The 72,089-nt window shown below is 36.5% G+C and overlaps 3 protein-coding genes and 1 pseudogene across 3 annotated transcripts; 3 read left to right on the top strand and 1 right to left on the bottom strand.

The window, feature by feature from the left end:
* Positions 1 to 6,955: 6,955 nt before the first annotated feature.
* Positions 6,956 to 8,426, bottom strand: LOC143622696 (xyloglucan galactosyltransferase XLT2 pseudogene; annotated as a pseudogene).
* Positions 8,427 to 32,903: 24,477 nt separating this feature from the next.
* LOC143622662 (zinc finger BED domain-containing protein RICESLEEPER 3-like) lies at positions 32,904 to 33,674 on the top strand. Its single transcript, XM_077093743.1, has 2 exons — positions 32,904 to 33,198; positions 33,268 to 33,674. Exons 1-2 carry the CDS (start codon positions 32,904 to 32,906, stop codon positions 33,672 to 33,674), a joined length of 702 nt encoding a protein of 233 aa, XP_076949858.1.
* Positions 33,675 to 33,934: 260 nt separating this feature from the next.
* Positions 33,935 to 34,306, top strand: LOC143622661 (zinc finger BED domain-containing protein RICESLEEPER 2-like). Its single transcript, XM_077093742.1, has one exon. The coding sequence runs from the start codon at positions 33,935 to 33,937 to the stop codon at positions 34,304 to 34,306; it is 372 nt and encodes a 123-aa protein (XP_076949857.1).
* A 4,192-nt stretch (positions 34,307 to 38,498) lies between these two features.
* On the top strand, positions 38,499 to 41,288 carry LOC143622695 (protein MRG1-like). The gene is made up of 8 exons (XM_077093765.1): positions 38,499 to 38,706; positions 39,273 to 39,320; positions 39,456 to 39,496; positions 39,635 to 39,736; positions 39,815 to 39,894; positions 39,976 to 40,145; positions 41,003 to 41,087; positions 41,182 to 41,288. Exons 1-8 carry the CDS (start codon positions 38,598 to 38,600, stop codon positions 41,231 to 41,233), a joined length of 687 nt encoding a protein of 228 aa, XP_076949880.1. The 5' UTR covers positions 38,499 to 38,597; the 3' UTR covers positions 41,234 to 41,288.
* Positions 41,289 to 72,089: the final 30,801 nt, after the last annotated feature.

Below are 72,089 nucleotides of genomic sequence, written 5' to 3'. Positions count from 1 at the left end.
CACCGAAGAGGTGAAACACAACTTCCGACCTCCTCGACCCTTGCCCAAGAGCAAGAAAAACGAAAGCTCCACCCAGTTATGTGATTTTCACGAAGAAAAAGGTCACCACACCAACAATTGCTTTCAACTCAAGAGAAGAATTGAGGAAGCCATTAAGTCCGGAGAATTGGCTCATTTGGTGAAAGGGGTCAAGGACAAGATGGCCAAGAAAAGGCAAAGAGGTGAACATGGTGAATATAGACGATGGTGTCTCCCACAAACGACAACGCTTGGAGGCTTGGGAGTTTCAATGTGTCTGCTTCCCACCACCTCAAAGTGACTTGCTCTCAAACCCTTTAGTGGTAGAAGCAAACGTGGGAACACTCAAAACAAGCAAAGCCTACATCGACACAGGGGCGGCCACGAAAATCATGTACGAAAGATTCTTCAATCAACTAAGCAAGGAAGAAAGTTCAAGGCTTCAACCCTCCAGGTCTTCTATAAAAGGTATCGCCAATGTACCCTTGAAGCCTTTAGGCCAACTAACCCTTGATGTCTGTTTTAGTGAAGGCAAGATGAAGAAAACCAAACCACTCACTTTTGTGGCTATCAACATACCTTCCAACTATGATGTGATCATAGGAAGGCCAGGACAGTGCACGCTCAACATGGCTGCCTCAGTTGGTCAAGGTGCTGTGAAGTTCCCAACTGACAGGGGAATTGCAACCCTTCAACCTACCCAAGAGGTTTACACGGTTGAAGAGGAAAGTTCAAAAAGTGAAAACGAAGAACAAGGCTTAATCATAAACCCAAAGTATCCTGAACAAAAGGTACGGGTAAACACAAGCCTTTCTAAAGAAACTCTCTCACACCTTGAGAAACTGTTGATATGTTACAACGATGTCTTTCTAAAGAAGACATGACCGGCATCCCTCGAAGCATTGCAGAACATGAGATAAAAATACCACCTGATGTCAAGCCTGTTGTCCAAGAGAAACGGAGCTTGGCTCCTGAACGAAGCTTGGCAGCATGCCAAGAGGTTGAAAAGCTTGTCCTAGCTAGGATCCTACCTGAGGTCAAATATCAATCCTGGGTGGCTAATCCAGTCATGGTTCGAAAGCCTGACAAGTCTTGGAGGATGTGCATCGACTTCAAAGACTTAAACAAAGCATGCCCGAAGGATTGCTATCCCTTACCCGAGATGAACCTCAAGGTTGACTCCTTAACCGACCATACCTTCAAGTGTTTTCTCGATGCTTACAAGGGTTATCATCAAATCCTCATGAAAGTGGAAGATGAAGAAAAAACCGCATTCCACACGGACAATGGTATTTTCTGTTATCAAAAGATGCCCTTTGGCCTACGAAATGCTGGTGCAACTTACCAACGTTTGATCGACAAAGCATTCGCTAGCCAAATTAGCAGAAACCTGGAAGCTTATGTCGATGATCTGGTAATCAAAAGCAAAACCAAGCATAAAATGCTTGAAGACATAGAAGAAACCTTCCAAAACTTGAGGAAGATCAATATGAAGCTCAACCCTGGAAAATGCTCATTTGGGTTCGAAGAAGACAAGTTTTTGGGACACATTGTAGGGAAACAAAGCATAAAAGCCAATCCCAACAAAGTCAGGGTTGTTCTTGAAACTAAATCTCCACAAAGCAAAAAAGAGGTGGAAAGCCTGAACGGGAGGCTTGCAGCCTTGAAGCGTTTTACCTCCAAGCTTGCTGAGAAATCCCTACCCTTTTTCAAAACGTTAAAGGGTTGCACAAACAAGAAAGATTTCAGATGGACGGAAGAAGCAGAAGAAGCCTTCAACTAAATGAATCAACACTTGGCTTCACTTACAGCTATTGCAGCCCCTGAAACAGGAGAACTGATCTTTGTCTATCTCTCAGTGGCTGAAGAAGCACTAAGCGCGGTGCTAACCATCAAACGAAACAAAGTTCAGGTACCCATTTATTTCTTTAGTAAAACATTAAAAATGGCAGAGATCAAATATCCTCCTTTGGAAAAACTTGCTCTAGCCTTAATTCAAACAGCCAGAAGGCTTCGAAGGTACTTTCAAGCACACCCTATACAAGTGGTCACTGACCAACCCATCAAGAGTGTGCTTGAAAAACCAGAAAATTCAGGCCGATTGGCCAAACGGGCTGTAGAGCTAGGTGAACATAACATCACCTATGTACCAAGAAAAGCTATCAAGGCCCAAGTCTTGGCGGATTTCATTGTGGAAATCCTGAAGCAAGTCACTCCTGAAATACACACAACTGCCACTGAACTTTCAGACCCCGAAGCCTGGAAGCTTTTTACCGATGGAGCTTCCAGCATCGAAGGGTCAGGAGCTGGGATCGTTTTAATCAACCCTGAAGGGTTAGAATTTACATATGATCTTCAACTTGAATTTCAGACCACCAACAACGAAGTTGAATACGAAGCATTGATCGCTGGTCTGAAGATTGCCTAAGAGATGAAGATTCAAAAGCTACAAGTCTTCACAGACTCATTGCTTGTTTCAAGTCAAGTCAATGATAGCTTTGTAGCAAAAGAGCCTAACATGAAGAAGTATCGTGAAAAGACAAAAGGGTTGATGAACACATTTCAAGAGTGCACTATCAAGAAAGTCCCAAGATCACAAAACAAGAGAGACGATTCCCTAAGCAAACTAGCATCCCTCACATTTGCACATCTCACCCAGAAAGTCTTGATGGAAGTATTGAAAACTCCTTCAATGCAAGAATTGGAGGTTCAAGATGTAATCACTGAAGAGGGTCCCAATTGGATGACTCCCATAGAAAAGTTCCTCAAAAATGGTGAGTTACCTTTGGACTAGACAGAGGCTGAAAGGGTTCGAATCAAGTCCCAACAGTATGTGTTACAAGGAGAAACCCTTTATAAGAAGGCTTACCTTGCACCGCTACTAAGATGTGTGGGCCCTGAACAAAGCCAATATCTGATCAAAGAAGTTCATGAGGGAATATGTGGAGCTCATTTTGGGCCAAGAACGGTGGTTGCAAAATTGATGAACCTCGGATACTTCTGGCCCACCATGCACCGAGATGCAACGGAACAACTCAAAAAAGGTGAAGCCTGTCAAATTCATGCACCGGTTCCCAAAAGCCCAAAACATGATCTAGTCCCCATCTCCTCGGCTTGGCCATTCCACAAATGGGGAATGGATATTGTTGGTCCATTCCCACCGCCCAAGGGTGGGGTAAAAATTTTTTTAGTAGCCGTAGACTACTTCACCAAGTGGCCAGAAGTCAAACCACTTGCAAAAATAACGGGCAAACAAGTCATCGACTTCGTATGGGAAAGCATCATTTGTCGCTATGGGCTGCCAGGAGTGTTGGTCACGGATAATGGGAAGCAATTTTCCGAGAAGCCTTTTAGCACATGGTGCAAAGAATTCAGAATCACCCAAGTGTTCAGCTCGGTTTCTTACCCACAATCCAACGGCCAAGTTGAAAGAACAAACAGAACCATTGTAGAAGGAATCAAAACAAGGCTGGGAAGGCATAACAACAATTGGCTTGAAGAACTCCCAAATGTCCTATGGGCAATAAGAACAACCGAAAAGACAAGCCACAAACGAACGCCTTACAGCCTAGTGTTCGGATCGGAAGCTGCAATCCCAGCAGAAATTGGAGTTATAACTCAAAGAACACTCAACATGGATCTCGAATCAAACAACAATGAGACCATGTTGAATTTGCAACTCCTTGAAGAAGTTCGTGATCAAGCCGCAATACAAGAGGCTAAGAACAAGCAGAAAATGGAAGCTTATTACAATGCAAGAGTGAAGCACGAACGTTTCAAGCCTGGAGACCTTGTACTCCGAAACAATGAGGCCAGCAAGAAAGAAAATCAAGGAAAGCTTGGCCCAAAGTGGGAAGGACCATACACAATCCTTGAAGCTCACAAGGGTGGATCCTACAAGCTGGTCGACATAGAAGGCAAAAAGCTTCCAAGACACTGGAACGGCAAAACCCGTAAAAGGTTCCATGCCTAGTCAAAGTCTTAAAATTAATTTCAATAGATGTATAATTCTCCTTTTTGTGAACATCAACCTCTTGAATGAATGATAAAGTTTTTGCCATAACTTGTCTTTACTATCCTATAATCAGGTTGAGAACCTAGCAAGAAACTCCATGGCAAGGGCCATGTAAGGAGATGAGCTCCCAGGCCACATCGCTCAACAGGTTCAAGGGTTAAATGGACCTATATAAGGGGTGAGTTCCTATATCAATCCAACTCCATGAGACTTAGAAAATTTTTTCAACCAAAAACTTGTCTCATAGACGGGTCTGAACAACCTACATCAATTCGTTCCTTAAGCTTTGAAAACGTTTACGAAACAAACATACATTAAGTAATGATACAAAGGATAGCCAACATGTGCTTTTTACCTAATGAAGCCTTGAAGCTAAAGTGACTGCAGCACTAAAACTTCTTAAGGAAAGTTAGCTAAAATCACATCAAACTAACAAGACAAGCAACCAAAACATAAACACATAGAACATCATAGTTCATAAACAAGACCATTTCAAGGCCATAACTAATAGCATTCATAACAAGCCAATTAAGGCTAAACAAGGAAATCACAAGGATTCCCAAGAAAATGTTCAAATGGCCGAAAAGGCCAAACACAACCACAAGGCAGAAACTTTAAGAGTTTCATGCCAGACCTACATTGTTCAAAGATTACACAACATTGTTTAAAGATGCTAAGAAAGCAACGAATAAAATGTTTCAAACACCAGCAGCAGGCTTGGAAGTACTAGCCTTAACACTTTTACCCTTCTTGGACTTCTTGACTTGCGGGCCAACATCAGCAATAGCCGAACCTTCGAGGCTTGCCGCATGAGACTCGTCGCTGCCCCCAGATAAAGTTTCTTCACTATCACCAGAACGGGAGCGTTTCTTCGACAAGGACTCGAGAACCTCTTTAGCAATTTTCTCATCAAGCCCGGCTGGTTTCAAACCCTGCAACACAGAAAGGGGCTTACCAAAGCATGACGACACTTCACCCACATAAGGGTAAGTGAGACTTTCCATTGAACGAACTGAATCCATGAAAAGCTTGTAAGCTTCAGGGTTGAACAAGGGTGACTTCTCTATAGGCTGGCCAGACTCGTGATGACTAAAGCCTGCAACAAAGCCCAAGTGCTTACCATGGGCCAACAACTTCGTATACACACCGCCCAACACCGAGTTGAACTCATTAGAGTGAAGCAAGTAAGTCACAACCTGTTGAAACCCGCTCTCAATCAACCACTTGTTGTCACTAGAGGTCTGGGTAACTGAAGCCTTCAAGCCTTCCTTCTCCATCTCGAAGGCTCTCCTCTGCACCTCAAAGGCTTCTCGATCACCATATGTATTTATATGTATATAGTATGCACATATATAGAAATTAATTAGAATGATATGTATGCATCTTCGATTCTTTCTATTTCTGTGTTTAAGACACCCGGCCCAAGCACAATTTCGGTTATGTAGAAAAGAACCGAACCTTGGGAGCCTTTATTACCCAAACCGACCATATAGTAAATGGTCCAGTTTATGTTCTTGAAATATACCATTCTCAGTTATGGGTATGTGCATCCTGGTTTTGGTAGGCCCAACCCATTTGATCACTCATATAAAAAGTGATGAGAGCTCGAAAGAAGAGATTGAGAGTCGAGAGAACTGAAAAACTGGAAGGAAATTGGCGACAATTAAATACGGTAAGCTTTCCATGATTCCATCCCATCTATGGATGACGCTCAAGTCAAGTTTGAGCCACCATAAATAAATATAGCTTGCTCATAGCTAGTTAGAGACGAAATGTCACTGACACTCAGTCTGAAATGGATCCGAATCAGAGGAGTCTCCATCTTCACCCAATGCCCGTAGAAAATCTACCTAAAACCAAGTGACGGGATAATGCTTCCAATTATAAACCTAAATGGTTAAGAAGCGATGTCAAAATGTCAATACGATGTTTTAGGGGTTAAATTGATAAAAAAAAATAGTAAAAGTTTGTTAGATCTTAATATACCATGTCTATAACATAAATCTTAAGCTAACATTAAAAAGTACATATTTTTTAAAGCCAGCCATAGTGCGGAGGCGAACTTTCTCGTGCACCTAGAAAAGTTAAACATCACATGATTATTGACATTTGCTAATTAGGAGTATGATTGCAAAGATAAAAAAAGGTTTTATCATTAAAAGTGTGGTCAAATGTGAAAAGTAAACATAATTTTGGTTTTTAGTAAACATTCTAACAATTATTTCGATTAGAATTTGACACCTAATCTTTGGACTTCAAATACACGATATGCCAACGACCCGAATCACTATAAACCCGTCAAGTACATACCTTTGGAAGTATTACATCGCCCGCCTTTGATCTTTGTGAGTATTACGTAGACTGAATATCTAAATATTAAAGGTTTAATTAGGCGGTGTTTATAAGTGAACACCAAAAAACCTATGTATATATTTGTACATTTGACTATCAAAATTTGAAGAATTTCTTTTTAATAACCAAAGTCAAAAGCTATAAGAAAAAACAAACTTAGATAGAAACGATTTGGACTCACTGGCTACACTTGCGTTCTCATCAAGAAGAGTCTCTAACGATTTATGAAAATTAGTTGTGCGACAAAAGCACTATTGTTTCTTGTGCACCAATCGAAAGAATTTGTGGCTCCTTAGATGAGTTTGTAGTTGGACGAAAACGAGCCTTTAAAGGCACCGAGTATGTGTCTAAAAACGACCCGTGATATTTAGTGTCACGTACTTACACCTTTTAACACACATAGTGCATAGTAACTTATCCAAGCTAGATGTCTCCAACTATTCAAGCTAAATGTGACACTTTGGGTAACAATTACCTACCAAAAAAAGACATTTACACTAACCTTACAACATGTTAACAAATTCAAAAAACCATTTATATAACCAAATCTTTCGAGTTGTTTTCCCACACAATACACAATATTGGTTCCATCCTTTAACAAAAATTACAAAACCATTCATATAACCAAATGCACATATCATCTTTTACACTAAACAACATAAAATCATTCTCCTTTGGATTTTCGCCGTTGTTGCTCTCTTTCGGTTCTAAACCTCTTCAAAACCCCGTCGATCGCAATTTCAAAAGCGTCGTTCCATCCACCATATCCATCACTATACACAATCTTCGGTATAATTTCAATCACATTTTCCCTCATCTTCCTCACATCCTCCCTACTATAACCCTCCAAAACCGCCTTTATTGACTTCTTCCCCTCCGAAACCTCACCATGATCAATAAAAACCGAATAACTCTCCGGTTCTTCAGGCAAGTACCACTCATACTGATCATACATTGTCCGGTTCCAGAACAAAACCGGGACCGCACCCGCAATCATACAATCAAAAACCGACCGCCTAGTAAAACTATCCCCTCTCGGCTGCAAACAAAACTCCGAACCCAACAACGACTCCATAATCTCCGAACTCCCATTCGCACAACGAGTCACCGCACAGTCCACAACTCGACACCTAGACTCGTCCCGACACGTTCGCAACAACAACCCTCTAATATCATCACCCAAGTCATCACGAGCCGCCCCGACAAAAGTAAAAAGACTCGTCCGGTTATAACCCCGGACAAACTCTTGCCAGGTTCGGATATCCGTAACCGATTTCGGGTGGAACCCAGTGGGGTAAGGGACACCAATGTCATAATAATCATACGGTGCTCTTTCGATTGCGAGCCTCGTGACGTTTCGCATTTCGGGCATGTTTAAGAAAGTGGAGCCCCAAAGGCGTTCCGGGTCGGTTAACCTTCGGAAATCCCATGTGATCCGACCCAGGACAAGAACATGATCCGAGCCGTTGGATCTTCGCCAGTACGGCTGTTGCTGGACCCAGTGTATTAACTTCAAAGCATGAAAGTCACGTGCTTCGTTACTAGTGTTGGAAAACAAATACTTTCCGACTGCGAGTCCAGCGTAAAACGGTATGTAGAACGCCGTAGCTGATCCCGGCTCCATGGTTCTACATCGATGGTTTAATATCCTGGTATGAAAAATAACCTCGGACGAGAACTGGTTTGTCCGGTGCCAGGCCGGAAGTAAAGTCTCCGGTACGATTCCGGCGAGCTCGGTGGCGGTGAGGCCGTAGCCTCCGTTGGTGGCGACGCCGCACTGCCAATGCCATGGGTCTAAATCTTGACAGGTGGGTATTAAGTCGGAGTTGAACATGGGTGGGAGGTCGTATACGTAAATGTTACCGTCGTTGCATATGTTTTCCGGCGGTGGTGGTGGTGGAGAGTGGGAGCAGAAGATGATGGTTTGGATTAGGAAAACGGAGGAGATGAAGAGGGTGATTAGTGGGTGTGAAGTGATTTGAGAGTGGATGATTTGAAGGGTTTTGGATTTCTTGAAGGTGAACATGGTGAAATTGAAGGTTTAGAAGAAGAGGTTTAGCAAGGGTTGTTTATGATGACTGGCATTGGAGGGTCGTTGAATTATTATTATTATTATTATTATTATTATTATTATTAACCGAACCGACAGTGTATTTTTTAACTGAAAACGGTAATGTTATACGTAATTGGTTATAATTATTATTTTTTTCTTAAATTGTTTTTGAATCATTTTTTCTTTCACGTGTTTTACAAGGTGTTTTTGAATTTCCCTGCCTCACTGGAATGATTATATTCCAAACATTAGAAGTATGTATCGCACAAATTACCTTGGCCCACAATTGATTTGGTTAGGTTCTAAGCCGCCACGCCATGTAATTAACAATGCATAGTTTGAGTTACCCAAGTCACGTAAACCAAGCCCACTCAAATATTTTGAGGCTGTAACAAGATTCACGTCATCCAGTTAATCTTCTGAGTCCATCTGATGCCTTTCAAAGTCTTATAATCACGTTTTTTTGTGCTTTATACATGGATAAAAAGTATATCGGTAAAATCCCAACACCAAATTCATTAAGGGCGTGTTCGTTTCACGGAATTCGTGAGAATTCAAAAGAATTTGAAATAAAATCTCATAACATGACGTGTTTGTTTCGTTGGAATTGGAATCTTAATTCTATTTTGGTGTGTTCGGTTCAAAGAATTGGAATTGGAATTCAATTCCTTTAAATACAGGGATTTCAAGTCCTTCCGAAATGCTGAGGAATTCAAGAAAATTCATTAGAATCTTATCTCGAGGTTTTTTTTAACGAGAACAACGAATAAAACATTTTAGTTTTTTTTTCCTTTTTTTGTTTTTAATTTATATTTTGAGTTATGATTTTTTTTTATTATTTTTGAATATTTTTTTGAGAGGTTTTTGATCTTAATAGAAAACCAATAAAAAATTCAAAAAAATCATAACGCAAAACATAAATAAAAAACAAAAAATCTAAAAAAACTCAAATGTTTTCTTCGTTATCATTGTCAAAAAAATAAAAAATAATAAAAAAACAAAAAAAATCCCTGATTCTTATTCATTTGTCAAATGAACACATTAACAATGTATTTGGATTTCAATTCCCCTCAATTCCAATTGCTATTGAAATGTTCAGATTCCAAATCCAATTCCTTTAAATTCCAATCCTATGCAAATTCTAGTTCCAATTCCATATATTCCGTGAAACGAACGCGCCCTAAGGGTATCCCATCCCGCAAAGAGATAACCATAAGTATTAAACACCCAACCACTTTATCATATAATTCTCACCTCATTTACAATCAAAGCATAAAAACATGCTAGAGATAATTTATATCCAACAATCCTTATGAGTTATGACTCAAATGTATATCGTGTGACGAATGGTATAGTATTTGATTATGGTGTAGTTATCCCCCCCCCCCCCCCCCTTTTCCCAACTTTTGTTTAAAACTAGCATGTGATGTTGTCGATCTTGTTATTCGGGTGAATCATAACAATGCATTTATCCTTACATGTATTCTTACCTTTTTAAGTTGGTTTACCCTTAGACCTTCTGATCGATATACATTCCCCGCCCCAACGGAGGTGTGGTGTTCTCCGCCATGTGGCGACCCACCCTTTCATCTTCATTGTCTTTCTGATCGCATGACATTTCAACCACATATGGGGTCACCACTTTGCCACATAAGACCACCCTCCCCACAACCCTCCCAGTAGTATCGGACCCCACAAGTCAGCGGTGTTGGGTATACCCGATGGCCGATGGTCTTGTATTAACAAAATTCATATTCATATATATTAATATAAAGTAAATCCCATTAATTAACATTTGTTTAGCATCATTTTGATTCCCATTAATTATTATTACCAACATCATTAGCCCAAGTTGTCAACGAGATTCAAGCTAGACATCAATTTCTCATAAGCTAAATAATAAAGAAACAAAAGAATTCTAATACGTCGTTGCATGTTTTTACTAGAACTACATACTAACAAACAATATTAAGCTTAAAGGTGGGGAAAAAACTGGTTTCTAATTATTTGAAAATTAACTATCTTTTGAGAGAAACCGGTTTCAAACCAAACTAAACCGTCAGAACTCTTCCGTTAAAACCGAACCGAACAAGATAAAACCAGTTTCAAACCAAACAAATCATTTTTCCCTTATAAACCGGTTACACCGATTTTGACTTTCTTTGGTCAAAACCGCAGCAGTTTGGCCCCAAAAACTAATTTGTCATCTCTAATCAAGTTTTTATCAACTTGTATATACTTCCTTGAAAGTTGTAAAAATATATTATGAAAATAAACCTAATAATTATGTATAAAAAAGCCATGTCACAAAACGTAATATTATTATATATATTAAAAAGGAGACTTGTTTCTCCTTAGTCCCTACAAAGCCACTATTCAATTTCTTGTAGCTTATTGGTGCATTGTTTTATACTTTTATTATACAAGGCTATAACAATTAAAACAAAGACTAATACCTTTTATTGTTATATTACTTAAACCGCTTATTATATGTTATTCATATATGTTTTTCCACACACCATCAAATGGTTTTTACTTCATTTATTTTACTTTTCTTTTCAACTATTATAATATTTAAAAACTATATTTTGAACCTTCAATTTGGGCAAGTGTCGGTATTACATGTTTTATTTATCGGTTAAACGATTTTTCTAATGTTTGCTTTGGTGTATTTTAAGTTCATCTTTACAATGACCGGAACTTTTTTCATGATTTACAAATATCCCGTCATCACATGTGTTTTTATTTGTGTTTCGATGTTTGATATCGCACATTTAAAATATGTTTGTTTTGGCCTACTAATTTGCGTTTGTGAGTTAGTGTCAGTACCGTTGTTGCCAACTGAATTCACATCGATTCGTAGCTGTAACGTACCATCTTTTTATAGGTGATTTGTTCTGATTCCGTAAGCCAATACAGACTGAATTCACATCGACTTGCAACACGTTTGTGGTTTAACGTTTTTACATATTTTTTTATTGTTCGGTTAAACAATCACGTTGCGAAGCACGAGCCCTAAATACTAGTTTTTATGAATAAAAACATTTGTGTAACTAATGAACCAATCAAAATCAATTAACGGTCCAGCAGCATATGCACAAATTAAATATATAAACGACCTATGGCCCCAAATAAAGACGAGGGAAGAATTAACCCCACCCATCACATCTTTATTAAAGAGTAAAGACCCATGTCAATCAACCTTTGCATAAAGGATTCATTCCAAATCAAAATAACACAACACATGAAATCCATCCATACATTCAACAAAAACAGCACAAGTGAGTTTATGGTATCAGTCATATTAGGTTAATCTCTATACCACCGGTGGTTTACGTTCGGAAATCCGAAACATAAACATTATTCATACTTGTAGAGTATGCAATCTTGTAACCTTCACTGCTCCAGCGGATTTGAAATATGCTCCCTTTACAAAAATACGTTTTCACAGTCTTCCTTTCTTTTACGGACCAAATGTTTACCCGCTTGTACCCGTAACCACTAGCCAAATACTCACTGTCTGAATAAACGACAGACAAATAACCTCGTCCCTGTAAATTGTTATTCATGCGTACCATGTTAATAATATTTATATCTCAATTGTGCACTTTTGATTGAGATTAATCTTTACTTTAATTTGTGTTTTGGGAGGAGAAGGATATACCTATGGCCATTCAAGCTGTGGAAAAGTCCTCCAGATTCGGCGTCCCATAGCTTCACTGTTGAATCGTATGAACCACTGGAAAAAAAAAACATTGATTATGATGCAATATTAAACCATCTGTTTTAGCGGTTTACATAAAAAGAAGTAAACTATGTGAAGAACATGAGCAACCTACCTTTGGCAAAGTAACTGCTTATTGGGATTGTTTGTTGTGGGTCTAGTGGGACTCCATTTGACTGTGTAATGTGTACATCGCCTACAAGTAATTAATTAGTGTCCAGAGTTAGAAAGGGTCATGATATTCATACACCATTTCTAAAAACTCATATCGTATAGGAGTTATACGATCGTATGAAATAAAAGTACAACAACAATACACTCTGAGCGTGCAGGTGTACGGAGTTTGTCTGTGAGTCATACGATAGTATGATTCCATACGATCGTATGGAAACTAAAAACAAAAATTGATTTAGTTGAGCCGTGTATGTTAAAAACAAAACGTGATGATACATGGACATGAATGTTACATTACAAAAGTTTAAGCCTTTCAAAGCTATAATTTATTAAAAAGTTATACCCAATGTTTCGAATAGTAAACGGTTAGTTAACACATACATCTACAAAGTTATACCATTTCTCAAAACTCACACGTCCTAAAAAAAGATCGTATAGTTGTTGGCTGTTTAAAAAACTCACAAACCCAAAGTTCATACGAAAGTTACAGATTGTTCAAAAAAAAAACCTCATACGATCGTATAATGTCCATACTATCGTATGGAATGTTCCAAGCTGCAGCCTTATACGATCGTATAAGAGCCATACGATCGTATGGATTTCAAAGGTGCATGGATAAGTCAAAGGGTGTTTGAATAACCGGAGCCGTTAGAAATAAAAGATCTCCGTTCACAACAAAAAAGTATAATCACATAAATAGCTTCAAAAGAAACGCTTCTTATTGCGTTGCCGGATAAACTGGCTGCCTTCAATTCTAACTTTCTAAGTGACTGACACTTATTAGATAATATTCTAGTCAATCTCCACAATTACCCGGGATTTGCGTAAAGCCTTGTGCAACTAAACGAGCTTTGTAACGCTCAATAGACCCATCCGCATGATACTTGATCCGGTAAACCCATTTAGATCCAACAACATTGGTAGACGGTGGACGAGGAACCAAAGTCCAAGTACGGTTATGATGATGCTGACCGGCTCGGTGTATCGAAACACGTCGTTCCACATATGGTTACTCTATTCTCTTGGGTGGAAATCTAGTGTCATGGAGTGCATAAAAGCAACCAACCGTCTCCCGATCAAGTTGTGAATCAGAGTATAGAGAAATGGCAAACACGGCTGCCGAAATCGTTTGGATAACTCACTTGTTACAAGAATTAAATGCTTTACCGCCTGATCGACCAATTCTTCTTTGTGACAACAAGAGTGCTCTTTTTATGACTCAAAATCCAATCTCCCATAAGCTTGCTAAGCATATTGATTTGGACTATCACTTTATTCGAGAACTTGTTACCTCCGGCAAATTATATACTCGGTTTGTTCCAACCAATCTTCAAGTGGCGGATATATTCACAAAAAGCCTTCCGCGTGCATCGTTTGAAGCCTTTCGTACTATGCTTCGTCTTAGACCGCCACCTTTTCGATTTAAGGAGGGGGTATTAGATAATATTCTAGTCAATCTCCACAATTAATCGTATTTATTTTGTTATTTAATGGTCCTGGTCATTCTCCTATAATTATGGAGAAGTAGTTGTATTGTATCTTTATAAATATTAATCAAATCCTCAATGAAAGGTGAGGTTGACTTTTACCAAATTTTACAACTCTCATCGGTTGGACCTCTTTTGTTTTAAAAGTACAGAAAGACACCTTAAGTTAAGGGCATATCTGTACATACTATTAAATCAATAGGCTTTAACTCAACTTTCTCTTTTCTTATTGGTTGTTGCTTAGACTTTCCATGTATATCTATCACTTGTCTAATTTTCATGTTAATAAAATAAATTAAAAATAAATTAAATTACTAGATAATCAATGATTATTAATAATTCATGTGAATAAAAAATGTTAAAATAAATTAAAATACTAGACAATCAATGATTATTAATAGTTATTAAATATTTTTAAAATCTGGTCAAACGTCATAATTAACCTATTAATGTAATTATTTTTAAAATCTGGTCAAACATCATAATTAACCTATTAATGTAATTATGATATTCATTATTCTAATTATTATAAGAATTCAAAAACTTACTAAATCATCTCATTTACATTATATAAATCTCAAGATTGAACACTCTAGCCATTTTAATCTCTCTCTCTCTCTCTGTTTTGTCTCTCTTTCGGCTTATTCCTCCACTGTCTTTTATATTCCGGTAATGGTCGATTTTGTTATATGTTTTTCCGGTAAGGTTCTATTGTTTTCCGGTAAGGTTTTCTGGTAATGTTTTACATTTATTTTAAATGTTATATGATTTTTTTATAATCTCGTTAGGTTGTAAATCAAAATCCAAGATTTAATTGATATGTTGAAGTTATTACGGTTTTCCGGTAACATTTTTCGGTAAGGTTTTATATTTGTTTTAATTTTTATATTACTTTGTTATAATAATATTCCGGTAAGGTTTGATATCAATTGCAATTAATTTTGATACCCTTATCATACTATTCCGGTAAGGTTTTATATCAGTTACAATTAACTTTGTTTTTCATTTTTGTTTGTATTTATATTAATAATTATATGATTTTTTTCTTATAATCTCTTTAGGTTATATATCAAAATCGATGATTCAATGGAGATCTTCAGTATTTCGTTTTTCCAGTAACGTGATTAAATTTTCCGGTTGTAAATTATAATATCAATTTTACATTTTTTCACATGATTTAAATCTTCCATAATTTGTAATTTATTTATTATGTGATATTAATATAATATTTAATTTTGTCATTTTAGGTTATTGTCTCCAACTTGATATAGCTAATTTCATGGATTGAAGATTGTTTGATAAGATGCATTTTATTTTTGTTTAATATTGATGTATATTTCTGTCAGTATTCATGTATTTTTTTTTTCATGATTTATGTAATTCAATTGATTATTATATAATCCAGAAATGAAATTTAGTTGATTATTATATAAGACATTAAATTATCAATAGTAAGATAATCAATCTTATATTGTTGTTGGTCAAAATCCAATTAAATCACCAATGTTAACGCAATTTAAAACATTATCATACTTTCGAATATTATCTTACTTTCATTTTTAGATTTATACACATTTAATATGACATTTTAGAAACCGATTCCCCATTCAAATATCACACACACACACATATATATAGCTGAATATCAAAATTCAATTCTCATCATTTATATGAAATTTACAAAAATATGTTATAGAGTTTTAATTTCACCATTTGTTAAAAAACCGAATTGCATTAAAATAATTTTTTTAATAAAACATGTTATATGTTAGAGCCCATGTTCCATACGTATGGAAATTGTAATAAAAATAAAAAAATATTATATGTAATACGTAAATTCAGTTATTTCATATGATAATTTTTATTTATGACTTTTATTCTATATTCATTTAAATCAAAATATAACTTAAAGTATTAAAATTGAAATACATGTATATAAAAAAATTAAAAGATTTGTCCATGATTTTCAGCATTTGACAATTTTCCAAGATATAGCCATAGTATTGATTTATAAAGTCGAATTTTTGTTATTGAATTAAATGATTATAAAATAAAATTAATGAAGAATTTTATATAGAATTGTAAAAGGTCAAAGATTAGTTTTTCTAAATTTATATGAATAAGTTAATATAATTTTAGAATGGTAATTAAATGAAAAGCAATAGATAGAGGATTTTATGCATTTAATGAATTGTTATACATTTTAATAAATGTTATTTAGGTGGAAAATGTATTTAAAGGAATTGCGTATGTGGAATCCAATGTGGACACTCTATATGGATGCTATGTGAAAAAATCATTTTGTTTTAATAGTATAGTTAGATTATGTATAAATTATGATGTTCTTCAAGAACATCTTCGAAAAAAACAAGAACAGTTTCAAGAATTTTACGAAACTGTTTTCGATTATATTATCAGATTTAATACTGGAATCGAAATCTGAAAGTTTTGTAAAACAGATTTCGAAAATAATCAGGTTTTTATAATGAACAGGTTTTAATCAGACCTAACAATTCGTTAGAAGTAATACGAACATCAGATCCAATCAGTTTTATGATGATGATCAAAACCGTAAACATAAGGGTTTTAATCAAAAACTCGTTTCCTATTTTAATTCCAGTTTTTATGGACATCGAAGAAACTGATTAATCAACATCATGCTCTGATACCACATGTCTGATAAGTTTCTATAATCGATGATATAATGGAAACAAGGAAATAGGTAATACCTGATAATCCAGTGATGTTTGAGATTGACATCTTCTTAATCTGATCGAGTTCCCCTTTAGGGTGTATGGTTAGGATGGAGATTAGGTGTTCTTGATGAACACGATTTGAGAGAGAGAGGTAGGGGATGATTCTTATGGTGTTATTATTCATCATTAGTTATTAACCTCTCTAATAAGCTCTCTATATATACACCCAAGGGGAAACCCTATTAATGTTAGTAAGGGTAATTCCGTCCATCAAGGATTTACCAGTTATAAACATAAGGTTATTTATGTAACACCCCGACCAAAGGCGGATTATACATCGGGGCGCCACATATTGTTTCATTACTCGTGACACTATTGGGTGTCAATATTTAATAAATACATTTATTCGCGCACGCGCAAAGTAAACACAAGATAACATAAAGCATCATAAATCAATATATTATAAATCAAAATATTCGAACAGCAATAACTTGTCTTGATACATTTTAATCTAGGTCCAAAATAAAGAACTTCCTACGTGTCCTCGAACTCCAAAACAGCTACTGCAAACCTGAACATGTGTTAAAATAAACGTCAAACACTTGCGTGTTGGTGAGAAATCAAGTTTAATACAATACATAGATAACAATAAATCTGCGCGCAACATGTGTATGTCTGGTTTTCAACAAGGGTGTAATCTGATCGGGACCAACTCTAAGATTCATAAGACTGCCAGTGCTCACAATTGAGCTCACAAACAAGACAAACTGTGCATGTGTAAACAAAAGAGAAAATCATAAACGATAGTTCTCCCGTGTTCATCTAATGGTACCATGAGAACTGCGGAATAGACCGACAAGACGGTTAATGATCCACACATACAAATAAACAGCCAAGTCTACGTCCTCAACACATGGGATACTGCGCGACTAAAGTTCATAAACAGCTTAAGACTCTAAGTTTGTATGAACACATGAACATCCCAAAACATTAAAAGCAAAAAGGGATTAGGTACGAGATTACTCACTTGATAAACGATGCGGTGTAAGATAAAGCAAGAACCAACTTTAAACAAGCACAAGTTAACCTATAATTAAAGATTATTGTTTTAATGATTTGTTTTAAGTCTTGATTATAAGTTAGCATAATTAATAAGTAAATTATTATATATATATATATATATTACCGGAAAAGCAGGGCAGAACAGGGAGGAAGACGGAGGCGGAGAGGAGGACGGCAGAGAGAGCAAGGAGCAAGAGAGAATAAGAGAGATTAAGTGTTTTGTGTGTGATGTGTTAGGAAAAATAATATTATTATTTATAGAGAAACCCTAGGGAACACAATCCCTAGAAAAAGGGAAAAAGATCTCAAAAAGCAAAAGATTCCAAAAGCAAAAGATATCAAAAGATATGGCAGCAGGGAAAAAGAGAAAAAGCTGAGAGGTAACAGTAAAAAGGCATGGGCAGTTCAGAAAAAGGTACTGGTCAAGCATGGCAAAAGCAGATCTCAAAAGATTATGTCAGTCACTTTATCTGCCAACCAATGGGGTTGGTGCGCATGCTGCGCCGAAAGTAACTTTTCAGACATAAAGCAGATTAGGTCAACAGCACAAAAGATAAGATAACACAAAAGCAACGGCTAGATTAAACAGAAGAAAACTCAAAGGGTTCAGCGCGAGAAAGCTCGAGCGCACGCGCGAGAGCGAAGGCAGACACAGAAGGTCAAGAGAGCGCGAGCGCGAAGGCAGACAGAACCAACCTTAACGCGTCGCGGAAAGAACTACATTTCTAAGCGCGCCGCGGGAAGAATCACATTTCTTAGCGCGCCGCGGGAGGAACTAAAATTCCTAGCGCGCCGCGGGAAGAACTATAATTCTTCGCGCGTCGAGGGATGAACTACGATTCTTAGCGCGCTGCGAGAAGAACTACAAATCCTTAGCGCGTCGCGGGAAGAACTACCGTTCTTAGCGCGCTGCGAGAAGAATTACAATTCTTAGCGCGCTGCGAGAAGAGTTCGTCTCGCGTATCGCTGAAACAGGTGGTCTTCACGCAGGCTTCCTTGTAAGGGGTCTGGCGCGTGGAGCTGCGCAGACAACCTTAGGCGGGAAGGAACAAAGGACAAGCAAAGAGTTAGAAGAAAAGAGGGAAACAAGGCGGAAAGAGAGAAGAAGAGGGACGGGACGGCGGAAAGAAAGAGAGAGAAAGAGGCGGGAAGGAAAATATTTTATTATTAAAAGTAAAATATAAGTATAAATAAATATTAAATCATAACAGAAAGAGATCGGATAAGAGAAACGGGTACCTGGGTCGGGTCGGATCGGGGCAGATGTCACAGTCTCCCCTACTTTAAGAAATTTCGTCCCGAAATTTATCTCGAAGTAGGTTGAGCAGAGAACAGGTGCGGGTACTTGATCTTCATTTGATCTTCCCTTTCCCATGTAAACTCGGCTCCGCGCTTGGACTCCCAGCGAACCTTCACGATAGGGATGCGACTGCGCTTGGTTTGCTTAACCTCGCGATCCATAATCTCAACAGGCTTCTCAACGAAATGCATGGATTCATCAACTTGAACTTCATCAAGTGGAATGTGAAGGTTCTCGTCGGCTAAACACTTCTTGAGATTGGATACATGGAACGTTGGATGCACATTACTGAGCGCGGGCGGCAGGTCAAGTCTGTAGGCAACTTTTCCCACACGCGCGAGAATCTTAAATGGTCCAACATATCGAGGAGCAAGCTTACCTTTCTTCCCAAAGCGGACAACACCTTTCCAAGGCGACACTTTGAGGAGAACAAGATCATCAACTTGAAATTCGAGAGGCTTTCGCCTGCGATCTGCGTAACTCTTCTGTCGGCTTCTAGCAGTCAGCAGATGATCACGGATCTTGGCGATTTTATCGGTTGTCTCTTGAACAAGTTCGGGTCCTGTGATTTGAGTTTCACCCACTTCGCTCCAACAAATCGGGGAGCGGCACTTACGACCGTAAAGTGCTTCAAATGGGGCCATACCGATACTGGAATGATAGCTGTTATTATAAGAGAACTCGATCAAAGGCAGGTGTGAATCCCAATTACCTCCAAAATCAAGAACACAAGATCGGAGCATATCCTCAAGAGTTTGAATAGTTCGCTCAGACTGTCCGTCAGTCTGAGGATGATATGCCGTACTCATGTCCAAGCGAGTTCCTAGCGCAGATTGGAGAGATTTCCAAAAGCGAGATATAAAACGGCCATCGCGATCGGATATGATGCTCAAAGGAGTGCCATGGCGGCAGACAATTTCCTTGACATAAAGCTGCGCGAGTTGCTCAACACGGTAGTTTTCACGAATGGGCAGAAAGTGAGCAGACTTAGTCAAACGATCCACTATTACCCAAATGCTATCATGTTTGCTTGCTGTCAAAGGTAACTTGGTAATAAAGTCCATCGCTACACATTCCCATTTCCATGTAGGAATTTCTGGTTGTTCGAGCAAACCAGATGGGCGTTGGTGTTCAGCTTTCACTTTAGAACAAGTCAGACATTTAGCTACGAACACAGCAATATCCTTTTTCATACCGGGCCACCAATAAGTAATGCGCAAATCCTTGTACATCTTATCAGCGCCAGGATGAACGGAATATCGAGATTTGTGCGCTTCACTCAGGATATCAGCGCGAAGATTCTTATCAAAGGGAATCCAGATGCGATTAAGATAACAGAGAATTCCACTTAGATTGGGCACAAAATGTGTTTCCGCGCCACACGCTAACTCGGCGCGAAGGTTACCATTACTGATGAATGCGCGCTGCGCGTCACGAATGCGCGATTCAAGGTTGCTTTGGATCGGCGCGAAGTGAAGCTGCGTGCGCGGCAAGATACAGTTAAGCTGGCAGGGTTTTCGGCTGAGCGCATCGGCTACCACATTAGCCTTACCAGGATGATACCGGATCTCACAATCGTAATCGCTGATGAGTTCGTTCCATCGGCGTTGCCTCATGTTAAGTTCCTTCTGATCAAAGATATGCTGAAGGCTTTTATGGTCAGTGTAGAGGATACACTTAGTACCATAAAGGTAGTGTCTCCAGATCTTCAAGGCAAATACGACTGCACCAAGTTCGAGATCGTGAGTTGTATAATTCTTTTCATGAACCTTGAGTTGCCTTGATGCGTAAGCGATAACCTTGCCTCGTTGCATAAGAACACAACCGAGACCTTGGTTGGAGGCATCGCAGTACACGACAAAATCATCATTACCCTCAGGTAGCGCAAGGACAGGAGCTTCACACAACAAACGCTTGAGCGTTAGAAAGGCTTCTTCTTGCTTCGAGCCCCAAATATACGGTTTACCTTTGTGCGTTAGAGATGTTAAAGGCAAAGCGATCTTCGAGAAGTTCGAAATAAATCGCCGGTAGTAACCAGCTAAGCCCAAGAAGGAACGGATTTCGGTAGGAGTGGATGGCGTGATCCAGTTCTTGATTGCTTCAATCTTGGATGGGTCGACATGGATACCCATCTTGTTCACAACATGGCCAAGAAACTGTACTTCATCAGACCAGAATTCACACTTGGAAAGCTTAGCATAGAGTTGCTCAGCTCTAAGCTTTTGCAATACCAATCGGAGATGTTGCTCATGCTCGGCCTTGGTCTTAGAATACACCAGAACATCATCGATAAACACGATCACGAATTTATCCAAGAAAGGCCTACACACCCGATTCATTAGATCCATGAAAACGGCGGGTGCGTTGGTTAAACCGAAGGACATGACCAAGAATTCAAAATGGCCATAACGAGTTCGAAAAGCAGTCTTCGGAACATCTTCATCGCGGATACGCAACTGGTGATAGCCAGAGCGGAGATCGATCTTGGAAAAACAAGAGGCACCTTGGAGTTGATCGAAGAGGTCGTCAATGCGCGGTAAGGGATACCGGTTCTTAATGGTGAGTTTGTTCAACTCGCGGTAATCAATACACATGCAAAACGATCCATCTTTCTTTTTAACGAACAACACCGGAGCACCCCAGGGCGAAGAGCTAGGGCGAATGAATCCTTTAGCAGTCAACTCTTGAAGTTGGCTTGCCAATTCTTGCATCTCAGCGGGCGCAAGACGGTAAGAAGATTTAGCTACGGGGGAAGCACCAGGGACAAGATCAATACGGAACTCGACTTCACGAGCGGGAGGGATACCAGGAAGATCATCAGGAAAAACTTCAGGGAAATCACGCACAACAGGGATATCGCGAAGCTTCTTTTCTTCAGCAGGTTTAACCACATGGGCTAAGAATGCAATACACCTTTTCCGCGTGAGCCTTCGGGCTTCGGCGCAAGACATAAGTTTAAGACCACTGGAGGGTTTTTCGCCGTAGATGTGAAGATCACCATTTTCTCGAGGAATGCGAATCAACTTCTTGGCGCAAATAACTTCGGCGCGATTATGCGAAAGCCAATCCATACCAATGATAACATCAAAACTTCCAAGAGGCATGGGGATGAGGTCGATTAGAAAATCGTTTTCGTTAAGGTTAAGCGTGCAATCTTTAATCACCGAGTTAATTAAAACAGTTTCACCATTAGCCAATTCAACTGAAAAATCTTCTTTTAAATCGCTGCGCGGTCGCGCAAGCTTCTGCTCGAAGGCGCGAGAGATAAAACTTCGATCGGCGCCAGTATCAAAAAGTACAGAAGCATAAAATCCGTTAAGCAAAAATGTACCATTAACTACGTCATTATTCGCTTGCGCTTGGTGCGCGGTTATATTAAAAGCTCGTCCACGCGTCACTTGGTTTGAAATCTGGTTCACCGGATTCGCCTGTGTGATTTGCACTTGTAGTCTCGGGCACGCATTCCGGAAATGACTGGGATCACCGCAGTTAAAGCACGATCTGGGTCGTGGGTTTTGGTAGGTTGGTTGTGGGTTCTGCGGGTAGACTGGTGGTGTTGGCGCAATTGGGTTGGCGAGAGGGACTCTACAGTTTTCTGCAAGGTGACCAGCGCGGCCACATCGGGTACAAAGTCGACATGGGACTTGAGGTGGGTGGTGGAGTCTACAGGTTGGGCAAAAGGGGTGGTTTCCTGTGTAAGGTTTCTTAGTTGGCGGGGCAGGGAGTGCTGGATTGGTTAAGGCATAGTTGTGGACTACAGGAGGTGTTGGGTAGGCTGTCAGTGGGTTAGGCGCGTAAACTGGGGGTTGGTAGATGGGTTGCTGGACAATGGGCGGGTTGGTAAGCGCATAGGCTTTGCGCCTGCGCTTGAGGTTGTTACGGTTTGAGGGTTCAGGTTTGGTTTCTGTTGGTTCAGGGGCAGTCTTGGTGAGTTTGGTCTTTTCTGTTCCCCGCAGGAACAGGGTTCCTGCTCTGACATGGTTGTCGCTGAGCACAGCGGCCAACTCGATGGCGTCAGAGAGGGTTACTGGGTTTCTGGCCCATACAGAATCTTGAATTTCCATGGGGAGACCCCCAAGGAATTTCTCTATGGCTCGGCGGGAAGGGGTAACAAGGTGAGGGACAAGCAGGCTTAGTTCATGGAAGCGCGTCGCGTACTCGCGCGCTTCACCGCTGTACTGCTTCAAGTTCCAAAATTCCTCCTCCAGGCGCTTAACTTCGTTGGGAGGGCAGAATTCTCGCGTAAGAATTTCCTTGAATTCCTCCCATGTCATGCTAGAACCAGCCTCTGCGCCACGCGCATGAGCTACTCCATTCCACCATGTAAGCGCTCTGGATTCCAGGACACTGGAAGCATATAGGGTTCGTCTGTCTGAGGGGCATTGGGTGTGGAGGAAAGTGTTTTCTATTTTCTCAAGCCACTGGAGCATCACGGTGGCTCCTTCAAGACCTGTGAACTTTGGAGGGTTACCCGCGTTAAAGGACTTAATGTTGTAACCAGAGGTGTTGGTATTGTTTTGGCTCAAAGCTTGGGCTATTGCGGCGGCCATTTCCTGGGAACGTTGCCGCGAACGTCTGCGCGCGGCTTCTTTCTTCTTGAGATGGCGAGCTGATAGCGGAGGCATTCTATAAAAGTTTTAATTTTAGTTAATATCTTGGTTTTAGCGCAAAGTATAACCTCGAAAAGCTTGGTTTCGCGGAGTCAGTTACTGTCAAAAGTTAAAGTAAAATAAATGACCCAAAATGTAGACTTAATAAAGGTAACAAATTCGAATCAAGAATCGACAATTCATGTATCACCATGACTTTCCGAATTCCCAATTTAAAATATACGAGCAAACGAGTATTGGAGATTGACGATTCATGTATCACCATGACTTTTCAATCTTCAATATAAAATATACAAGAAAATGAGTATTGGAAGTTGACAATTCAAGTATCACCATGACTTTTCAAGTCTCCAACCTCAGAACATAATCGTAAATGGAAATTGAAAATCAACTATTCATGTATCACCATGACTTTTCGGATTTTCAAATCCCAACAAACGAATATGCAAGAAAAATCAATAAAAATCGAAATTCAGCAAAAGTCGAAATATCGCGAAATAAATCATAAAATCATATACTGCGCAAGCGCGAGCATACTTATAAATAACGAGTAATTAACAATAAGCGCGCAAACATGAGATTTCTCTCATGCGCGAGAAGGGACTCTTAGGTATTCTAGGCCGTTACGTCTAACCACCTATCCTAAGGTCAACCTGGCTCTGATACCAATCTGTAACACCCCGACCAAAGGCGGATTATACATCGGGGCGCCACATATTGTTTCATTACTCGTGACACTATTGGGTGTCAATATTTAATAAATACATTTATTCGCGCACGCGCAAAGTAAACACAAGATAACATAAAGCATCATAAATCAATATATTATAAATCAAAATATTCGAACAGCAATAACTTGTCTTGATACATTTTAATCTAGGTCCAAAATAAAGAACTTCCTACGTGTCCTCGAACTCCAAAACAGCTACTGCAAACCTGAACATGTGTTAAAATAAACGTCAAACACTTGCGTGTTGGTGAGAAATCAAGTTTAATACAATACATAGATAACAATAAATCTGCGCGCAACATGTGTATGTCTGGTTTTCAACAAGGGTGTAATCTGATCGGGACCAACTCTAAGATTCATAAGACTGCCAGTGCTCACAATTGAGCTCACAAACAAGACAAACTGTGCATGTGTAAACAAAAGAGAAAATCATAAACGATAGTTCTCCCGTGTTCATCTAATGGTACCATGAGAACTGCGGAATAGACCGACAAGACGGTTAATGATCCACACATACAAATAAACAGCCAAGTCTACGTCCTCAACACATGGGATACTGCGCGACTAAAGTTCATAAACAGCTTAAGACTCTAAGTTTGTATGAACACATGAACATCCCAAAACATTAAAAGCAAAAAGGGATTAGGTACGAGATTACTCACTTGATAAACGATGCGGTGTAAGATAAAGCAAGAACCAACTTTAAACAAGCACAAGTTAACCTATAATTAAAGATTATTGTTTTAATGATTTGTTTTAAGTCTTGATTATAAGTTAGCATAATTAATAAGTAAATTATTATATATATATATATATATTACCGGAAAAGCAGGGCAGAACAGGGAGGAAGACGGAGGCGGAGAGGAGGACGGCAGAGAGAGCAAGGAGCAAGAGAGAATAAGAGAGATTAAGTGTTTTGTGTGTAATGTGTTAGGAAAAATAATATTATTATTTATAGAGAAACCCTAGGGAACACAATCCCTAGAAAAAGGGAAAAAGATCTCAAAAAGCAAAAGATTCCAAAAGCAAAAGATATCAAAAGATATGGCAGCAGGGAAAAAGAGAAAAAGCTGAGAGGTAACAGTAAAAAGGCATGGGCAGTTCAGAAAAAGGTACTGGTCAAGCATGGCAAAAGCAGATCTCAAAAGATTATGTCAGTCACTTTATCTGCCAACCAATGGGGTTGGTGCGCATGCTGCGCCGAAAGTAACTTTTCAGACATAAAGCAGATTAGGTCAACAGCACAAAAGATAAGATAACACAAAAGCAACGGCTAGATTAAACAGAAGAAAACTCAAAGGGTTCAACGCGAGAAAGCTCGAGCGCACGCGCGAGAGCGAAGGCAGACACAGAAGGTCAAGAGAGCGCGAGCGCGAAGGCAGACAGAACCAACCTTAACGCGTCGCGGAAAGAACTACATTTCTAAGCGCGCCGCGGGAAGAATCACATTTCTTAGCGCGCCGCGGGAGGAACTAAAATTCCTAGCGCGCCGCGGGAAGAACTATAATTCTTCGCGCGTCGAGGGATGAACTACGATTCTTAGCGCGCTGCGAGAAGAACTACAAATCCTTAGCGCGTCGCGGGAAGAACTACCGTTCTTAGCGCGCTGCGAGAAGAATTACAATTCTTAGCGCGCTGCGAGAAGAGTTCGTCTCGCGTATCGCTGAAACAGGTGGTCTTCACGCAGGCTTCCTTGTAAGGGGTCTGGCGCGTGGAGCTGCGCAGACAACCTTAGGCGGGAAGGAACAAAGGACAAGCAAAGAGTTAGAAGAAAAGAGGGAAACAAGGCGGAAAGAGAGAAGAAGAGGGACGGGACGGCGGAAAGAAAGAGAGAGAAAGAGGCGGGAAGGAAAATATTTTATTATTAAAAGTAAAATATAAGTATAAATAAATATTAAATCATAACAGAAAGAGATCGGATAAGAGAAACGGGTACCTGGGTCGGGTCGGATAAGAGAAACGGGTACCGAAAATTAGAGGTGAATTAAAGACTCAAACTAACTATATGATAACAGGAACCAAGGTTTACCACTTGAACAACAAATGTATGTTAATGGGTACTCAACATTTAAGTTAAATATACTCTACTAAAATTTCAAAAATTAATGGATTATGTGAGAATCAAAACATCAATCGTGTCGTCGCATATGCTATAACGGCACATGCAATATGAAAGAACAACTAGTTATAAACCTATTACACATAACAACATATTTACATATATGTAGCTTTTCATATTTTCACTATAATAAAATTAAGATGTTTATCCACAAGAATGACACCATATACGCTTACAAATGACCCGCACCTCTGTCACTAGGACCAGAACAAGTTATGTTGTAATCTTTGACTTTTCTCACAACACGATGTCCTGGACTTTCTGTTACCACCTTTGTTGTTGTGGAATACTTGTTAAATCTTGGTGTACAACCTGGTGGTGGAAGAGGTTGTGGTGGGAGTGGTGTTGGTTGGTGTGGTGGTGGTGGGTGTGGGTCAGGATGTGGGTATGGTTGTGGGGGTGAAATGTATCTCGAGGTAGTCAAGGCCACCATGATCATGAACGAAAATGTCCATGAGCAAAAACTCGTCCTATTTGTCATCGATGGTAGGTTCAGATTTAGTGTGTGTGTGTGTGTGTGTGAAATTGTGTTGTTTGATACATCAAATTGAACTATCAATAAATCACAACTCTGGCATAGTACTATGATTGTCAATCTGTCATATCCACCCACATCTTTAATTGGGTAAAATTGAGATTTTGGGATACCCTTCCGTGTATTTCTAGAATTCCACGTGACCGTTCTATTTATGCACTTTGTTTTTCCGTCTCAAAATGGTTAAACAAATATTCACCATCCATTTTAATTTGTTTGATTGTCTAAAACTAGTGTGCATTTGTTTTAGTATCCAGTATCTATACTGAAATCCATCACTTCAAAAAAAAAAATTAGTCATATCACCACTAGTAATCACTACTTAACTATGGATCCATGCTAATTATCCATCTTTAATAAACGGTCTTACTCGGTAACACGTATTGTTGTATTGTACTATCCACGTATTGTACTATAACGAAAAATAAAACTTAAAAACATATGCTAGTAATACTTTAATGCAACGCTATCATGGAGAGCCACAATATTTGTAGTAACGCTTCGAACAAAGTTTATATCCACAATAAGTGAGTATAATCAATAATTCAAGTAAACAAATTAATATGATCATATTTGGTGTATCCCCTCATAAATTCATTAATGCACTCACCTTGAATTTCCTTGCAGAAGCTTAGAAAGTATTGCCCTCAATTCTAAATAAATAATATGCACAACTGATAACAGTCACCACACATCCATACCTCAAAAGCCGAAAGGGCTACATGTTTACACTTTTTAATTTCTCTAGTTACACTCTTCGGTGGCCCTATGACTCATTTGAAACGTAGAATGAATGTCAAGCAAACGACATGAGTCTACAATTTGGATGTGAACCCTTAGGCAATAGAATCATGAATAAAAGAAATACATCATGTATTTGATTAATGAATGGTACCATCATCTTGAGAACACATATTTTAGCTTTAGTTTAAAGAAAATCATTGGATATTTTAAGCACATTGGCACCCTTCTCTTATTTGGTGTCATATTCACCTACACACATCTATATGAGATTAAGTATTTGAATTTTTGCTATTATATTTCCATAGATTTCAAAGATACAATGACCCTTTTTCCCTTTAATCCCATTTTAATAATAATTTGTACACTTAAACACCTTCTTGCATTTTGTATATTTGACTGTTATGACTCTCTGCCTACTTATCTCATTCTTAAACCAGTTGATCACTCTAAACTGGTGCTAAAACACAAGTCATTTATTTTACTTTATATCAAAATTGCAAGAGGCTTGCGTTCTAAAAACACCATTTTGGTTATCCAGACACCAGTATAGGCCTATACGACTCATATACAACCTGAATTATTTGAGTTTGTGTTGGCATGTTTCAATTTTTGTTTTTGATGCCTCATATATAGCCCTATATGAGTTGCACATGTCTATACGACTCGTATAGACATATATTGCTCATACAGTCACAATTTTTTTCAAATTTTTTTATAATTAATTAAACTTGTAAAAAATATAGTCCTTTGATGATGGAGAGGTTGGTTAAAAACAAGTCATTGATGATGGAGATGTTGGTTAAAAACAAGTCGATTGATGATGATGCCAAATGACGTTGACAAAAAAAACCTAGCATGTATACAAGTGAAAGTGAAAAATATGAAATTTTTTGAACTAGAATAAAATATTATGACCTATACGAAGCGTATAGGCTTATAAGAGGCATATAACTCATCCACAAAGAGTTATACGGGTTGTATAAGGCCTTACGAGACATATAATTCATCCACAGAGAACTATACAAAGCATATAGGGCCTATACGAGGCATATCGGGCCACAAAGAACTATACGAGACACCTAGGCTTATACGTCTCGTATATGCCTATACAAGTCATATAGGCTGCAAACATCTGTGACTATATGATTTCTCTGTACACATGTCAGGAACGTAATGTCTATCCGGGTTGTATAGGCCTATACGAGTCGTATAAAATTTTACAAACACCATGAGGATGGTGTGTTGTAACTTTGTATATAACATCTCTTACAAAATGTAACTTTTAATCTATGTTGACTTTGACATCGCCTTTGACTTAAGACACATATTTTACACCAGCTTTTTTTTTCGGTTACTGATGTTATATACGTATTCAAAGTTATTGATGCTAGCTTGGGCCAACCCTTTTCCTGTTTAGGCAATTATAATACGTATCCAAAGTTACTGATGCTAGCTTGGCCAACCCCTCCCCTGTTTGGGCCAACAACGGTTGGTTTCGTCAATAGTCAATACATGTTGGTTGATACCTACATAAATTAATACCCTAATTTTTACCATTATTAGAAAAAAAAGAAAAATCCAATGGTTTATGTTAGGCACGGAAATTTGACACTATGGATACGTTATCCTGGTATATGTTCTGGATCAGTTATCCTTAACATGTGTTCCAGATCCTGTCAAGATCAAGGATCCTCAATACTTATTATTTACTACCGATTGTTCTCTTTGTATATCAGTATACTGGCAGGTCTAACGGTTGATGACTTGGTCTATCCTATTAATTCGCAGTCCAAGATAGTTGGCACGTGGTCAAATGCATGCAAACAGCTATAGTGGAGTAGTGACGAGTTTATAGAACAATTTGTTAGCATAATTTTGTATATATAATGAGGCTTGATTAGCTAGGTTTACACACAACACGTACGACTTACATTTCTTTCACTATAACTCTAGCAACATACACACACTTAGCGATCGTTGTAATCACTGATCAAAACTTTCATCCTTGTAACCTTATTTTCTTGATTAATATAGTGGTGCTAGACGATTTGTCATCACCGGGGTTTTTTTGTCGGTGATCATCATCCGATCAAAGGCTTTTCCTTGTAATAAATCCTTGTGTTCATCCTTATTTCGTTTACATAATCACCATTATTGTACATGCACTCTACCTCACAAATCCGATTTGGTTACATTATCCTTAAAACCGATTTTTGACCAGAACAGTTTCAATATTATGAAATGAGTTGAATGAGTCTTCGAATATTTGGCCAACAAAAACATTCATCTTCTCAACAATATGAAAAATAAGAACATAATTAATGTTCTTAAATCTTCACATTTAACAACAAACTATCCTGAACCTAGTTAGATTAAACCCAAACCGCAAGTTTTGTGTCATGTTAGTGTCATGTTATCCGGTATCGTGTCATGTTGGAAATTCACTATCCTAATATTTACCATAGTAAGATGTTACTTGATTGATTAGTGTAGTTATTGTTAGGTGTCAAATAGTAAAGATGGGACATTTATATATTTATATATGTAGAATAATGTGAGGGTTGTAATTAGGGGTGTTAATCGGGTCAACCTGATCAGGTTTCGGGTTAATCGGGTCGGGTTAGTCGGGTTTTTCTTAAAAAATATCTAACCCGAAACCCGACCCTATTAAGGTTCGGGTTAGTCGGGTTCGGGTTATTCGGGTTTCAGGTTAGTAGGGCCGGGTTAGTCAAGTTAATTGGGTTGACCATGTTACTTTATAATTTGAAGTTGATTTTTATGTTTGTAACTCGTGGGTTGCAAAATTTCTCATTCCACTCAATTTTCAATTTATTTCACAAGTAATTATCTTATAATTACATATAGGCTTGTAAAAGAGCCGAACGAACATGAACAAAGACATGCCCATGTTTGTTCCTTACTTTAAACGAATACGATCACGAACACTTACTCAAACAAATATTTGTGTTCTTGTTCGTTCGTTAAAAAATGAACATGTTCGTGTTTTTTTATGATCATTCATTTAAAATCTAAACGAATAGTTCACGAACATAAATGAACACAACTAAACAAAGATAAACGAACTTGAAGGAACATGTACATTCATTAACGAACGCAACATACATAAACGAAAGCATTTAAATGAACTAAAATATAAACATATTATGGTGATATAATTTCTAAATGCAAATAATATTTAATAATTTTCTATTAATATAGGAATGAACATGAAAGAATGTAAACAAACTTAAATGAACGATCATAAACGAGTGATCACGAACATAGATGAACGAGTGAAACATTTGTTCATGTTCGTTAGTTTATTTTAAAAGAATTTATAGTCTAAAGGTTCATGAACAAGTAGAAGAATAATTAACTCCTCTATAAAACTTTCAATATTGACTTTTTAGTGCTTATTTCACACTTTTATTATTGTATTTGAAGAAAAGTATCACCACTAATCGGGTTATTCGGATTAACCCGAAACCCGATTATTTTTCAAAAATAAACCCGAAACCCGACCCTATTAGAAATTCGAGTTATTCGGGTCAACCCGATTAATATTTTTTGACCCTATTTAACCCGACCCTAATTAACTTATTCGGGTTCGGGTCGGGTCGGATCGGGTTAATCGGGTTCGCGCATTTTGGACACCCCTAGTTGTAATTGTAAGTTTGCAACAATTATACGTTTACTTAAACGAACCAATTGATAGAATGGAAGGGAATTACTAATTGATTAGGGTTATTCCCTTATTTCTCTTAACTCCTAAGTGCCCTTTTGTTCTCACTTTATCGATCTTATAGCTTGATTACTAATGTATTACGTAACAACTATATATGTGTTTGAGCATATGTGCTTAGCTATTCCGCCAATAATTCAGAAACAGATTCATAAGTTCAGTCAATAATTCAAAAAACCAGTTTCACACACCAAGGAACACGTAGAATAATGACAAACAATCCTATGAATACCAAATTGCTATACAACCCTTTGACTAAAGCATCTCGTCTTTTTTTTAAGTAATATTGAGATTAATGATAACAAGACTATATTGGAATTAAAGATAAAAGAAAATATATTGTTCAAAAAATAGCAATAAATTCTATAAAAAGTTAATTATGTCAATAAAACTATATGCTTAAACTTTATATAAGGTCATTCGTCCATATTAGAGCATTCATATTGAAGTTAGGGATGGCAAAAATCCCCGAATCCGACGGGGAAACCCGAAAACCGGCTTATTTCGGGTCGGGTCGGGTTTTGTTTTTTCGGTTTCGGGTCGGGTTTCGGAGATTGTTTCGGGTTCGGGTTCGGGTTTGGGTTCAGGTACCCCCGCCCCGACCCGCCCCGATATAATATATAAATATAAATATAAATAATATATATATATATATATATATTAAAAACCTACATCCAGACATCCAGACTCCGCCAGTCCGCCCCCGATTCATATCTGCTTCGCCGCCCTTGCTGCTGTTACTCCAGACTCCGGCAATCCAGACTCCGGCAATCCAGCCCCTGCTGCTGTTACTCTTCCGCCACCATCACCATCCACTCAATCGCCGTCTGCACCACCGGACCACCCTCCTCCTCCTCCTCCTCGTTTTGATCCCAGCCGAAGTATGTAATCTCACTCTTTAATCACACACACACACCATTCTTTTCTTCCCCACTATTACTACTCATGGCCTTTTTTCTTTTTCCATTAAATTAACTGTTCCTCTATGTTTTCTCCTTTTTTAGGGTTTTTCATTTGAAATTGACCTAATTTTGTTGTTGTTGCATATCGTATGATACACCGTTCTCTATGCGATTGATGATTGACATGATAATTGATTTGGGGAATCTAATTTGTTTTAGGGGTTTCCTCTTTCCATGATAATTGATGAGTGATTTGTTAATCAGTCTTTGGACTGTGATTATGATTGTTCTGTTTATTAATGTTTGGACTCTGAGTGTTTGAGTTATTGTACCGTGAAGTTGTCCTTGGTGTAAAATATGAATCAAACTCCATAAGAACAATAGTTTGTTGCGTAAACCATCATAAAGACCCTCGGGATTTAAGAAACAGTTGTATTATACAAACCATAGACTTCATAAGCATATTACTAAGGTTTTGGTCAAAATTACCCAGAATAGTCAATTTGAAAAATAGAATGGCTTCAGTTTGAACAGGAGTTGGGCTATGAAAATTCGTTTGTAGTGGGTTGATGTAATTGATATTACATAATGATTTAATTGGTTTATTTCAAACTTCTTCTTTGTAGGTTTTTACAACTATATGGCATCACAAGGTGATAAATTTGCTTCAGACACTTGTACTCCTACTCCCGTTGCTTCAAACACTCCTACTTATTCTACTCCTCAAGGAAGCAGTGAAGGGGTACATGATTCTAATGAACCACCACCAACTAACTTTACTACCCACGATGAGTCTAACCTTGATGATACTTTTGAAGATGGTCAAAATGTCGGTGGTAAAAGGAAAAGATCTGCCGTGTGGAACCATTTTAAATTAATGAAAGTGAACGGTGAAGATAAGGCGGAATGTAACTATTGTAAGAAAAAGCTAGGAGGTTCAAGCAAAAACGGCACATCGCATTTACGAGATCATTTTGAACGTTGTCCAAGACGAACTGTTAAAGATATACGACAAAGCATCTTGATTATGGAGCAAAAGAAAGTTGATGGTAGTTCATCATATCTCTCCAACTACACGTTTAATCCAGACAACTCAAGGAGAGATCTCGCGGAGATGATTATTGTGCACGAGTATCCTCTTACAACGGTGGACCATCATGGTTTTAGAAAGTTTGTTCAAGGTCTTCAACCTTTGTTTAAGGTTCCGAGTCGAAATACCATCAAGAGCGACATTTTAAAAATTTATGAATATGAAAGGGTGAAAACTAAGAAACTATTAGGGAGGATCACAAGTAGAGTGGCAATAACTACTGATATGTGGACAGCTAACCATCAAAGAAAAGGGTTTATGGCCGTCACTGCACACTTTATAGATGACTCTTGGAACTTGCAAAGCCGAATCATGAGGTAAAGCATATATATTGTACAAGTCTAATATAAAGTTAGTTTAAAACTTTAAATGTATTTTACACTTATATTGATGCATAAATTTTATATAGGTTTATTTATGTGCCTGCACCACATACAGCTGATGTTCTTGCAGATACGCTATATGATTGTCTATGTGATTGGAATATTGATAGAAAAGTGTCTACTCTTACCGTTGATAATTGTACCACAAATGATGCAATTATCAACAAGTTACTACAGAAGCTTCCATTGAGATCACTCATGAGGAAAGGAGAGTTGTTTCATATGCGTTGTTGCGCGCACATTCTCAATTTGATTGTTCAAGATGGTTTGTCTGTTATTGAGGATGGGATTGAAAGAATTAGAGATAGTGTTTTATTTTGGTCTGCATCAGGAAAAAGAGAGCAAAAATTTGAGGAAGCAGCCAATCAACTTGAAATGGAATACACAAAGAAACTGATCGTTGATTGCAAGACTCGCTGGAACTCTACTTATTTGATGCTTAGTGTTGCTATACCTTATAGACATGTTTTCACGCGATTAAAGCAAAGAGAGCCCAGGTATACTAGTTTGCCTACGGACCTTGATTGGGACTTAGCAACTGAGATATGTAACAAGCTACAACTATTCTAATGGCGTATAAAATGAGTATCAAGTTTGATAAATATTGGTCTGTAATTCATGGGATTATGGGGATGGCTGCGGTTTTAGATCCACGTTACAAGCTAAAATACGTAGAGTTGCTTATGCCTGCCTTATACGGTGAAGAAATGGCAAAGGAAGAGTTTAAATCTCTTGAGGATTTTGTCCGAGCTTTTTTTAAAGAATATGAATCTACCAACTCACGTGGTAAAAACTACTATGAAGGTATAATCATATTAATATTTAATGAGTATAAATATAAATTGCTAATATTTGATTTATCTTGATTCACATTAATTTATAGGTGGTGGTTCTAGTTCATCTTTATTCAGTTCGGGGTTGTCAGAGTGTTCTTCTGGTGGATTCCAAAAATTCCTATCTGACATTAAATCCAAAGCTAAGGTGAATGATGACTTGAATGATATGGCGGAGTTAGATAACTACTTGAAAGAAAATCTTTTGCCTGATGAAGTAGAACTGGATTTGTTGCTTTGGTGGAAGACAAATGGAGGTAAGTATCCGACACTTCAAAGGATGGCAAAAGATGTATTGGCAATTCCAGTTTCCACCGTTGCCTCTGAATCTGCGTTCAGTACAAGTGGAAGATTAATAAGTCCTCACCGAAGTCGACTTCACCCAAAAACTTTGGAGGCTTTAATGTGTGCTCAAAGTTGGTTGTTGAATGAGATTCGAGGTAACGCTATATTGAATATTACATTATTACTCATGTTATTTATCTTCATAATCATGAATATATGTTTATGTTATTACTATTAAATATAGAAACTTGTTCGGAAGAGACCGAGGCATATTGCCGCACCATTGAATATGAAATGGATGTGGAAGAGGTAATAATATTTATAAAATTTACTATTTTTGTAACATAGCTTTTATTCTTTTAACTTGGTTGATTTATTGATAAATATTCTTAATGTAGGTAGGTACTAAAGAAAGTGGCACGACGACTTTGGATGATTTGGTTTGATTTGGTATTTAGATTTGGTCGCAAGTTTGTAGTTTGTGTATTTGGCATGATTTTTCGGCCATGTAGACTTGGTTTTATTTCATTTGTAACACATTGTTTCAGCTTTCATGTGTGTGATGCAGAAGTTTATTTCGATAAATGTTCAGTTATGTGATGAACCAATTTCGGGTCGGGTCGGATCGGTTTCGGGTTTTCGGGTTCGGGGACGGGGCGGGTCGGGGGGTACAAAAAACCAAACGGGGAATCCCCGAATTAAACCCGACGGGTAATGGGGCGGGTACGGGGATGGTTTTTGGTTTCGGGTTCGGGTTCGGGTTAAGCAAAACCCGCCCCAAACCCGCCCCGTTGCCATTCCTAATTGAAGTATCTATATACACCTTTAAAATTTAACCCAAAAACAATTTTCTTTAAATTGTGAACCCCTAAGTTATTGCTTTTATGATCATTCAACCCATTTAATACACTAACAAACTAAACATTCCCCTGTCTACGATTAATCATCAATGTGAAGTGGCTGAATAATATTCAACAAACATCACACAATCTAAATCATACATCTTCAACCATAAATGTTGCAATAATAATAATAATAATAATAATAATAATAATAATAATGTAGCCTTGACCACAACAAGTCATTCCATCACATGTAATAGCATACCGTTAACATTCTTTACCATATGTTTTTACTTTTTACTCACAACAAAACAAATAATAATAAAAGAAGAAGAAGAAGAAGAAGAAGAAGAAGCAGCAGAAAATGCAAGGAAACCGGCAGCGAAATCAAAAAGAGGCGGGTTTACCTTTAACCCGAACCATGGACGATTCTGACCATTCTGCCGCCAATCGCCGCCGTGCTAATTCCAATACTAGATTCTTCTCCGACAACGAGAAGGTTCTCGCGTTTCACGGCCCTCGTATTTACGAAGCTAAGGTATACTGCATTCTCTAACTTATTCTTTCTTCACTTATTATTGGTTTTTATTATTATTATTATTTGCGATTGATTGATTGATTGATTGATTGTGGAGACTCGAGATAATAATGTGGACGGATTATTATTATTATTATTAGTTGTTTGTTGAAGAAACTGTTTTGGATTGGTTTTGATTACTTTAGTGGATTTAATAACTGTCTCAATTAGATTGCTAGGGTTCATAATTTTGAAAACTGTCGATTGATGAAAGTATTCATGTTGTTTGCATGTTTGAATGATGATTTACCTTATATTTTGTGGACTGTGTGTTTATTTTTCGGCTACAGTGGACTGTATGTGTTATTGAAATGAAAAATTTTGGTTTTAGATTATTGAACCTTTTTACATGTTTTATAGTGTAGGGGTAATTTAAGGTGCATTTTGTTTTGTTTGTTTACAGATGGCGGTTTTGGTTATGCTTAGTAGTGTTTCGGATGGTATGATAATCGATTGTGTGAAAGTATAACTAGGTTTTATTTAATATTTAATATTTAATTGTTAAGAGTTAAAGTTGTTTAATATTTGAAGCAGAAGAAATAACTAACATTTACACAGACAGTGTGAACGTTTGTGCTGTATGGTTTACACCACACATTTGGGATTAGATTAGATATGATTTATCTCTGTGATGATTTATATGTGAGGGAGAATATACTTAGGGCTGCAAACAAACCGAACGAACACGAACAAGGCCTTGTTCATATTTGTTTGTTAAAGAAATAATGTATTCACGAACACTTACCGAACGAGATTTTATGTCCGTGTTCATTCATTAAGGAAATGAATGTGTTCATGAACACAAACGGACACAAATAACATCGGCGGAGCCTAGAGATTGAGATCGATGTATTCATCAATGTGAATAATGGGACCAATGCGAAAACAATGTGAGAATATGGTTTCCTTAGGGGTGATAAATTAAAGAACATAAAATGTTTAGATAAAATAAATAAATGTACAAAAACTTTTCATGAACAACATATACAAACGTTCATAAACACATTACCAAACAGTTTGGAATCTGTATGGATTGATAAGTACAGATAGTTGATGATCTGGCAATTGAAGACGCGCGCAAATGTTTTATGTTTCATGCACTGATTATGCTGCTAAACCTAGTTACATGTTATTTGTTATGCTATGCATCACATATTACATTTCATTTAACAGTTCCACAATTGTGTATGCAAAGTTTTGTTTTTCTATAACTGCTTATTCTGAACTAATCTCAAAATGTTAAACCATATAAAGTTATTTAATCTATGTCTTTTATCAATTTACTGAAATTATACAAAGGACTTTTCATCTGATCTTTTTATGTGTTCTGTTTTCCTCTTTTAATCTTGTAGGTACTCAAGTCTGAGATAAAAAAGAATGAGTGGAAATATTTCGTTCATTATCTTGTAAGTATCTACTTTGCCAGATTGTTCCACATATAGTTTCAACTCATTTAACAGTGATGTAACTTTGCCTGATTGTTCCACATTAGTGTTTGTATTGCAATGTTAACTGATGGATACCTTTGTTCTGTTTTGCAGGGCTGGTGTAAAACGTGAGCATTTGTGTTCCACTGTGCATTGTTTTTTTTTAATATAAATCATATTATGTATTGAAATGAGAATGGTGCATGCATAACCTCACTCGTCTCACGAGTGAGATAAATCTGATGATCAGATTTTAGTGCCCATATTCTAAGGAATTGAAACTCAATGTATAATTGAGCGCCCACACACATATCTACATCATCATCTACATTAGTACACTTAATTACTTCAGACCTTTATTTGGGCGGTACGATTTTAATTGTAGACATAACTAATAACAACGAAGAGGGTAAATCTTTGTGCTTAATGATGCAACTTGCAAACCTTCACTTTTTTATGAAATTGGAATGCTCTTAACCTCTCTAATTTAACTGCTTTCAGTTTGTTTTTCATTTTTTTTGTTTATTTCTAAATAAGTAGACTGCAGAAGCATCACATATATCAATTTAAAGGTTTCCTATATATATTGGCATGTGTAATTCGTTTTAAGTTTTGATGAATCGAGTTTATATATTAACCATTTATTGCTTGAAGTAAATTATGTTTTACATTGGATGCACATATATTAAAAGAGATTATTAATATAATTTCTGATAATCTGACATAAGTAAATTTTTTTTTCTGTTAAGCCTGTAACTATGTGGGAAACCTTTTTGTCACGCACACACGCTTAAATGACAACATGTGCAATGTTAGCCTTTTTTGCAAAACAAATGTTAATTGCAATTTTGTTATTTTGATGACAGCTGGGATGAATGGGTTGGTGCTGAGCGGTTGATGAAACAAACAGAAGAAAACTTACGCAAACAGCAAGCACTTGACAAAAAACAGGGCGTGGAACCTAAGTCAGCACGCTCAAGTCATACAAAGTCAAAAGTATCTGATGGTATTCCCTCATACTTTCTACTAGTTCTTTTTTGTAGGTTATATATGCCTCTTCTTTCCATTAGTTTTTGCCAAAATTCAAAATAGAAAGAAAGGGTTGGATCAGATTTCTTACACTTTCATCCATTTTATATGCTTTATTTGAAAAAAAAGGACGTCCATTCTTCTTCATTTTTAATAATTTTACCAAACGAAAGTTTTTGTTACTTATTTTTGAACCTTCTTTACCCCATAGAGATATTGAATCCAAGGGGGTATTCCTTTTTCCACTGTAATTTTGAAAATGAACGTTTAAATGTCCTTCAAAAGTAAGTAAATAAATCCGACACATATAAATGCGGTTAATCCCGCCGTGGACCAAGCTATTATTGCAAAAATAGGTGAATACAACCAACTATCATTAAGAATTTCATCTTTGGACCAAAAACAAGCAAGGGGTGGAATACCACAAAGAGAAAGTGTACCTAATAAAAAAGAATTTTTAGTGGAAATTTGATATTTACTCTTCAATTTTTCTGGTGTTCAACGAAATATAACTGAAAATTTTTGTTCTATCAAACTTTACAGATTCAAAGGTGGAAAAGGATAAGGATAAAGATAAGGTGAAGAGCAATGGTATACCCTTTAAACTCAAGTTCTCACTTTTAACCATATAGTAAAAGTTAAATTTCATTTAACGACTCAATGTTCCATCTTTTAACTATGTATTTTTAACTATTGTCTAATTACCTATCATTTGAACTATTGTAGGGTCAAAAGGGAAGAAACGAAAACTTGAATCGAACGCTGAGGTATTTTCATCTATATCAAATCTTGTGCTATAATTTGCTTATAGTCCCCGTGTTCCATATTTAAGTTCCGCTTTACAACATGTATAAAACTTTCAGAACATGAAACCTATTCCATAACGCTTTTATATTTGATGACAGAAGGAGAATGCAACTTCTGAAAAACTTGTGGACATTGAAATCCCACAAACCCTAAAACAGCAGCTTGTTGATGATTGGACATATGTCAACAGACAGAATGAGGTAAACTCGACTTATATTGCTACATGCTTTGTATTATTTTCATTTTCCCAATCATTGATAATAAATGTCTTCTTGCAGCTTGTTAAACTTCCGCGTTCTCCAAACGTTGATGATATATTGAAGATGTACTTTGAATATGGGTCAAAGAAGGATGACCTGTAAGTACACATCTATTTGTCTTAGTCAATTTCAGATTAAATGATGTTTTAAGTTAATCTATAATAATGCCTTGAATACAGGATGACAGATTCAGTTGAAGAGATTTTGAATGGATTAAGGTGTTACTTTGACAGGGCCTTGCCTGTTATTCTGTTATATGATAAAGAGCGTGTACAATATCGCGAATCAATTAAAAGTGGCGCGTCTCCTTCAACCATATATGGTGCTGAACATCTACTTCGCTTATTTGGTATGTTTCGCTTTTAAGCATTACTGTACTTATATCATACTAACTACACATGCATTTTTACACCCGAATTGAACAACTCTCTGCTTATACTTATGACAAATCAGACACTTTATATTTATGACAAACCAGATACTTTTACCAAAGTACTTGAACAGTTGAACAGTACCACTTTAATTATATAATTATACTTGTATATGTACCATAAAAGATTCTGAAACATGTACCTCAGCATTCTATCATTTTAATGGTCAGACACGTATGAATTGTAACACAACTACCATAGCTGTTGTTCTTGTTAATGTGCAAGTCTTTTAAAACACAGCTCAACTTTTGTATATAAGTATGTAACTAATATACAAATAACTAGTACCCTGCAATGGCACGCGCTAGATATCTCGATTACCTGTTTTAAAGTTTTTTCATATATTATTTATATGCTGCATGCTATGAAGTATTGACTTATTTTTTGGGATTTATATTATCATGAAATTTACATATTTTAGATATTTCACGCATTTTATGGTTGATGATACGCATGTAATTTATCATATTTCAATTTGTTATAGCTGTTAACAACGTGCAGTTATATAAACTTAGAATGTAAAAAAAGGTATCTATTTGGAAATCCCAACGGGTATTTTTGACAAACTAACGGTATACCCGATGGGTAATTAATTAATCCCATTACAAATACTTGACGAGTATTGGACCACGTACGGGGCACGATTTTACAACCAGGTATGGGACGGTTTTACTTGGGTGAAGTTATGATTAGGTATCTAAGATTCTAAGTATATAAATTCTGGATCAAATCACATGTAAATATGAATATGATTAAGTGTGTATTCTGCATGCAGTCAAGTTACCTGAGCTATTGCCGCACGTAAACATTGAAGACGAGCTGATGTCATCCTTGCAAGAATACTTTGTCGATATTCTCAAGTAAAACTCTTCAGTCCATTTATTTCCATCTGCATTAATCATTCTTTTAACTTTTAAATATTTATCAGTTACCTTATATTTTGTGTTTATGTAGGTTTTTGGCAAAGAAACAAAGCTCTTTCTTCCTTTCTTCATATGATGACTAAAAGAGTTTCAGAAGCTTCGATAGGGAGGGGTAAATTGGGAATATCACTTCACCGCCTCATTTAATTTTGTTTACCATCATAGTCTACAGATACAAACACATCATGTGCCAATTTTGTTGTGGCTAGCTCATGATCTTTTATAGGCTTATAAGTATCCTTTTACAATGAATTATCAACCTTGGTTCATAGCCATGTGTTGTATAGTTGCTATGCATTACCAAAATATAGCACAAACTTGACATGGCATGTCATGCCATGTAATTTTGGTGATTTATTGGCTCTTTGGTCAAATGTTTTACTTTTCTTTTTATTTTTCGGTTCAGATAGAAGTTAACCATACCTTGACGTCAGGTGAAGTTAGTAGTTTTGATCCGTTTGATCATATAATAAAATACTCTATAGGAGTTATATCTTTATCTAAAACCGTCTGTTTTTAGTACATAAACCTTTTTAACCTCTCTAAATTTTTTAAAATGTTTAAAAATATGTTTTTGTTATAAAAGTAATTTGTCTATTTGACCTGATCAGTTTTGAATAAGTCAAGCAAGGTTAAGATTACACGTACATTTTTTTTAAAACAACACAATCTTTAAGTGCAGGAATAGTATTAGAAACAGATTTGTCAATGGTACCACGATCTTCTTATCATCACTCACTACTTCACTATCATGTGAACTAATTTTAGTCAAAAGGTCAACTGAAATGTTAGGTCAACCCATGGGCCATGATGTCGAAAGTGGCCCATCTTGTTTAAAAGGCAAGAAAAGGAAAAGGAAAAAGTAAAATGATCTATGCCTCTATAGTCAAGAAAAGTGGCTCGGAAAGTTACAATTGTTAAAAACAAAATAATAATAATAATAATAATAATAATAATAATAATAAAAGTAAAGTGTCATTTTCGTCCTCTTAGTTTGACAAATAATTCGAATTTAGTTCAAAATGTTTATTTTTTGCATAGAGTAAAGTGTCATTTTCGTCCTTTTGGTTTGACAAATAATGCGAATTTAGTCCACAAAGTTTATTTTTTGCATATGGACCCTCCATGTTTCCCAGTTCTTGCCAATTACATCCAAATCACTAACTCTGTTAAATTTAATCATTAAGTCAGGGGTAGATTTGTCTGTTTACTCTTTCTTTATTATAATACTTATTTCAGTAAACTGCGATTTTCGTCCTTCTGGTTTGTCCAAATCTACAGTTTTAGTCCAGTAGTTTCAAATTTGCAATTTTCTTCATTTTAATTTCATTTCACTTGCAATTAAACTTGAATTCCCTAATCTCGTTAAATCTGGGTGTTAAACCAATCAGTGTGCTCTTCATGTGAGGGGCAGTTTTGAGTCTTCTTTTTTCCTTTTTTTCCCAAATACACCTCAGCCCCACGTGAGTGGGCTTACGAATTAAGACTGAAGTTTATTTTGGACTGAAAAACAACAAAATTGGTCGTCACGTGAGAGACATGCAAGTGGGTTAACGACCAGACTTAACGAGGTTAATAAATTCGATTTAAATTGCAAGTGAAATGAAACTACAATGATGAAATTGCAAGCTTGACACTATTGGACTAAAACCGCATATTTGGACAAATCACAAGGACGAAAACCGCGGTTCACTAAAATAAGTATTATAATAAATAAATAGTGAAAAGACATTTTTACCCCTAACTTAACGATTAATTTAACGAGGTTAGTGATTTAGATATAATTGGCAAGAACTGGGAAACGTGGAGGGTTCATATACAAAAAATAAACTTTTTGAACTAAATCCGTATGATGTGTCAACGTACGAGAACGAAAATGACAATTTAATCTAATAATAAACAATAATAAAGCAAAATAATATACAAAATTAAAAGCTTATCTGAGATAGAACTTTGACTAGGTTTTTTAATGCATTTTGTTTGCAGAATTATATATATATATATATATATATATATATATATATATATATATATATATATATATATATATATATATATATATATATATATATCAAAATCATCAACAAATTTACTATTTATGATAACTTTGAGTTTCCACACAATTTTTGTTAATCCCACGGCCTTCTCTTTTTTGAATCAACTCATTTCTTATCAACCACTCTACTCATTTCACTCAATTAGATATATTAAAAGACTATTTTTTTTCTTTAAATCTTAACTACAACTTTAGCAAGTATACTTCTAGGCTTCTATACTTTTAACACTATATAATTTTATTTATTCAACTTTTGTCACACAACTTTAGCAAACATGCTTTTAGGCTCTTATACTTTCAGCGCATATACTTTTAGGTTCCTAAAATTTATTTACAAACTTTGGTTCATTATAAATTTGAAAAAAAAAAGTTTCGCATATATACTTTTTGGCTCTTCAATTTTAGTTTTACAAATTTACTCTTTAGCCCCTCGACGACTTTAGTAATGAAACTTTTGCCACAAACCTTTTACCGTATCGAATCGAACCAATACTGACCGACTTCCCGCCACATACCCACTGCAAAGCGCGGGTAGAAACACTTGTTTACTCAAATTTGAATCCAAATTCCATTATAGTATGCTTGATTGAAAACACTTATATTCCGAGGAATTTAACAAAACTAAATATAATCTCTGATAACTCATTATTGAGTTGTTGACGCACCCGCAGCCCCCATTATGTCTGCCTTCACCACCGAACTGGCTATCACCATCATCCCGGTCTCTGTTACTGTAGGGGTATGGTACTAAAACCCGGTTCTACGACCCTAAATCTATTATGTTTGGCTTATTTTATTACACGGACTAATACAATGCTATTGGGCTGAGGGGGTTTTGTGGAGGTAACCCTAACTGGGCTAGGCCCATTAGGGTATCATGATGGTGGCCATGAGGCTCTCTATATAAGGAGGTCTCCACCTCTTTGTTAGGGGGTCATGCTCAATAAGAGCTACCACCACTTTTTTGTGTCTGTGAACAAGAAATCCTCAGGATATCTTAGCAGTCACCTCCACACCCCCAAAAAACCATTGCAGGTCTCAAGCAGCTGAAGAAGAAGATCAAGTCGTGGGTTCGTTCATCTCGAAAATCCGTGAAAACATCGTCATGGATCAGGTCAGATTTCATTTCATGTTTCGACATTGGCACCATCCGTGGGACGGCAACGAACTACCATTCGATCTTCATCTCGGCTGTCGGATCTCTCCCAGGAAAAACCCAGATCTGGAAGTTTACAGAAAAAGGCTTCAAGGCTTGTTCTATTAAAGCTCAAAAAGATCCATAGATCTAAAAAGAGGCTTCCAGATCTGGGCAAGAAGAAACGGCCTGATTCAAATGATCAGGTCTCCGGATCTGTGATGGTTTTAAATCTGCTCCGAGCTTCAGATCTATCTAGGCCTGATTTACAGATCTAGGTCTAGATTACAGACCTGGATTTCAGGTCTAAAGTTGCAGATCTGACTCTAAAATTGCAGATCCAGAAATTACCAGATTTCCGCCGCCATGTACGCGCCCCCGCGGATTCTCACTCCGAAGCCGTGCATGTGCCTCCGCGGAAACCACCATCTGGGTTTTGCGCAAGAGACCTCCGCCATGCACGCGCACTCACGAGTCACCACTCCATCGCCGTGCATGCGCGCATCAGGCCACGCGCCAAACTTCAAGGTTGGGAATCCTCATAACATCCCATATGGCTACGCGCCAAACTTCAAGGTTGGGAATCCTCATAATATCCCATAAGGCTACGCGCCAAACTTCAAGGTTGGGAATCCTCATAATATCCCATATGGCTACGCGCCAAACTTCAAAGGTTGGGAATCCTCATAATATCCCATATGGCTACACGCCAAACTTCAAGGTTGGGAATCCTCATAATATCCCATATGGCTACGCGCCAAACTTGAAGGTTGGGAATCCTCATAATATCCCATATGGCTACGCGCCAAACTTCAAAGGTTGGGAATCCTCATAATATCCCATATGGCTACGCGCCAAACTTCAAGGTTGGGAATCCTCATAATATCCCATATGGCTACGCGCCAAACTTCAAAGGTTGGGAATCCTCATAATATCCCATATGGCTACACGCCAAACTTCAAGGTTGGGAATCCTCATAATATCCCATATGGCTACGCGCCAAACTTCAAGGCTGGGAATCCTCATAATATCCCATATGGCTACGCGCCAAACTTCAAGGTTGGGAATCCTCATACCATATGCTCACGCATCACATATGCTCACGCATATTACACTTGCTTACGCATCACATGCTCACACATATCACTGTCTACGCGCACGCGCATGCAACATCTGCGCGTGGCGCATAACACAAAACCAAAGTCTACGCGCACGCGCATGCAACATCTGCATGTGGCGCGGGACATAAAGTAGCTCGTAAGCCGCCTCACGCGCGAGCTCTACTATTATTACAGCCCGTAAGTCGCCTACGCGCAGGCTTTATTATTCATACGGCTCATAAGACGCCTCGCGCGCAAGCTGTTATTATTCTTTTAGCTCGTAAGCCGCCTCGCGCGCAAGCTCTATTATTATAGCTCGTAAGCCGCCTCACGCGCAAGCTTCATTATTCTTACAGCCCGTAAGTCGCCTCACGCGCTGGCTTTATTATTCATACGGCTCATAAGACGCCTCGCGCGCAAGCTGTTATTATTCTTTTAGCTCGTAAGACGCCTCGCGCGCAAGCTCTATTATTATAGCTCGTAAGCCGCCTCACGCGCAAGCTTCATTATTCTTACAGCCCGTAAGTCGCCTCACGCGCTGGCTTTATTATTCATACGGCTCATAAGACGCCTCGCGCGCAAGCTGTTATTATTCTTTTAGCTCGTAAGACGCCTCGCGCGCAAGCTCTATTATTATAGCTCGTAAGCCGCCTCACGCGCAGGCTTCATTATTCTTACAGCCCGTAAGTCGCCTCACGCGCTGGCTTTATTATTCATACGGCTCATAAGACGCCTCGCGCGCAAGCTGTTATTATTCTTATGGCTCGTAAGACGCCTCACGAGCAAGCTTTTATTATTTATACAGCTCGTAAGACGCCTCGCGCGCAAGCTGTTATTATTCTTATAGCTCGTAAGACGCCTCACGCGCAAGCTTTTATTATTCATACGGCTCATAAGACGCCTCGCGCGCAAGCTGTCACTATTCTTATAGCTCGTAAGTCGCCTCACGCGCCAGCTTCATTATTATTACAGCTCGTAAGTCGCCTCACGCGCAAGCTTCATTATTATTACAGCTCATAAGACGCCTCGCGCGCAAGCTGTTATTATTATAGCTCATAAGTCGCCTTGCGCGCAGGCTCCATTATTATTACAGCTCGTAAGTCGCCTCACGCGCAAGCTTCATTATTATTACAGCTCGTAAGTCGCCTCTCGCGCCAGCTTCATTATTATTACAGCTCGTGAGTCGCCTCACGCGCAAGCTTCATTATTATTACAGCTCATAAGACGCCTCGCGCGCAAGCTGTTATTATTATAGCTCGTAAGTCGCCTCTCGCGCCAGCTTCATTATTATTACAGCTCATAAGTCGCCACGCGCGCATGCTTCATATTCTTATAGCTCGTAAGTCGCCTTACGCGCAGGCTTTATTACTATCATAGCTCGTAAGCCGCAACTCGCGCCAGCTTCATTATTATTATAGCTCGTAAGTCGCTTCTCGCGCCAGCTCCATTATTATAGCTCGTAAGTCGCCTCACGCGCAAGCTTCATTATTATTATAGCTCGTAAGTCGCCTCGCGCGCAGGCTTTTATTACAACATGTCACCATCATGAAGAAAACCTCTCAAAACTCAAAAGACAATAAAGACAAGGCCAAAGAAAAGGGAAAAAACCGCCTCACACCTTATAAAGTCCAGCGCTCCACCTAGACGCTTGCGCGCCCAGGAGCAACGCTGGACTTGGGGGGCTTGTAGGGGTATGGTACTAAAACCCGGTTCTACGACCCTAAATCTATTATGTTTGGCTTATTTTATTACACGGACTAATACAATGCTATTGGGCTGAGGGGGTTTTGTGGAGGTAACCCTAACTGGGCTAGGCCCATTAGGGTATCATGATGGTGGCCATGAGGCTCTCTATATAAGGAGGTCTCCACCTCTTTGTTAGGGGGTCATGCTCAATAAGAGCCACCACCACTTTTTTGTGTCTGTGAACAAGAAATCCTCAGGATATCTTAGCAGTCACCTCCACACCCCCAAAAAACCATTGCAGGTCTCAAGCAGCTGAAGAAGAAGATCAAGTCGTGGGTTCGTTCATCTCGAAAATCCGTGGAAACTATCTTACCTTGAGCTAATAGGTTTCGTAATGGATTTTAAGTCATACTTTAAGGTGTTTTACTTGGTTCATGGGATGAGATTTGAAGAGGGACTAGTCATTGAAAATGATAAAGATGTGAACGAGATGATATTGAAATTGGGGGAAGATAAAGATGTTACGCATATTCTTCATCTTTATGTACAAGGTAATTGTTATGTTGTTGAAGTCCATTTGAGCCCATATGTAGCCCAATCTCACATAATCCCAACATAGTAGCCTTGAAGCCCACACGAAAACACCTTTGAAACCTATCCAATCACTAAAAAATAAGACAAGATACACAAAGAGTTTCTACTTGTAGACTTCCCATAACATCCTCCAAAGAACTTCCCATTACACCCCAAACAAAAACAAGATTTATAACGGGTAATGTTGGGAGAGTCCCACAACACCACAAGACAAAGCAGTAATTACAAAGGGTATTTCTTTTGTAACTGAATCATTTGAGGAAGGATCTGATGGATCTATGGGATTTGAGGATGGATGAGATAGATGATGATGATGATGATGGTAATGATTGGATAACATCTAGTCAAATAAAGATGATGAGAAGTGGAGAAAGGAACATGAAAATGATAGTGAAACTTTAAAAACAGCAGACCGTCATTCCAATTCAAACAAAAGACAACATTCAAAGTCAAACAAAATACAAACATCCAAGTCCAAACAAAAGACAACCGTTCAAGTTACAAATACATCAAAGATTAACACTTTGAAGTTGCAGGGTGACTTTATTGAGTGATTATAGCCCACTACTTTTGTCTTCCTCTTGCCTTCTGCCTTGACCAAATTGTTGGGTGGGTTGGGAAGACTGTAGTGCGTATGCTTACTTTCTTGGCCTTCCATTTGACTTATGTCCTTTAGTAGACTATTCGAATGTTGAGTAAGTTGAGTAAACTGTGGTACACTTTGTGAGGCTTGTGCAGCTGGTGTCTTTCTTGGTCTTCCTCTTTTCCTCGTTACTTGATTCCTTGCTCCAGCTAGACTTGCAATACATGATGTCTTATTAGGTCCTTTATAAAAAACAATTTTGGCATGTCATTACAATACCATGCTTACTTAGATTTCCAGGTTTCTTGGGGCGTTCATGAGGATCCTTCTTTCGGTTTCTCTTAGGTCTTCCGGGGCCAATTTTTATTGGTGGAGGGTTTAGAGGAAGCTCAACAAGTGGCCAATATTTTTTTGAAGGCAATGGAGGAATTGTGAATTGATAGGACTTGAGATACATTTCTTAGGTGTGATAACTATGATCAAGCTCCTCAACATTCGTTTTCAAAAAACATGCCACTTCAAATAAAAGTACTTCACTTGAAACAAATTCAGGCTTGAAGGTAATACAGTACATTTGAAAGTCTCGTCCTTCTCTCTATCAAGCTTTAGTTAAATCCTAGGGCACACAAACACATTTTTACCTGCCAATTCATTTTGTTTTTTAACTAACCTGGTCATAATAGACACCATGGTTGTCACACCCCGACCAAAGGCGGCGGAACATGCCGAGGTGAAACAGATTGCCCACGAACACAAGACACTATTAAAGTGACCATATTTAAACAACTCATTAATTTCATTTAATCACCAAAAGTACACATCTTGTTCATACAAATAACACCAAATATAAGAATTTAATTGTTCTTTCTTCTAATAACCTAAACGGTCTCAAATAAGATAGCATCTTCAAACTCCAATCAACCAATAATTAAACCTGTAACAATGCATAAAATAATATTTGTCAACATAATGTTGGTGAGCAATTTCATAGTTTTGAGTATATATAATATGAGGCGAAATCCACAAACGTATATAAGACTATAAATAAAAGCAACAATTGCGGTATATAAATCATAAGTAATTGAGGATCCTTTCTAATCGGTAACAACCGACATACTCGGATAATGAGGCCCTATTCTACTAGCACAAGGCTAAAGTAGTTAGGGGTGCGTATGATCATACTTATTGAGGCTCCACAACAACATAAAAATAAGCACCCATGCACGTAAAGCATATGAAACATATAACATACAATAGAGCAAGTATTCTAAGTATCATACACCCTAGAGTTTGTGGTTTGAGGATAGAGTGTTATAAATCATTCTTGTTTTGAATAAATATGCATGTTACCCCCAAAGTATAAAAAGAAAACGGGGGATGAAATGTACTCACGTGAAATAAGTAACTTGAAGAATAGTTTGCGATAAAACGGGGAAGGGTAAGTTCAACAAGCAAGACCTAGATTAAAAAGAGTCTTGAATTAGTAGATGGTTTTAAAAGCTTTAAAGTAAAATAACTTGACAAGTAAAGTAAATAATTAAAGTTTGAGAGTTAAAGTGTAAATACATAAAAATTAAAGTAATGGTTTTAGAAAAGTAAGTTTACTCGAAATCGAGTCTCGGTATTCTATCATTAGTTTTACTTAACCTTTGTTAAGTAAATATTGGGTAAGGTTGCAATATTGCAAGATCCTTTGTTAGATAGATACCAAAACGAGATTTTACGAGTGTTCGAATTAGTCGGTTCGAGTCTTGATAATTGGTCAAGCCCGAAGCCAAGATTCCAAAGTAGTAAATGTTATGAGATAACTCAATGAAATCAAAAGAAGCTTAACCAAGTGTGTAGTTCTATTAAGGAGAACCTCAACGTCCATTAAGCGAGTTTTTGGTTTTGTCGGTCCAAACTTGTTATGAGATCAAGTTAGATCCGACATGACAAATATTTTGAGAAAATAATTAAAATTAGTTTATAATATAGTTTTAGAGAAAAATAAGAGATTCGGTGGCCCATAACACAACTAGTGTGTCTTAAGCGATTGAACTCGGTTTAGTTAGGTCTTGGTTCGGTCCTTGACTCGGAATAAGACCGAGGATGGTTACAACATACCCGATACCATAGAACTTATTAAAATGAACTTAGAATTTATAATATGCAAATATTACATGTAACATATTATTAAATCATTTTAAATATATATCATCTAAACGAGAGTTCGGTCTTGGTTCGGTTCTTGACTCGGAATAAGACCGAGGATGGTTACCACATATGTAAGGCCCCGTTACCGGTACCTCACATTTGGACGTTGGATTTACTCATAAACGCAGTTCTAAATATCAGAGTTAATAAAAACTTTCGCGGAATAATAAAACTTCAACCACATTTTACATAACCCTCAAATCATGTCTTATAAAACATTCGTAGACAATTAAAACAAAACATAGTTTTTAAAACATCACAACATTTCCTCGAGATGTCAGTATCTTCTATTCCATGCCATGTGTCTTCAGTCACGCAAGCTGCCTCAACCTATTTGCCTGCGTGCATACTAAACGTCAGCTACGCTGAGTGAGTTCTAGTTAATCACATAACTTACTTTTCATATACATATACGTGCCCGAAGGTACGCATTACATACATATCATGATCAGCAATCGTCCATACACATTCATATCTAACCATACATTATAAAGGGCGTTTTCACCCTACATACCTCGGATATTATTAGGGTCCGGTACCCTTCATCCATAGCTTCATACTATACCTGTTCTTAAATGCTTTTCCTGACAATACGTGCAATCTCCGAAGAGCGTTCACGTACCATTAACATATCATACGTACATTATGCACACATCATATATATTCATACATGCATCTTATCTTACATCATACATAGCAATCACATCTTTAGCTACCACCTGACGGTACATGCAATATCCGAAGATCGTTCACGCACCGTCAAGCAATCATCAACATAAAACATACAAGGCATACACTTACCACTTAAGGTAAGTGTATTAACTATCACATCGAGTATGCACACAGCCCCAAAAACATAACAAGGAATGGGGCTAGAAACTCACCTCAATGCGGTTGCGTTCACCGTTTACGGTTATTCCCTTCTTGAGCTGTGCACGACTAACTGTATAATAATTATACATTTCAGTAAACTATCACTACACATATCGTCTTTATAGTTTAATTATTACCCTCAACGAACAGGGGTCCGGGGGCAGAGCCCCTGGCAGCGGGGTTCTAGGGGCGGCAGCCCCTAGCGGGGTCCAAGGGGCAGAGCCCCTGGCTGGGGTTAAGCTGCCAGGTCAACTTGGAAAAAATTTATTTTCATTAACTGTCTTAACACATTTCCCATTAACATTTTAAGTTATTTTCTAAGTTGGTCTTGTCTATTTAAGCTCCAAGATAATGGGCTAGTTTATCTAAATTGGATATGGTATAACATTCGTTAATTTTTAAACCCGAAAACCTGGACCCATTTTAAATTTTCGGTTTTGTGCTACTTAAATTTATATATTTTTATAATATTATTAATTAATCTCAATTTTCGTTTCATGTATTTTATGTGATCATTTCTATGCAAATATACTTTTTACCACCCTTGTAGTATGGCATACTCATTTAAACATTCATAATCAAGATAATTTATTCATAAACTTTTCCTATGCAAATCATTATAATAAATCTTGAACTATTATTATTATTACCATCTTTTTCATATTATGTTTTTTTAATTAACTAATAAAAATAAAGCAATGAATGTTTTAATTAAATATAATTTATTAAAAGAGTTAAACATTTTGAACCATTTTAATTTTTGTTTTTAATTATATTAAATATGATTAATTTTCATAAATTCCATAAGACATAACAACTCCATATTTTCACTATAAAAGGAGGACAAATCCTCCATTATTTTCACACCTCAATCCACTACTTTCTTAAGATTGAAAGAACTAACAAGTAAGTTTTATGATAACATATATTTTATAGTTTTTGTTTTGATTTAATGTTGAATGTTCATAATTGGTTCTTCATGATCATGTTACTTTTATCATAAAAATATTATATTTTGGTTTTAAGAATCATTATGATCGTGGATATCCAAGATAAACACTTTGATTTTTCTAAATCTTGGACAAACCTAGTTATTTTGCAAGAACAAGCATGAATATATATATATATTTATGTAAATCTTATGATTTGTTGATCATCATAAACTTATAAACTTTCTTTCAAATAAGATGATTTATAAAAATTTCCTTTATTTAAAATATTTTACAATAGATATAACATATTTCATATCTTTAAATTAATAATTGAGCAAGTTAATTATTTTTTATCTTATTTCAACATAAACTAATATTTATAATTTCTTTAAAAGAATTCATGCAAAACATTTAAGTTAACTAATTAGTAAATTAATTAATTATGTTACTAGAATAAAATAAAACATTTAATCATTAATTGTTATTAATACTGATATTTAATCTTATATTAACAAGTTATAATTATTTATCTACAAATCATCTTCAACTAATAAACATCAAATGATTTATATAAACTTTATTCATTTTTGTTAAACTCATTAAAAATCCCCAAGTCCCCATTTTCCATAAGTTAATGAAATAGATATTTCAATAATGCATAATTTCTAAAACTAATATTATTCAACTTTTATAATCCCGATAGTTAGTCTTTAAATTTTATATTCCCTTTTTAATTATAGTTTGTAAGGTTCGATCGTTTCAATTTCCTTAAACGCGCTTTTGGTTATTATTTCAAGTTGTCTTCACTTTCAAATGTGAGTTTCTCACACCCCCTTTTACCCTTTTTAACTATTTTGGGGGTAACATATATATCCTATCAACAATACAATTTCGTTTATTCATTATCTACAAACTACAATTCGCTACATGGACTTGTGTGTTACTTGTTACTTGCTATAAATTACTTGCTCATGGATTACTTCAAGATAGCATGATCATACGCCCCCCTTTGTGCTCAATACATTTGTTGTTATGAGTGGAAAAGGGCCTCATTATCCGAGTACGTTGGTGCACAATCTCAACTGGAAAGGACCTTACTTGCGCTTATCTGAGTACGCTGGTGCACAATCCTAGTTGGAAAGGACATTACTTGCTCATTTACCCTTGTTCATGGAATTGTATGATTTTTATGTACGTATATCAAAACTTGTGTGAACTCACCAACTATTCATTTAGTTGACTTTATTTTATATATATGTTATAGGTACAATTATTAGAGGTTGAAACGGAGAAGACACTAGAACTTAGGTTATATTAATAAATGGAAAAGTTGTTAAACGTTCTTGTATTTTCCTTGTATTTCTTGTTACAAACTTGTGTACTTGATGTTTAAATTAATTAATGATAATATTGTCACTTAATAGTGTCACATATGTTTTGGGCAATCTGTACGTCACACTCGGGCGTATTCTGCTTTAGCCGGGGTGTTACATATGGGCTTAGCTGATTCAGGCCCAACTGTCCATTATGGTATCTGGGCCCAAATCCAAACAGAGAACAGAGATGGCCGAGAACACTGATCTGACCGAGAACTCAGATTTTACCGAGATCTCATGTTGACCGAGAACTCGTGTTTTCGGCCGAGAACCCTGACCAAGAACACATGGCCACCGAGAACTCTGACCGAGAACTCTTGGTGACTGCATGTTTGACCTAGAACCCTATGGTTTGACCAAGGATTCTCAAATTTGGCCGAAAACCCCCAACTCAGCTCATTTTTCTATCTTATGTTTCCACCTTGCCCAGTTAACTTGTTCAATGGTTCAAATCATGCACTTTTAACTCTTTATTATCATCGTTCATAACCGTTTTACACTCATTACTATCACGGCTTCAAGATCTATCCCGTTTTAGGCATAAAGCTTAGACCTTTATAGCTTTAAAATGTTTTAGGCTAGATATAGGGTTCGTCTATGAGCCGTATATTGCCATAGGTCCATTAAGTTCATTTTAATCATAAAGTTTGTATTTTTATGAAACATCAAGACCCGATCTACTCTAGGGTCAAGTTTCATGGCAAATCGTTCATAAAAATGTAAACTTAAATCGTAGGGAACATACCTTTCGATGTCCTAGGTTACGGCTAGCTTAGTTATGAGATTTAATCTTCTATTTTGCTTGTATATAGCTTGCACACCAAAGATCTATCAATAAAAGGCTTGATTTTGATCCGGGATCCTTGTTCTTGCTTGCGGCCGAAAATGGAAAGGTTGTGTGTGTAATGGAGGTGTAGAGAGAATAAGATGGATAAGATGGATGGAAATGGAAAGATTTAGGGTTTAAGGGGTATTTATACTCCCTTAAGCCCATGGAACTAAGGCCCATCTTTCCCTTCTAGTCCATGATTAATCCCTCTAATCTAACCTACTTATCTTTTACCCTATTATTATTATTATTTTATTTACCATCTTAAGTAAACTTGTCCACCATAAGAGATAATATATAAAATATTATTTATTGAAATTTTGGGATGTTACACATATATACGTTGAATTGGTTTGAATAAAGGTCAAGACCGCTTCGGGTTAAAAAGGGCCTCTTTTTAACAAAAGGTCCATTCAACTAAATTACTTAAAAATACCTCCAATGTCACGGATGTCTCTTCGTTATTTGTTGATATTAAGTCCCTAAAATATCCCACATGTAAATCAGTAAGAACCCTGAATAATGCTCAAAACAAAGACAATGATCCGACAAGTAGCAGCCTCATCTTCAATCTTCATATCCATTCTCGGCCATAAAAAGCCAAGCAACACTCTTTAAACTCTTCAGACCAGCACTTTTGACCACATGCTTCATGTCATTCATCCTATTCTCCCAATTACTTCACATATCAATGCAAACAATATGATTACAATTACAATCTAGACAACTGAATAAAACGATTTAAAAGATATGCCTACCTATTATTGCCAACACGAACGCACATAAACGAACTTCCCGCCAAACGTTTGGTTATTTTACAGCCACTGGCAGCCTATGAGTTCAACTAAATATGACCATTGACTCCTTTGTACCTTCAGTTTACCTCTGTATATAATAATCATTCTTATTTGTATGGCATTTAAAATGTATAACAAATAAAAAATGAAGTTAAACTAAAAATTTACCAAATGTAATTGGCGGTACCATAGTTCCATAACCACAAATTTATCTCCTGTAACACAATTAACAATTAAGATATGAATACTTAAATAGAAAAAAACTTTAAAAATACATAAAGCAAACTATTTGGCTTAGAAAATTACTACCTCAGTTTTGATCTATTCTTAACTTGGTAAGTCAGGTGTTATTTACTCAGGTTTTGGGTGGGTTCGGCTGGAGTTCAGTCTTCAAGTTAAGGTCGAGTGATATCAGGTCATTTTCGGTAATCGATTACGATTAAAATCAACTGCAGGTTAAAAGAAAAAGGGAAGCAAAAACATTTGTTAAGTTCAATTTGGTCATCTAAAAGAATTTGAACCATTTATCAGGACACAAAACAATTTGTATCCGATAGAAAATGATTTAGAAAGATATATTCATTTCTTTTGCACCACTAATTCCAACTCGAAATCAGCTTCTTGAAGCATCCCAAAATCATTTGCCCCATCACTAATTGTTAATACTACCTTTATTGTTAAAAAGTAATAATTATTAAAACTTAATATTACCATCTTATTAACCTTCACGAGTTAAAAAGTTATCAAATTTTAGAGACAAAAAGATTTTTTATTGGCATATAAGCACGCTTTCGAGCGAAATACACATATAACGTACTTGCGCTTGATATCTGTTATGTAAAAACATTGCAGCTCCTTGCATAACTGCACATCTATAAAACAATCGTATGTCCTTCTACAAATTAATTGAATACACACATAAATATTGGTTCCAGAAGACGTTATGTTAGTGCACGGTTTTGCGTCTCGAGTCTTTGTATTTATCTTTAACGTATTTGTCGTTTTGATTAATGTAATAAAATATTAAGGGGGTGTTTGGTACAGAGAATTGGGGGGTGAGAAATGGAAATGAAAACAATTCTCTTGTTTGTTTACGAAAGAAAGATGTGAGAAATGGAAATAAACCATTTCCATTTCCCTGATTTCTTTTCTCTAAAAAAAGCGGAGAAATCATTTCCATTTCCCTATTCTGCAGCTACGATCAATGAACCCTAATACGGGGTTTTCTTCTCAAGATTAAAAAATTGCAATAGATGAACGGACGTTAATTCTCCGATTCGATATGTTATTAATCTGCAATTATCATCTCTTTTCGACTCCCATTACATTACTACTTGCCGACGATTTTAATTTTTGGGTTTCGAATCTAGGATAATCGCTTTGTTGTCGATGAGCATAACAAGAAAGAGATATTGTATTCTAATCATGTACTTCTAATTTCTGTTTTTGGGTTTCGAATTTGTGGTAATCAAGAATATGAACAGATTATCAAAAAGGTTTTGTTTCCATTTGGGTTTGAATGTGTGATTTTAAATACTCAAATCATCTGTAGATTTTGTGTGGATACAACTTAGTCTTCTTATGTGCCAGATGCTTATTCTTTTACACAATTTGACTAGGGTTAATTAGCAGGCTCTTCTTGATTCGACTTGCAGGTATTGAAAGCCTAAACTAGCTTCTGTATTATTGTTTTCTATCATACCATATCATTGTTTTCAATCCAGAATTTACAGGGAATAGGAGAGCAGTTGAATTATGAAGTACACATTTTATTCGATAGAAAAGCTTAGCTTTTTTCATAGTCTGATTATCCTTATAAAAATTGAAATAAATCTAATTCCCTTTATGGCAACAAAATGTGATGAATTTGTGGTTTGGCATAAAGGTAATAATGTTATGCATATGGTAACTATGTTATCAATTGAGAAGAATGGTATTAGGGCTCAAAGCATACTCAATTATATGATGAATTTTTAATGTGATTAATACATGTTCACAATATTAAGAAGTCAATTGCAATTTAATGGAAATATATTTTTTTCAAACATGTAGTTTGGTGGAATCAACTGATAGTTATTATGAACTAGAAAACATTCCATTTTGACAATTCTTTATTGTTCATTGATAAATATTTGTATGTGTATGCAGGTTCACCGGTTGGCATGATGTATTGTCACATGTCATCAATGCAAGGATAATGTGTAAAGGACGATAATGACATGGGCAGTCTTTGAATAAAATTATCGACAAGGAAATCAAAGTGTCTTCATACCTAGGAGTTTGTTTGAAGATTAGTAGATCTTTAAAAGCAAGTTAGTTTTTATCTTTACTATGTATTTAACATTTCACACATAAGTGTTGCTTAAAAAGCTCACGTAGGATTTACTATATCATAAAAAACTTGTGTTTTTAGTTTGGGTTAATGTAGAACCTTAATTGTATAATTATGCATTTGTACGTAGACATGGCAGATTCAAATATAGTGAGAGGAGTTACTCGGAGCAAGCATACCTGGACAAATGATGAAGATGCAAAGCTAATTGATGCATTAATGGAGATACATGCATCCGGAAAGTATGCTGGTGCTGACAATGGATTCAAACCAGGTTATTTAAATGGCGTTCAACAATTGCTAGATGTAAATCTTCCTAACTCTGGCCACAAAGCAGAACCACATATAAAGTCTAGGATGAAGACATGGAAGACATACTTTAGCATTGTATATGATATGGTGCATACAAGTGGGTTTGGTTGGGATGAACAAAAATGTTGTATTATTGCCGATGATAGTGTTTGGAATGAATACGTGAAGGTATATTCTAAAAAATATGTTTTTTAGATTTTAAAATTTTAGTCTAATTTATTTGTAATTGTCTTGTAGTCTCACAAAGGTGCTGTGAATTTTCGTGACAAGTCATTTCCTTTCTATGACAAATTGTGTACCATATTCGGTAAGGATAGAGCTACTGGTAGTAAAGCAGTTGACCTTAGAGAAGAAGATGTTGTTCAAGAGACGCAAAAAAGCTCACCTGTTGATATTGAAGACTTTGATTTTGTTGATGAAGCCGTTCCAAATGTTGATAGATCTGAAGGACAAACAGGAAGTGTAACAAGAAAGCGCAAAAGAGGTAGAAGCACGGATGCAGATGAGATATATCGAGAGTCTTGCAAAGATATCAAGGAAGTTTTGCTTCGATTTGGGGAGATGGTGGGTGAACAACTTAGCAAAGAAGGTATTGAGGCTCGTGAAATCTATGAAAAGGTTAGTGATGAGTTGAAAGCTTTACCAGGTATCACTACGAAAAAACGGTTCAAAGCAGCTCATTTGATTGGTAAAGATGTGGATCTAGGACGTTCTTTTCTTGCGTTGACAATAGAAGAGAAAATTGAGATGGTCGAGTTGTATACCGATGGTTCAATGGGATAGTTGTGTATGGTTGAAGTATGTTTTGTATGTGAATTGGTTTTAACTATGGTTGATGTTTTTTGCTTAAAAACTATGTTTTGTATGTGAATTGGTTTGATCAATGCATATTTTGGTTGGAATTTATGCATCTTTTTATATGTTTTTTATTTTTTAATAAATATTTGTTACGAAAAAAATACTTGTGATAATGATAAAGTTGATATAATTCTCTGTTTATTTTCTATGTACCAAACAAGAGAAATGATTCTCAGCTATATTTCTCTACTGAAATCTCTGTACTACCAAACAGAACAGTCAATTTTCATTCTCCAGACCAATTCCCTTTCTCTGCAATTCCATTTCTCTATTCCATTTCTCTACAATTCCATTCTCTGTACCAAACACCCCCTAAGTTATGTTGTAGTTCGTTAAATGTAAGGTCTAGTTCGCTAAGGATGTTTAGCGAACTAAGACTTAAGTTAGTTTCCTCCTGATTCGTTAAGGATGTTTAACGAATCAGGAGATGATTCGTTATGTTATTTATCTATTTATGTATGTAACGAAGTAGTGTCTAGTTCGCTAGGGAATGTTAGCGAACTAGACCTATCTTCTATTTATATGTGAACCTTGTTCACAATTAAGTTAAGTTTTTGAGAGTTAATTAACAAAGTTATGTCAAAATCTCTCTCGATCTTCATCTTAATATTACACACACATACACATTCTAATACTGATAATATATATACTATAACATATAATCAAACGTAACTATGAGCTAGATCCGTATTTAGGATTAACCGTATTCACACAGATTTGAGATCTGGTTATTGATTAAGGATTAATCCAGGATCAAACAAGTGGTATCATAGCTTTCGGTGCTCTTGATTACACTTGATTTGACTGATTATAGATATTATTAAGTTGTTTTTGGTTTAAGTTGGAATACAGTTTGAATTTTCTTCAATTTAAGCTTGAATTGGTTGAATTATGGAATGTTTGGATTAGGTTGGTGATTGTTAAGGTATTGGTAAGGTTCGGATAATTGAAATTGGATCTTGGTTGAGTTTTGGATCGTTTGGTTTGAATCTAAGTTGGCCGAAAAACAGAGAGTGGTTTTTGGTCAATTGGTTATGATTGTGTATGAATTGGGTTACGAGAATTGTTGATTTGGATTCGTGATTGGTTCGCGAGTTGTTTAGTAGTTTATTTGTGCAATTTGGTTACAAATTGAGGTAATATTACGAATCTGGGTTTCTGAGTTTGATTTTCATTAACAGTCTTAACACATTTTTCATTAGGATTTTGAATCATTAAATAATTTGCTACATAAAATCCAAGGGCTTCTTTGTAATTAAATCATTCTTTTCTAAGTCCAGGACCATTCTGTCATTCTTTCAAATTTCTGATTCGTCACTCAGTCCTTAACGAATGGGAATTCATAACGAATTACCCATTATAGCGAATCTGCCTTTGTAACGAATCAGGCATCTTAACGAACTGGTCCCTTTAGCGAATTGAACCTTAACGAACTGATCTGGTCAACGAATGAACCCTATAACGAATGGGGTTCATTCGTCCCTCCCTTAACGAATGGCCTTAGCGAATGGCCTAGTTTGCCCTTATTTCCTTAACGAATTACATGCCAGTTCGCTAATCTTTCCTTAGCGAATCGGCTGGCGAATCACATCTACTTCGCTAATTACCCTTAGCGAATTAAGGTCAGGTCAGAGAATGTCGGAAACATTCTCTGACACGCTAACCTCGTACCAGCCGCCTTTCCGGCGCCGCAGCCGGAAAAACGCTGTTTCACCGGAAAAACGAGATCTAGCTCGTTTTCCACCGTTTTTCGTCTCGTTTGATCCAGATCTGAGCTAGGGTGACCCCTAAGCTCATCATAGGTTCGGTTTATACCCGATTCCACCCGGATCTCGTGACTTAAACGGTTTAACGGTGTCGGCTCGTCGTTTCGTGTTTATATCTCACGAATTTAAGCTCATACAACAAAATACTATCATACCTTGGGTCGGGATCCATTTATTCTTCTATATTTTGGCTAGAGAGAGAGAGAGAGCTTAAGTGTGTGTTTTGAGAGGTGTATGGAATATGTGTGAATGAATGAAAATGGGTATTAAGTGTTTATATATATATGGATCATGGGCTTTCCTCTTTCTTTCATAACCCAAGTCCATAACCCGTGTCCATTTGACCCAACACTAGCCCAACTCCTAATAACCCATACTTTCATTTATTAACCGAAACCCGAAAAACAGGATGTTACAACATACCCAATACCATAGAACTCATTAGAACAAACTTAGAAATGATAATACTCAAGCCTTACATACAATATGTTAACAATATTTAAACAAAAGTTCGATTTTGGTTCGGCTCTTGACTCGAAACGAAACCGAGAATGGTGGCCACATACCTAATACCATAGAACTCACTAATATGATTTGGAAACTAAAGTAATTAGAAACTAAACAACATTAGTAAGCTTGCATAAGTTAAAGCATAAATTAAAGTGTTTAACAAGTACTATAATCATCCTCCATGAAGCTTTACCTGGCAATACACCTAAACCGACATGGCCGGAGAAGGGAAAGCCAAGGAAACAAGGGGAGTATGTTTTAGACAAGTTATAATAACAAGATTTAATTAACAAGAATTAGTTAGAAACAAATATTAGTATTAGTTTGACTTTGAAGAGTCAAACTATCAAGAACTTGAAGAATGGAATACTTGGATCTTAGATTGAGAGAGTTTGGATAAGAAAGAGCAAACCAAAATGGGTGATGGGACTTGTTTTTATAATGGAAAAAGTATAGTTTACTCATAAGGGGTATACTTGCATTTCATTTGTTAAAAATGGTCAAACAATGCACAAAACAACAAGAGGTGTTTGACACAATTAGTCCTTTAAGTTTGTTTTGAGTTGTTTTTAGCCATAAAGAGGTGTTCTAATGTACCGAAAAGGATGTTTTATTGATCCGACATTTGTGTAACATAAACGAACATAAAACCCAACATGTTATTAATAACGAAGGATTCGAAAGACCAAAACGGGTCGGGTTTCCAATACAAAAACAAATACAAGTTAAACCGAAAATGACGAATGTCACAGTAACAAGTTTGGATCCGATATGCCAAGTATTTTGAGAAAATAATTAAAATTAGTTTATAATATACTTTTAGAGAAAAATACGACACTCGGTGGCCAAAAACACAACTAGTGTGTCTTAAGCGAGTGAACTCAGTTTAGTTCGATCTTGGTTCGGTCCTTGACTCGGAATAAGACCTAGGATGGTTACCACAGACCCAATACCATAGAACTTATTAAAATGAACTTAGAATTTATAATATACAAATCTTACATTTAACATATTATTAAATCATTTTAAATATATAACATCTAAACGAGAGTTCGGTCTTGGTTCGGTCCTTGACTCGGAATAAGACCGAGGATGGTTACTGTCACACCCCGACCAAAGGCGGCGGAACACGCCGGGATGCAACGGATTGCCCAAAACACAAGACACTATTTAAGTGACAATATTTAATCAACTCATTTATTTCATAAATCAATAAACAACACATCTTGTTCATACGAACAAATTGAATACAAGTAAACAAATAGATTGTTCGTCTTTCTAATATCCTAATAGTCTTGATAACGCTTTTCGTCAAGTTCTCGAGTCAACAAAGTCAAACCTGTTGTCACACCCCGACCAAAGGCGGCGGAACATGCCGGGGTGCAACCGATTGCCCAAATACACAAGACACTATTTAAAGTGACAATATTTAATCAGCTAATTTATTTCATAAATCAATAATCAACACATCTCGTTCAAACAAACAATTTGAATACAAGTAACAATTATATTGTTCGTTTTACTAATATCCTAATGGTCTTGGTAACGTTTTCATCAAGTGCTCGAGTCAACAAAAGTCAAACCTGTAACATTTCATAAAATAAAGTTTGTCAACAAAAAGTTTGGTGAGCAATTCATAAGTTTGAGCATATAAGTATATAGTAATAAAAAGTCACAAAACTTGTATACAAAACAATAAATAAAAGCAACAACTTGGATAAAATAGTTATCGCTAAGCAAGTTAGCGACACCTAGTTATAAGGGGATGCCAAATAGTCTAGGATTTTATTGACAATTTCTAAACACATTAGCACCACCTAGCTACAAGGGGTTGCCAAGTAGTCTAGGATTTTATAGTTATCGTTAATTGCATTACGTTAACGACACCTTGCCATGAGGGGTTGCCAAATGGTCTAGGATTTATAGTTCCACCATCCAAAAGCGATAAACACATAAGCATGTAAGCATAGAACAACAAATCGAGCAATTATTTAAGTAAAGTATACAATCGCGTTTGTGGGTTTAAAGATTCAAGTAAATAAAGCATTTAGTTTGATAAGTATGAAATGTCACCCCAAAACGAAATATGGAAAACGGGGTATGAAAGTACTCACCTCGATTGATGAACCGAGAAATAAATAGACAAGTAAATGAAGCTCGAACGGTAAACTAACAGATCCGATTTGAAAGCTAAATGAACACGAATAATAAAATATATTAATGAACTTGAACTTTAGTTGAAACATTGGACAAGAAGGTTCGGTTGTTAATCGGATTACCGGTTAATTTGTTAATGATTAGGGACTCATACTAAATTGATAATTAAAATAAAATAATATTATTTTATTGGGGCTTTTAAATAACTAAACCAATATTAAATAGAAACAAGACGGGTTTTAAATCAAGAGTTCGGTTTTCATAAAATGAATTGATAATAAAGTTTATAATAATATTATTAATGATAAATGATAGAAATGATAATAATAATTCTAAGAAGATAGGTTATATATATATATATATATATATATATAGATATAAGATAAAGATGATAATAATATTAACAATAGTTATTAATAATAATACCAAAATTGTATAATACTAATAATAATAGTTAAAGAATAAAGATCTTAGTATAAATTAAAATTTTGTTGGTAAAAATGATAATAATAATAATAATGATAATAATAAATAATATTGATAGTAAATAATGATACCATACACGATGTTGGTTCGATTTCTAAACGAGTTCACAAAATAAATATAATAGTATTATTGTTAATAATTAATAATAACACTATGATTTTAATGGATAATAATAATGTGATCTTTTGAAGATAAAAACAACTTTAATATTTATAATAATAATGATAATAATAATTTTAATATTTATGATAATAATAATAATAATATTAATAATAAATAAATATAATAGTAAGTTATACATAATAATACTAATAATAATCTTTATATATTGATATCAATACTAATAGTAACAATAAATTTGTTAAGTATAAAAAAATTATATCAAAACCGGTCTAGGATGAGATGCGAACCCGAGACCTCTCGTTTATTAACTAACGTACAAATCAAACGAACCATGATAACATATGTTAATTAAACCCATACGAAAAATTCATATATTCATTTCTCGGGTGTTCATATTTTCCCAATTCAAACCAACTCCATACTCATCCAACTCGTTTCAAGAAGATAACCGATATTAACAAATTTAAATCTAAAAATCGATATATGAAATTTAATAACACCAACACCCAAATTATTTTACCTATTAGGTGAACATGAGGTCGTAGCTCTACACCGGGAAGAACCCGAGCCGAAACTGCCAGAGACGAAGAAACAGAAGTCGCCGAGGCCGATTCCAGCCACCTGAGGTGCGCCGGAAAATGACAATAGAGAGAAAGAGAAGAGAGAGAAGAGAGACGGAGAGAGATAACGAGAAAGAGAGAGAGAGCGACTGAGAGAGAGAGACCGAGAGGGAGGGAGCCGAGAGAGAGCTGATACACCAGTGGCCGGCCTTCCGGTCACCGGAAAAACGAGCCAAATGGGGGAAAGGGCTGCCGGAACGCGAGGGAGGGAAAGAGAGACGGCTGTGGTTATATGTGTGTGTGTTAGGGCTCGCCGGAGGTGATGGTGCGTCAGAGATGGTGGCCGGAAGAGGTGGCGGCGGCTAGTTTGGTGGTGATGCAGTGGGAGGTGGTGGTAGGAGAAAGGGGAGTGGGTGGTCGGAGGAGGTGGTGGTGCGTCGGGCTTGCTGGACCGCCGCTCTGTCTGCCGGAGGCGGCTGCCGGAAAAATCGAGAGAGAAGGGAGGGCGACTGATGGTAATATGATTAGGTTTTGGTATTTTTCTTTTTATATGTAATATACATATTTACAGAAATGGCCCTCCAAGTTTCAATAATGGTTTAATACAAGTTCAAAGGTTTCCCAAGCTTATAACGAGTTTACGAAAATAATTTTAAACCCTATATGTTTTTTTCTTAACGACACTATAATATGACAAATCATTGATTTATTAGTGATTGAGATATATAATAATATTATATAATAATTATATAATGTTCTAAAAATGTTGAGTCGGTTTTACAAAATAAAAGTTTACAAAACAATACAACTCGAGACCCGAAATTGACGAATGTCACAACTGTAATATTTCATAAACTAAAGTTTATCAACACAAAGGTTGGTGAGCAATTTCATAAGTTTGTGCATATAGTATATAGTAAGGAAAAGCTACAAAAACTAGTATACAAAACAGTAAATAAAAGCAATAACTTGGATGATAGATATCGCTAATAGAATTACGTTAGCGACACCTAGCTATAAGGGGATGCCAGATAGTCTAGGATTTTATAGTTATCGTTAATAGCATTACGTTAACAACACCTTGCTACAAGGGGATGCCAAGTAGTCTAGGATTTATAGATCAACCAACCAAAAGCGATAAACACACAGACATAGAATCATAGAACACCAAATCGAGCAATTATTCAAGTAACGTATACAATAACGTTCGTGGTTTAAGATTCAAGTATAAAACATCTAGTTGAATAAGTATGAAATGTCACCCCCAAAATAAAAGATAGAAAACGGGGTATGAAAATACTCACATTCAAGTTATAAACTTGGTCGGTAAAATAACGGGTAACCTGAAGGATAAGGTTTAATGGGCATGGTTTAGGTGAAGTCTTGTATTTGAAAGGTTGTCTAGGATGTATTTAAATGAAATAAATGATAAGAAATGCAACAATTTAAAGTTTAAGGTTTATAATGTAAATATTCACGAATTTATAATAATAACCCTTTAAAAATGTAAGTTTGCTCGAAACCGGGTTAAAGTATCTAACCTTAGTATTTACCCAACCAATGTTGAGTAATAAGGTGGGTAAAAATGCAAGAATGCGAGTCCCTTTGGAATAAAGATACTAAAACGGGTTTTAAAGAGTGTTTCAGGTTGTTGGTTCGGGTCTTGTTAATTGGTCAAAACCCAAAGTCAACATTCCAAAATAATGAATGTTAAGAGATAATTCAATAAAACTTAATAAGACTTAACCAAGTATGTAGATCTATTGTTTAGAACTATCAACGTACGTTAAGCGAGTGTTCGGTTGTGTCGGTCCAAACTTTGTTATGAGAGCAAGTTGGATCCAACATTTCCAGTACTTAAAAAAATAATTAAAATCAGTTTGTAAACCATTTTTAAAGAAATATACAAGTCTTGATAGCTAAAAACACACTTGTGTGTCTTAAGCGAGTGAAAATCGGTTCAGTTCGGTTTCCATCTCACAAATAGTTCATTGATGGTTTCCACATGCCCAAATATCCAAGAACTTGTATAATAGTTTATAATTGAAGAAACTTAAGTTTTACAACCAAAAAGTTAACAATAAAGTCGTTAAACAAGAGTTCGGTTTTGGTTCGTTTTCCATCTCCCAATAAGTTCATAGATGGTTTCCACATGCCCAATATCAAAGAACTTGTAAAAATGATTTTAGAAACTCAAATCTAACATTAAACATGTTTAAACAACTATTTTAACAAAACTAGTAAGCAAAAGTTCGGTTTACAGTTTAGAGCTATTTACGGTTAACTGAAGCATAGACCCTCAAACTCATAACCATGGAACTTGTAAATAAACTAAAATGAGCAGAAGTTAAGCATGGTTAGTATGTATCAACAAGTTATATAAGTATATATATATCATGAACACGAAATTCTCCATGAAGCATTGCCTTACAAGGTCTGAAACCTCACCGACCGGAGCCGGAGAAGCAACTACCAAAGGTAACAAGGGGTATTATATTATATATATATATATATATTGTACCACCATAATCAAGTGTTAGTAGGTTATATGAACAAGTTAGAATGAAAGGCTATGGTTAGTTTGACTTGAGAAGTCAAACTACTAATAACATGAAGAACAACCCTTGAATCTTAAGAATTGAGAGAGAATTTGGAGTAAGGATGAAGTGAGAGCAAGAATAAATGAAGGAAAGGGTCTTGATAATAGAGGATAAGGTTGAGAGGATAAGCAAGAGGTATAAAGGGTAGAAAATTCTGATTGGGTAAAGTGATATAAACCACAACAAACAAATATATTGCTGCAGACACGAGGCCGCCACTCGAGACCCCCCTGCCCTTGGTGGCCACGCGACGCGGAGCCCCCCAGTGGTGGGGTTGGTCCAGCTCGTCTAGCGTGGTTCATTTTGCGTCCCGGAAGTTCGTTTTTGATGTAATTTGATCGTTTTAAAGACGTTTTCGAATCCGTAAAAGGGGTTTTTCAAATTGAACATGTCGGAATGATTTAGTAACATAAAATCCAATGTTTTATATATTTTAAATGTTCAAAATATAAATCGGGTCGGTTTACACGATAAACGAATACACAAACGAATACAAATAGGACCCGAAATTGACGAATGTCACGGTTACCACATACCCAATACCATAGAACTCATTAGAAAAAACTTAGAAATGATAATAATCAAGTCTTACATACAATGTGTTAACAATATAGTATTTAAATAAAAGTTCGGTTTTGGTTCGGCTCTTGACTCAGGATGAAACCGAGAATGGTGGCTACATACCCAATACCATAGAACTCATTAAAATGATTTGGAAACTAAAGTAATTAGAAACTATACAACATTAGTAAGCTTGCATAAGTTAAAGCATAAATTAAGGTGTTTAACAAGTACTATAATAATCCTCCATGAAGCCTTACCTGGCAATACACCTAAACCGACATGGCCGGAGAAGGGAAATCCAAGGAAACAAGGGGAGTATGTTTTAGACAAGTTATATTAACAAGCTTAATTAACAAGAATTAGTTAGAAATAAATATTGGTATTAGTTTGACCTTGAAGAGTCAAACTATCAAGAACTTGAAGAATGGAATACTTGGATCTTAGATTGAGAGAGTTTGGAGAAGAAAGAGCAAACCAAAATTGGTGCATGGGACTTGTTTTTGTAGTGGAAAAAGTATAGTTTACTCATAAGGGGTATACTTGCATTTCATTAGTTTAAAATGGTCAAACAATGCACAAAACAACAAGAGATGTTTGACACAATTAGTCCTTCAAGTTTGTTTTAAGTCGTTTTTAGCCATAAAGAGGTGTTTTAACGTACCGAAAAGGATGTTTTCTTGATCCGACATTTGTGTAACATAAACGAACATAAAACCCAACATTTTATTAATAACGAAGGATCCGAATGACCAAAACGGGTCGGATTTCCAATACAAAAACAAATACAGGTTAAAACGAAAATGACGAATGTCATAATGGTATCCTCCAACATGTTGCTTATGTGCTTATATCTATACTGAAAGATATACCCATTAAAAGTCTCTGTCATGTTGTTGACTATTACATCAATTATGGTTTCAACATTAAGAAAGCACCTGCAGAGGCGTTTTCGATTCTGGTTGATGAATGCTTCAGTTGCATTAGCTTTCAATTCCCTCATCTCAAAAATATCCTTATTGTAATTAGGCACCGAATAAAACCTTGCAGTTATCCAGAATAATTCCTATAAATCATCACCTTTGAACTTTTTATGCCAATTTGTGTAGATATGTCTAGCACAATTTCTATGCTCGGCTTTATTCCAAATCTTAGCAGCAACATTAACTAATCCCATTCAAACAAAAATCAAGTTAACCATAAATTATTAGCTAAAATGAGAGTAAATTAGTGTAACATACCTTATGTGGGTTAGACACAAGTGTCCAACCTTCCCCATCATCTGTAACTCCTAAACAATTCTTCATTTGATTCATAAACCATGTCCAACTATCATTATTTTCACCTTCTACAACTGCACACGCTACATGATACATTTGATCATTGGCGTTTCTACCTATTGCAGCTAACAACATGCCTCGAAAAAATGGATTTAGAAAACAACCATCAAGACAAAAAGTCTTCTACAACCAGCTAAAAGACCATTCTTAACTGGATCAAAACACGCAAATATCCTGAAGAAAACTTCATCATTGGAATCAATTTCATGCTAGTGTCATGGGACGGTTACAAGTACAAAACTTGAGCTTGGATTTACTTCTTCAATGCTTCCAAGTATGAACCCAACTTACTATAATGTTCCTTCATTGATCCATAAATCATATGATGCATTCACATTTGAGAATGTTGTAGGTCTCCCAAAACACGGATCTATCAAACGAACGGACTCACTCTTGATAATCGATAGAGATGGGTGTGCTAAATCAAACGATTGAAATCAAATTAAGTTAATACAAATGAACGATCTCGTTATCAAATGAAAGATTTGTATATTGATAGCACACCGACCCCACCCAAGGTGAGCTGCCATTGGGTGGGTGATTTACACCATAAAACACACACACATAAAATATGAACAATGAGTTCCTATTTATACTAGACACAAATATTCTAGAATTTTTCTTCATGTTGAAGGTGTACATATACATTGAAGTTCTCGTCTTGGATCCAGAATTCTCACCAACTTCAATGGATTGATTAACCAAAACATATTTAACGGGTTTTGTCCTTATGATATTGTAAGACATTTTTTTTCCTTATAAATGTTAGTGTGTATGTTGTATTAAAGAAAGGAACATGGAAATGATCCTTAACATGAAATTGTAGTCCCCTTAGGTTATGTGTTGTGGCTCAAGCCACAACCATGATTTATCCTCTAATATCACTTCATATGACACTGACTGGGTATTGGATAAAGCCATGGGCCATCTGACCCTATTATGTTATGTTTCAGGTGAGTAAAGGCTTTCACGGATTTTCATTTTTTTTATTTTATATTTTTTCTAATTAGTAAACTAATAGTAGTAGAAAAATATTACGTTAAAATAAAAATATTAATATTACAACCAACAAATAATACTAGCCTAATACAAGATCATATGTACATCTAACCCCACAAATACTCGACCAACTCATGACGAAGATTTCCATGTATCTCATGGTTCTTGAAATATCGTATGTTTTGAAGTCTTTATTAATCAGTGGTTGTCTCGTTAGCCTGTGTAGCCTTTGAGACCTCTTAATCAAATAATTCATCGTTATCTTTCCTGCTTCAATGGTTAGATTGTCTTCTTCGGAAGAATCGGATGAAGAAAACGCATTCTTCCTTTTTGGTTGATGGTATGAAGTAAGGTATGAAAATATGTTTATAAAATTGAGAGGAAATGGAAAGTTTATAAAGAAATGTGGGAGAAAAGTGGGTGAAGAGTGAATGTTAGTTGATATTTATAGAATTATAAGTTTAAATTATTTTTTTTTAATGAAACTAACGATCATATTGACTAATGGTACAAAATCCAACACAAGTCAACAATCCTTTTCTCTCGCTACCATGCTCACACTGAGGCACTAGCGCCCAAACTAGCACCACCCGTTGTGATGTGCGCTACCACAGTTGCAGTGGGTTCCACAATGGACAGTGTTATTAAAACAGAATATGGGGGGGTAGGGTTTTCATGTGTCTAGAGGTTCACAAATCGGGTTTTTTTAATACCCGGTTTCGGCTATGGGACTGGGTTCGGGTATGACCGAGTTTGGCAATACCCGAGTAGGGTTCGGGTCTGGGTATTGTCTCTAAAAATATCCTATGCACCGGCATCAGGTCGGGTATATAACCGAGTATTTTAATACCTTATTTTCGGGTATTAAAAAAACCCAATATTCGGGGTTTTCCAGGTATAGATTGAGTTTTTAAGGTAATGCACTTTTTTGGGGTATTTTCAAGTATTTTTCGGGTATAGATCGGGTATTTGAAAAAACCCGGTTTCGGGTATTAGAAAAACCCAATTCCGGGTATGAAACCGGTTCCGGTTTTCGAGTATTATCTGGTACAAATCGGGTCTGGTTCCGAGTATGGTTTTGGTACTGAAATGCATACCTTATTCATACCCCACATGTATGATCGGGTACGGGTTTGAATAGTAAAAAGCCGAATATAAAAAAACCAGTTTCAGATTTTTTTTTCGTATCCGGTTCTAGATATATGTTTTATTTGCATCTCTACATGTAATGTGTTGGACCCAAAAACCTTTGGTTGGGCCCATTTATTGGTACTGTAGTCTACATGTACAACAGTTAATAGCATTTTATATGTTGAACAATGAACAATGAGATTTAGAGGTAACTCTAGTCATATCATTGATAAAAAGGTTTAAGAATACATTGACTATTAATGTTAATTTTATTATGACTAAATCAGAGTATTAAAAGTGATTTGATTGTGCTCGAGTATGGTTTAGTGTTTGTTTTTTCCCTTGACGTACATTTAAAACACCTGCCAATAGAATCGGGTTGAAACTTGAAACACGTGAGGCACCTGCTACATGCCTGCTCCGCTTTACGGGTTCAATAGGCAACTTCAATCCCATTTTGATTAAATGCAGCTACAAGCCCGTCTAACACTCCATGTCCATAGCTTAGCTTATTTGAACATACACAAAGTTATATAGATATAAAAACGTTGTCCATGTATTTCAACATGTAAAATGTTAATTCTATCCTGTTATGTACAATAACAATACATAAAATATTTAAATCTATTATTTATTAAGAGAAATGTTGAAAGACCATGATGGCTAAAGAATTAAAGGTTTGGCAAGGGGAGATCCTATGACAAGAAGAAATTGTGGGGAAAAGCATGAGTAGTTTTTAATCGTAGTGTTTGTGAATAACGCATATTAATGGTCTTTCAAGCTCGATTTCATGTCATCTCTGTTAGTCCATATATGTGACTGATCGAAATACATTGTGAGTCTTAGTTCATTTTAATTCGTCTTTTGACATGTTTGTGCCAACTGAACTCTTTTTTAAGATTACTGCATCAATGTATATAACGAACCGCTCCATTGTATTTGTGTTTAACTGGACATGTGTCATTATATCAGTTTGCATTAAATATCTGTGTTGGTGAACATAACTTCCTTGATGTAACATAGGTTGATGGTTGCCGAACAACATGC

Source organism: Bidens hawaiensis, unplaced genomic scaffold, assembly GCF_021521415.1.
Source record: "Bidens hawaiensis isolate Kalapana, Puna unplaced genomic scaffold, B.hawaiensis_p1.1 tig00003241_1, whole genome shotgun sequence".
In the NCBI taxonomy this organism is placed as follows: domain Eukaryota; kingdom Viridiplantae; phylum Streptophyta; class Magnoliopsida; order Asterales; family Asteraceae; genus Bidens; species Bidens hawaiensis.
The sequence above is the reverse complement of the archived record's forward strand: the minus strand, read 5'-3'. Positions and strand labels throughout refer to the sequence as shown.

What these genes read in the sequence shown, in the direction of transcription:
- LOC143622695 (XM_077093765.1), top strand. Translation starts at nt 38,598, where the DNA reads ATGAAACAAACAGAAGAAAACTTACGCAAACAGCAAGCACTTGACAAA. An exon ending in AAAGTCAAAAGTATCTGATG is followed by an intron (nt 38,707 to 39,272) that starts GTATTCCCTCAT and finishes CAAACTTTACAG; the next exon opens with ATTCAAAGGTGGAAAAGGAT. An exon ending in GGGTCAAAGAAGGATGACCT is followed by an intron (nt 39,895 to 39,975) that starts GTAAGTACACAT and finishes CCTTGAATACAG; the next exon opens with GATGACAGATTCAGTTGAAG.
- LOC143622662 (XM_077093743.1), top strand. Translation starts at nt 32,904, where the DNA reads ATGGCATCACAAGGTGATAAATTTGCTTCAGACACTTGTACTCCTACT. An exon ending in TTGTAAGAAAAAGCTAGGAG is followed by an intron (nt 33,199 to 33,267) that starts GTTCAAGCAAAA and finishes GAACTGTTAAAG; the next exon opens with ATATACGACAAAGCATCTTG.
- LOC143622661 (XM_077093742.1), top strand. Translation starts at nt 33,935, where the DNA reads ATGAGGAAAGGAGAGTTGTTTCATATGCGTTGTTGCGCGCACATTCTC.